The sequence below is a fragment of the Oryctolagus cuniculus genome, chromosome 12, assembly GCF_964237555.1.
Source record: "Oryctolagus cuniculus chromosome 12, mOryCun1.1, whole genome shotgun sequence".
Classification (NCBI taxonomy): domain Eukaryota; kingdom Metazoa; phylum Chordata; class Mammalia; order Lagomorpha; family Leporidae; genus Oryctolagus; species Oryctolagus cuniculus.
Window position 1 is genome coordinate 62,421,883 of NC_091443.1, and position 72,089 is coordinate 62,493,971.

The following is a 72,089-nucleotide window of genomic DNA, read 5'->3' on the forward strand; positions in this document are numbered from 1 at the left end:
GCTCATTCCCTCCTAAGGCTTTGGCAACTGAATTGCAGCTCACCAACGATGTGAATGGAGCCAAAGTACAGAAAGTGAAACCTCTATGAGACTTCACTGAGCTCCAACCCTGCAACACCCAGGTTCAGCACAGCAGGCAGGGAAGGGAGAAAGGACGTTAGAAACAGGATGCCAGCCTTCATTTGCCTCCTGATTCTGAGTTTTGACAAACCTGGCTGTGGGGAGCAGGGCCCGTCTCCTGCAACATGGCGTAATAAGTACTGAGACTATCGAGACTAGACTAGACTACTGAGACTATTGAGACTCACTCTATGCACCTGATCTCCCACCATATGGCGCTGAGAGGGAGTAAACAAATCTTACATAGCTGCTTCATCAATTAGCTGATTCCTGACCCAACCTCTGATTGGAAGAAAGCGGCGTGCTCAGCACGTGGGCAGCAGAGCACAGATTGGTGGGAGAGGACTATAAAGGCGAGATAGAAGCGGCACGGGGAATTTGCTTATGCGCCGCGAGGTGCCGCAGACATCTCACACCACGCGCCGAAAGAATAACAAGAATGTGGACACACACCAAGTGGAATGCGGTTAGAATGCGGTTAGCACAGGAGCAAACTTGAGCGCACAACGCAGAGTCATTCACTTTAACAACAGCATCCGGTCCGGTGTCGTTCTCCCGCGAGCCCGCCGGGGAGCGACACCTGGCCTGTTGTCCTCAGAGTCATTTCAATCTCTTCTACATCATTAGTATCTGAAAAATATAGAAGCCAAGCAGCCCTTTGGAGATTCCATAGCCAAAGAGTTCAAGGCTAGAGGTGACATACAAAACACCCCTACCTATGCCCCAACAGACAGTACCTACATCTTGAATACCCATTCCATCCTCTGCTATTACCAGAAGGCATAAGTTTGATTTAACTTCCAGTTTTTGTTGCATGCCTTCTCTCATCCCTGATAGTAAAGGTAAAGTCTTTCCCAGGGTTTTCATTAGAACCCTGCTTTTCAGAAAGCCAATGTCATGATGCTCAAATTTTAGAGAGACTTCTTCAGCCTTTGAGAAATATAGTTTTGGGATAAGTAAAGATTCTCTAGGGATTAAGAGCTCATTTGTCATCAGACCTTGTAGCATCATGCCCTGATGTGTGAACCCACAGGCATGCAATAGAGTGTGGAGGGGTTCAGGTCTGAAAGCTCGGTTTGAGCTCTGGCTCGAGCACTTATAAACGATACATGGAGGACTCCTGAGCTTCCTTGTTCTCGCCCCGTGAAGGAGAAGCAATGATACTATTCCAGACACATACTGACACTGAATTCATGTTTATTGAGCTGAAACCTTAACTGATTTCTCCTAACTCAGTTTCTGGAAAGAAAGGCCTTGGATGCCTTGACATCCATACAGGCCTCTTGAGAACAGGAGTGTAGATGCCTCAGATGCACAGAACCAATGCGTCAGCCCTCTGAATCCCTGTCTTAAAAAAGTATCCAATAGCAAGCAAAATGATTTTAAGGAACTTGAATTCCAAAGCTTTATATACAGGAGATATGGACAAATGAGATAGTTCTTACCTATTTCTCTGAAAGCTATTTATCCAAAATTAGCTGCTTAGATCAAAAAGAAAAATAATTACCAAATTTCATTTGCCATCAGCATCCATCATTATGAACCAATGGACTGTGAGAGAAGTATATAGTGAATCTAATTTGCAAGACAAATGAGAGGCCAATATTAGCTTTTAATCATAGAATTAACCTTTAATCTATTATTTACATCTTTGAAATGTTTAATATAGTCCCAAACTGAAAGTGACTATATCTCCCTAAAACTTCCTCTAATCCTCAAAATATCTGTTGAGACTATTTCTGAATCACAAATTGAAACTTTGACATTATAGAACAAGAAAATGTAAAATCCTGGCATGCATGTGGAACAGCCATTAAGCCCTGCTTGGGATGTCACAAAACATATTGGGATGCCTGGGTTTGAGTCCTAGCTTCTAATCCCAGCTTTCTGCTAATGTGCACCCTGGGAAGCAGCAGGTAATGGCTCAAGTAGTTGGGTCCCCAGCACCCATGTAAAAGACTTGGAATGAGTTCCAGGTTCTTGGCGCTTTGTTCTGGCCCAGCCCAGGCTGTTTATGGTACAGGCATTTGGAGAATGAACCAAGAGATGTGAGATATTCTCTCTCTCTCTCTCTCTCTCAAATAAATAAGTAGGGATTTTTAAGAAACAAGGTTTAAAATGGAATGAGATTCCTTTTAATACTCAAAACACATTTTTTGAAGTAGAACAAGGTGATGTGTTCTTTTCACGTCATGTTCTGACACATGGTCTTACAATCACATGAACAAGCCAGCAACAAACTAAACCCATCCTGACAATGGTATGTTTCCCCAAGCACTGGTCACTATTTTCTCACAAAAGCAGTAAGAAACTCTTTTTTTTTTTTTTTTTAAGATTCATTTTGTTTGAAATAGTTACAGAGATAGAGAAAAACAGAAAGAAAAATCTTCCATCCACCCTTTCACTCCCCAAATGGCTTCAACAGCTGGGGCAGGACCAAGCGGAAGTCAGGAGCCAGGAGCTTCATTTGCATCTCCCGTGTGTGTGCAGGAGTCCAAGGATTTGGGCCATTTTCTGCTGATTTCCCAGGGGCATCAGCAGGGAGCTGGATCAGAAGCAGAGCCGCCGGGACATGAACCATATGGGATGCCAGCATAGCAGGTGGAAGCTTAATGTGTTAAGACACAACTTGGGCCCCAAGAGAAGCTATGTTATTTGGAACTCAGAACTGAATGTCTATTACATTTAAATGATTAGCAAAGCAATAATTTTTAACACACAAGATCATCAAACCTAAATAATTTGGTCATTCAACTGAGAAAATTCCTCCAAAATATATTGCTTTTGGCACTCTGAAAAGGTTAGAAAAAAAATCATTATTATGTTCCTTCACCAATTCCCAGCAGAGAATATGGATACAGTAATTTTTGTAAACCTAGACTTTAGCATTCTTTTGTCGACATAATTGTAATAGGAAAGCGAATGAACAGTACTTCACTTCACGTGGCAGGCAATGAGACACATCACACAGTGGAAGAATATTGAACTTGGATTCAAGCCCTGCTTGGCCATTTTTCTAGCTCTGTGGCTTTAGGCAACTAATTTTATATCTCTAAGCTTCAGTTTGTTTGTCTGCAAAATGATAATATCTCTGCAACACAGACATGTCTGAAAGATGTAATGGATATGATAAGAAAAAGCAACTTATGAAATGTAAACAGTTTATCCTAATTGCTGTATTCATTATTGTATTGATTGAGTCTAAAATAAATATATTCCCTAACTGGCATATGTGTGTTTCCTGTTTGAAGTGGGGAGCGTTAGGGAGATGAACATAAATAGATGTTTATCTCTCAATGATAGCGAGGCTCCTCAGATCACACCATTGCATCAAGGTGGTATTTACTTACGTCATCAGTTATATAGACTTCTTTTTAAAAAGTTTTTATTTATTTGAAAGGCAGAGAGAGCATATTGGGGAGACAAATTAAGAGAGATCTTCTATCTCTTGGTCCCTCCTCAAATGCCCACAATAACGGGGGTTGGGCCAGGCCAAAGCCCCAAGCCAAAGCCGGAACTCTATCCACGTCTCCCAGGTGGGTGGCTGGAATCCACGTTCCTGGACTGTCTTCTGCTGCCTTCTAGAGTGCACATGAGCAGGAAGCTGGACCAGAAGTAGAGGTGGGAGTCCTTCTCAGGCCTTCCGATTTGGGGTGTGGGCATACCAACGGATTCTTTAACCACTGAGCCACAACTCTCCCCACCCTAGACCTCTTAAGCGAGGTCTTGGGATCTAACTGGGCAAATCAGTCACTGTATAATCCTGCCCCGCCATGTGACACAGCTTCAACAAACCTGATTGTTTCTACACCCCATTCTTCTTGCTTAGAACAGGGTCATGCGTTCATGCAGCTTTTACATCCTACAATACAGCTATCACATGACAAATGATGTTTATTTTACTCTTGCATTTGTGCTTGGATGGTGACCAAGCAACGTTTCTCTCATATATTTCAGTATTTGAATTTTTAAAAAATCTTCTTAAATTTTTATTTATAAAAAGGGAATACATTTCATGTATTTTTATATACAGTTTTAAGAGTATACTGATACATCCCACCCTCTCGTTCCTCCCTCCCTCATTCACTCCCACTCTCCCTCTTTCTTTTTTTATTTTTATTTAATTTTTATAATGACATGCTTTTAACTTACTAGATAATCACAAACTTAACCCTCCACTAAATAAAGAATGCAACAAGCAGTAAATAGAAAAACCAGTGTTCCTCAAGAGTACAGACAAGCGCTATACGTTTTTGAATCTTCAACTGAATTATCCAGAGAAATGTGTTTTTATTTCTGTCTTTTGGCCCTTTGATCTCCTTTTCTCTTTTCTCGGCCTTTATCTCACTGTCTCTTTGTCATTCTTTCCTGCAAACACACACGCTCATGCACATCGACCCACTACTTCAGCATCGTAATTAACACCCTAAGCCTTTCTGTAAGATTTTTGACCTAGCATCTGCTGAGCCACAATTCACAGTGCGACATTCTGCAGTTTGTCCCAGACACGTTTTGACTGCAGGCTCTAGATTATTCTGATGGGCATGCTGTCTGCACACAGACCTTCACCACCTAAGAAATTACTCACTCCCAGAAAGAGATGTCAAACCCCTCATTTAAAAACACAAAATGAGTAATCCTCAAAGCACTATTTTTTCTCCTTCAAACCTATGACTTTTTAATTACCTTGAAATAAACAAAGAGATTTGCAAAGCTAACTCAAATTGTTTCTCCAAAATTCGCCCTGTCCTATAGCTAAGCACCTCCACCTGTCCCAAAGTTCTTCAAGACTTGAACTTGTTTATTCTATTGCCCGTGTGGTAAAGAGCTGTTAAAATGAGGAGGTAAACTCTGCACCCATTTCCAGTTCTCCCTTGGCCCAGTGGCTGAAGAGGGCATAGAAATAAGCAATGACCCATCTCTTTCCTTAAGTACCCTGACCAGGTCCAAATAGTCAGACTCCTCACCTGTAACTACATATTTAGTAGTGATAAGCAGCAAAGAAAAGCAAACAGCTTCAAGGACTGAAGTGGTGCTCTCTCTACTGAATGCTGTGTGCTATTAGTGCTGCAGTCAGATAAGCAAAACACATTCCCCTTGCCAGGAGAGGCCAAATCCAAGAATGGAGGCACAAGGGGCTGAAAATAAGATTTGTCGGTGTAGTGGTTTCAAAGGTGCATCAGCCTACTTCCAAACTGCAGTTGCAAACAGAAGGCTTTCTGCTCCCGTCAGTGAGTGATGAGACAAGCAGGTTACTACAGAGCCTGTACTTGGAGGCAGCCGAGTACTGGAAACAGAATCTTGACTATTTACAAGCCAGATGAGTACAACTGAGGACATAATCTCTGTGCGCCACCCATAACTCTCTTTAACATGCTAACATCCTGAGATTAAACACAATTTACTCAACTCAATTAAACCATCCAGGATCAGTAGACAATTAGGAACTTGGGCCCTTCATACTTTTAGCAATGACTGATGAATCATTTATAAACCCATTTATAAATAAGATTTTGGGGGACCACACTGTGGTGCACCAGGTTAAAGCCATGGCCTTCAGTGCCAGCATCCAATATGGCTGCCAGTTGTGCCTGCTAATGTGCCTAGGAAAGCAGCAGCAGATGGCTGAACTCCTTTGCCCTTGACCCCATGTGGGAGACCTGGAAGAAGCTCCTGACTCCTGGCTTCGGTTCTGGCACAGCCCTGGTCTTGTGGCCATTTGGGGAGTGAACCAGCAGATGGAAGATCTGTTTTACTTATCAGACTGCAGTACTAATAGCATAAATTTCTCAGTTGAGAGAGAGCATCCCTTCAAAGTACCTTTTTAACATAATTTTAATGTTGCAGGGGGAAGGGTATGATCATGTCAGCTAGTGTGACCCCAGCCTCACCTCCTCTCTGCCAAGATGAACAATTCCCTGGGGTGAGCCCACACTGACTGCACCCCACAACCACGCAGGTGCAAGAACCACACAAAGTATCTGTGTGGTCCTCAGGGCGAGCACAGAACCCTCTGCAATGCCCCACTCCAGGCACTCAGGAACTCTGAGCCTCTGAAGCCAGACGCAGTGATTGCCCGGAGACCCAGCTATGCCTGAAGTCCTATCACACACTCACAGAATTCCCACAGTCACAGGGAGCAGAGGGTCCACTCAGCCCGGTGAGCCTGCCCCATCCATGGAGAAAGTGACATTGCCAGAGCCAGCTGCCTGTCAGTGCTCTACCTTGGCAGTTTTAGTCTGTACCCATGATACAGTGGGGAGAGGGGAACGCCTTGTAGGCCTAAGTGGGCACCCCACCCTCCACCAACCTTGTAGGTTGGACTCAAAATCAGTGTGGACCGCAGATTTATCCCTCCAGTAAAATTGTTTAGAAATATAGGTGAGGCACAGCAAACTATTCATATTAACATGGCGCCTCCTCCCTGCCAGTCACCTGACACCCTTGTCAGGGATGGGAAGAAAGCAAGGTGTTCTCCCCTCGTGGGGTTAAGTTAAGTCAGCACCCATGGTGTGATTTCGATTTTTTTTTAATTTGCTGAGGCTTGCCTTATAGCATATCTAACAAAATACATGTAAGCTTTGTAAACCTAAAATTACAAAATATTGCTGAAATAAATCAAAGATCTTAAAAATGGAATATAGGAGAAAGGAAGCCTTCATTATAAAATTTATATGAGAAGAAGCAGTTTAGAATGGCTAAAAATATTTAAAGTAATAATTAAGTGGAAGAAATCACTATACCTGTTATTTAAGGCAGACAATATTCTACATATTTTAAGGTAGTCAGTACTGTTGTGTTATTGGTGATTGGTGAAATGACACATAGACGAAAGCAGCAAAATTCTAAAAACTACAAACAGACCTCAAATTATCTTTTAAAGATTTACTTATTTCCTTCTTTTTTGAAAGGCAGAACAACATAAAAGAGAGGGAGAGGCATAAAGAGAGACAGACGGACAGAAAGCTCTTCCATCCATGGGTCTACTCCCTGAATGTCCACAATAGCCAGGTCTGGGACAGGCAGAAGCCATGAGCCAGAATCTCTATTCTGGTTTCCTACATGAGTGGCTGCCTTCTCAGATACATTGGCAGGAAGCTGGATTACAAGCAGAAGAGCCGGGGAGTGAACCAGCACTCCAACACAGGATGTAGGCAGCCAAGTGCTGGCTTAACCCACTGTCACAATGTCAGCTCTCTCCACCCAAATCTATTTTTTAATAATGGTGCAAATACAGTTCAATACAGGCTAGGTAGTCCTTTCACAAAATTATGCTGGCAGAAAATGTACTAAAAATGTTATTTATATTAAAATAACATTTATGAACTTAAAAATGAAGATCAAATCAGATATCATACTGTATACAAAAACTAATTAAAGATAAATCATAGATTTAAATGTAAAACATACAATTTTTAAAGAAAAATAGAATAAATTTTCAGATCAAACAGTTAAATAGTTCCTACATATAACAACAAAAGCATAATCCATAAATGAAAACTATAAATTGAACTTTATCAAATTTAAAATATTTACATGTAAGATTCTGTTCACAAGATGAAAAGATATGTTAAACTGGTAGAATATATTGTAAGCTACATATCTAACAAGGAACCAGTATCTGAAATAAACCTGATGCATCTCTGTAGTGTGACACTACTTAATTACAAAAAGGACTCAAGTGTCACACAACAATTTGAATAGACTTCAAAAGAGTATATATTGAATGATCCCACGAATATAACATTTTTCAAATGACAAAACTATAGAAATTGAAGATGGATTAGTGATTTCCAGGGGACAGGGTCAGGAGCATAGTGGGATTCATGTGCAAATACAAAGTAGCATGAAGTTCTTTTGTAGAGAAAGGCTTTTACACAAATCTATATGTGGAATAAAACTGTATAAGGCTACACACAGAGAGAGTAGTACATATTTCAAATATGCTATAAACTACATAAAATCCATAGTGTAATTCAATAGTAACGTACTATGTCAGTTTCCTGCTTTTGATATTGTACTCCAATTATATAAGTACAAGATGCCACCATTAGGTAAGCTAGGTAAAGCTTACATGAGACTGTATTGTTTGTAGCTTCTGGGAGTCAAATTAAGTTTTTGAAAATTAGAATCTTAAATTAGTAACCATTTAATTATTCAGCACACCCTTCTAAGTTGGCAGATTGGGTTGGGATCAACTGAACACTTCTTGAGCCAGTCTCACTTCTGTAACTCAGTCTTTGCTGTCAACTGCTGGTCAGCCAAGTGTCTACTCTGGCTACTGGGGTGATTTAGGTGACTACACCACACATCTGTTCTATTCAGTAGGCCAGTGCCAGCTTGTTGACCTGCTGGTAATCACAGGGCTCCAAAGGCAGCAAGAGAGCAAGGTCTAAAGTGCAAAGTATTCACAAGTCTCTGCTTGCATCAAGATGCTACAGTCCTAAATGGCAAAGCAAACTGTAAAAGCAACCCAAACTCAAGGAGTGCAAAATAAATCTAGAAACAGTGGAAGGAGCTAAAAGCTATCATCACTGTTGGTTTTTTCATTTACCATAACTAACTTACACTCCTGAAGAGTGCAGAGAAAAATTGACTTGGAGATTCAAGGCTTCCTTTCTCCTATATTCCATAGACAATTTCTCAGACATTCCCAATGCTGAATGAGAATGAGGACATGCAGAAGACAAGAGAAAGCAAATGTGTTCCTAAAATATGCATAAGACAGTAGTGGAAAAGGACATTTTTTTAAAGATTTATTTATTTATTTGAAAGTCAGAGATACAATGAGAGAGAAGGAGAGACAGAGAGAGGTCTTCCATCCTCTGGTTCATGCCCCCAGCTGGCTGCAATAGCCGGAGCTGTGCTGATCCAAAGCAAGGAGCCAGGAGCTTCCTCCAGGTTTCCCACTTGGGTGCAGGGACCCAAGGAACCTGGGCCATCTTTCACTGCTTTCCCAGGCCATAGCAGAGAGCTGGATCAGAAGCGAAGCAGCAGAATCTCGAACCAGCACCATATGGGATGCCAGCACTGCAGGCAGCAGCTTAACCAGCTATGCCACAGCACCGGTCCCCTTAGGGACTTTTAAAATGTATTTAAAAGATCCCAATAATACAATGGTCTAGATCAGATCTAATCAGTGGCAGGCTTTGGAAAAGGAAGAGCTTAGAATGAAAGTTCCTTGATGGATGGGACCATATCTACCATTTTCTGCTATCTCTCTGAGGTCCAATAGATAAAAAAAAAAAAAAAAAAAAAAAAAACACTCACAAGAGAAACACTCATTTGTGATGATTATTAAGACTGGGAAATGCAGCCACAGTTCTATCTTTCCTCTACCTCGTAAAGTAGCAAGTGGTATCAGGAGGTGTTAGGTGTAAGTAGATCTGAGAATAGGACATTTTCTAAGCGGGGCTACTTTCTTCCCAGTTTCAAATTATTTGTGAGATTAATAATTACTGGGTGCACACAAATACTGACAATAGGAGGTCTGCTCTGGCTTCTCCAACTTAAACCCAGAACCTGGAGGTCTGGCAAGATGCTTCTCAAAGCCAAAAAACCCAGGTTGTTGAAAGGGCTTTGCCTTTGGGTTTTCACGGTTTGCCAGAACTCAAAATTTACCTCTGATGGCAGGGAACACCTTTTTAGGTGTTTAAGCAGCAGCAGATTTCTGGTGGCAGTGTGTCACTTGTCAAACATATTTCTTTTTCCCTGGGCACCAGGTATATGTTTGCACCCACATAAAAGAACAATTTTATTCAAGGTGTAATAATTTAGCTCAAGAGGCAGGCATTGTGGCACAGTGGTTACGTTGCTGTTTGGTACTCTTGCATCCCAAATGAGAGTACCTGGTTTGAGCTCTGCCTCCGCTTTCCATCCAGCTTCCTGTGGATACACTCCGAGGAGGAAGCAGACGATTGTACATGTTCTTGGGTCCTAGCCACCCATGTGAGAGACCTGGATGGAGTTCCTGGCTCTTAGCTTCTGCCTAGCCCAGTCATGGCTGTTGCACACATTTGGGGAATGAACCAGCAGATGCAAGATATCTCCCCTCCCCTTTCTTCTCCCTTCCCTTTCTTCTTCCCTCATGTGTAACTCTGTCTTTTAAATAAATAAAATTAATAAATAAGCTCCAAAAATAAGTTAGCTCAAGACTCCACAAGAGAAAGCTTTTGTCAAAGAAACAAATGCCTGTTCCCCAGAGTTGCACAAATTCCAAGGCTTTTCTGAGGCTGCAAAGGAAGGACCACACCAAGAAAAACAACAACAAAAATCCATCAGAATGGCCCTTTAGGGGAAGAGGCTCTTCTGAACAAACTCATCTGACTTGAGACCTTATTGATAGATAAGAATGACCTCCCAGGAGCCGGTGCTGTGGCATACCAAGTAAAGCCACCTCCTGCAATGCCGGCATCCCATATGGACACTGGTTCAAGTCCCAGTCTCTCAACTTCCAATCCCGCTCTCAGCTATCGCCTGGGAAAGCAGTAGAAGTTGCCCCAAGTCCTTAGGCCCCTGCACTCATGTGGAAGGCCCAGAAGAAGCTCCTGGCTCCTGGCTTCAGATAGGCCCAGCTCTGGCTGTTGCAGCCGTTTGGGGAGTAAACCAGCCAATGGAAGACCTCTCTCTCTGCCTCAGTCTCTCTGTGATGCTGCCTTTCAAATAAATCTTTAAAAAAATGACCTTCCAGTGTGTACAAATGCCCTTTCAGAGAATTATATACTAGGTAGGTGTCAAATTCCAATTTCACATGTGGTTCATTTTGATTATTAGGAAATCACGCTTTTCTGATGATAACGATAGAAGCTTTATTTTTATGAACCAAATGCTTTGAATGATACAATATACAATGTCCCAGAAACAGGAACACATTTTAACAAAAGTAAAGTAAACTAATGTTGCATCATTAACATCATAAAAGCACAATTTAGTGATCATTATAATGATTTTCATCTAGGACTAAAGTTTTATGACTTGTCTAAGATTACGTTTTTATACTTTTTTATATATTTTATTTATTTGAGAGATAGAGTTACAGACAGTGAGAGGGAAAGACAGAGAAAGATCTTCTGTCCACTGGTTCATTCCCCAAATGGCTGCGATGGCCGTAACTGTGCTGGTCCAAAGCCAGGAGCCAGAAACTTCTTCCAGTCTCCCATATGGGTGCAGGGTCCCAAGGATTGCTTTCCCAGGCCATAGCAGAGAGCTGGATTGGAAAAGGAGCAGCCGGGACTAGAACCTGGCACCGATATGGAATGCTGGCGCTGCAGGTGGACGATTAACCTACTGCACCACAGTGCCAGCCCCATCTAAGATTTCTTAGGTAATATTTAAATTAAAAAGCTTTTTAAAATTATTTATAAGGCAGAGAGATGGGGGAGAAAGAGTACATACTCTCATCTGCTGGTTCACTCCTGAAATTCCTGCCACCACTGTGCTCAAAGCTGGGAGTTGGGAACACACTCTTGGTCTCCTGCGGAGATGCCAGGTTCCCAATTGTTTGAGCCATTTTCACTGCCTCCCAAGGTCTATATTGTCAGAAAGCTGCAGTCAGGAGCTGGAGCAAGGAATGAAACCCAGGTACTGTATGGTGGGAGGCAAGCATCTTCACTGCTCTACCTTACAACAACCCAGTTACACAGCAGAAAGTATTATTTGCCACATTTTACCAAACAGTAAACAGATTAAAAAGTTGAAGATTACCTACTTAGAAACAGCACAGGCCAGCACCACAGCTCACTAGGCTAATCCTCTGCCTGCAGCGCTGGTACCCCGGGTTCTAGTCCCAGTCGGGGTGCTGGATTCTGTCCCGGTTGCTCCTCTTCCAGTCCAGCTCTCTGCTGTGGCCCAGGAAGGCAGTGGAGGATGGCCCAAGTGCTTGGGCTCCTGCACCCGCATGGGAGACCAGGAGAAGTACCTGGCTCCTGGCTTCAGATCAGCGAAGCGCTGGCCATCGCGGCCATTTGGGGGGTGAACCAACAGAAGGAGGACCTTTCTCTATGTCTCTCACTGTCTAACCCTGCCTGTCAAAAAAAAAAAAAAAAAAGGAAACAGTACAGCCTGGTCTACTGAATATAGATACAATGTACCCCACCATGTTGGAATTCAGCCAAGGGAGAGTATGCTAAAGAGCTGTCTCTTGTCCAAAAAGGATGATGAGTTCCATTCAAAATTCAGCAGCAGAGGACAAAGATGCCAACCTGAAGGGACCCCCAGATTTGGCACAACTTGAGCACCAAAATAAATAAACATACTATGAGATTATGACTTGCTGAGTAAAATCGGAATTCATGAGTCCATACTGATAGATATGTGATAGAGATAGATAGATAGATAGATAGATAGATAGATAGATAGATATGATAGAAAGATACAGAAAGCTCAGCAAAAGCTTTCAGAAAGATGACAAGGTTAGCAATCATTAACAGCTGTTAACACCTGTAGGTGGGAGGGGAAAGTCTTAAGAGAAAGAGAACATGTACAAAGCATCGATGTGTTTCCCCCCAGTGTACTTATTAACAGCAAGGGGAAAGCAATAACTCTACTGTGGAGAAAACTGGCACACACCCTCTTAAGCACAAGATCAAAGTTAACAGAACTGTAACAGGGCACCCTGACATCATGCGTCTCCTGATACCCTCAAGAAAGACATAACATCACTTTTGTGCCATTTCTGCCAAAAACTCATAACCTGAATGTAATGCAAAAAAATGTCAGACAAACCCAAATTGAGAGGCACTCTACAAAATAACCTCCAGTTTCTGAAAAGACTAAGGAACTGTTCCCCCAATTAGAGGCTGCTTCACAACTAAACGTCATCTGTAATTCTGGATTAAATCCCTGCCAGGCCTGGAAAAAATAGCTCTTAAAAGGCATTCTTGGCACATTTGACATAATTTCAATAGGGACTGTGGATTAGATAATGATATTGTGTCCATGCTCAGTTTCCACATTTTGATATTTGTAATTTGATTATGTAAGAGGCAGTCCTTGTTCTTAGGAAGCAAACACTAAAATATTTAGGAAAGAGCATAGTGCCTCCAACTTATTCTCAAATGGTACAGAAAAATTAGAGGGAAAACACTGGTTCTGGGGCGGGAGGTAAAATAATTCTGAGGTTTTACAGTAGTTTATGGCCCTCCAAAGGGCCACACCACATAAACAGATGCATATTATATCTGTGGTCACGAATTTTCACAGGACAAATCATTAGAGAAATATCTTATGGAGAGGGAGATAATGGGGAGAAAAGGTTGAGAACACACAGAGAGAGAGACAGAAATAGAGAAAGAAGCATGAAATGCTGGTCTGAGGACCTCGTTTTCAAACTAAAAAGCCACAAGTAAACAATATATATTGAGAGTCAGAACATCAGCAAAAGTAGGAGTAATGTTCTGGTCCAAGGATATAGCCACATAGCCACGTGAGTGTTTCTCAGTGTTGCCTCTTCAGAACACGATGTGTGTGTTTGTGTGGTGTTCATGTGGTTTTGTGACCTTTTAGATGTGGTGAGTCTCGTCACTATTTGAGAACACTCACTTAGACCATCCACTTACTTAAGGAGAGCATTTTACAGTTTTACATTTTGAAGGACAAAACAAAGGCTTTTAATAACTGAAAAAGGATCTAGGTTAGAGTGCAAAAAAAATTCTTTAAGTATGAAAAATTGAGAGAAGTTACTGAGTTGGTTATGAAATAGACTCTCACAGAGACCTTTAAGATGCTGAAGAATACTATGAGGCATTTTTTTTTAATATTTATTGTATTTATTTGAAAGACAGAGTTACAGAGAGAGGTAGAGACAGAGAGAGAGAGGGCTTCCTTCTGCTGGTTCACTCCCCAGATGGCCGCAATGGCCAGAGCTGGGCCGATCCGAAGCCAGGAGCCAGGAGCTTCTTCTGGGTCTCCCATGCGGGCACAGGGGCCCAAGAACTTGGGCCATCCTCCACTGCTATCCTAGGCCACAGCAGAGACCTGGATCAGAAGAGGAGCAGCCAGGACTAGAACCAGTGCCCATATGGGATGCCAACGCTTCAGGCCAGGGCCCTAACCCACTACGCCACAGCGCCGGCCCCTAGGCACACTTCTATAAAAGAACAATTCAAGGTCAGGGAGATGGATCAGAAGCATCTGGACTGGTGATGTTCTCAGTATGCTAAGGCACTGTTGCTTCAAAGCTGAATGAGATGCACTCTCTACCTTTAATGAACTTGCCAGCTCTTACAAGATTATTGTAAGATTCATCTCAGTATAATAATCTGCTGTCACCTTATTTCAAATTCTCATTCTTTATACCTTTTATCTAACAGTTTATCATTATTATAACTACTCTCATCACCATTAACCAGAGCATATTTTCATCTTATTACCATTGTCGCTGCATAGCTATCTTTGTAAAATAGCTTCTGACTGTCAGTGCCAGCACAAAACAGAGACACGCAGGAGGTCTGCATTCCACAGCCTTGCAATAGTGTGCTGAGAAGGTAAACCACAGGCTCAGTATCCACACAGCAAACCACCAGGGTCACCTGAAGCCTGGCCTGGAGGCAAACTTGACTCTGGCTGCCATTGGGTGCTCTCTCTCTTGATTAATTAACTCAAAATTGCCTCTCAGAAGCAATCCAGTCTTCTGTTTCTAATTTCCTCCTATGCTCAAAAGTAAATCAGCCTAACCACATTTTCAAGCCCGTGTGCACGGGTCTTTTGTGCTTCTAGCAGACCAGCATCCACTGGAAGACGTCTGGGCCACAGCCAAGTTCAGGATTCAATTTCATTGTTGTCTTTCAGGATAACCTAGCTAACCACAATCCCTTTCCACCATCCTTCTGCAATGCACTTGAACTACAGCCAAGAGCCCATCCTCCAAAATGAATAAGAAAACCCAAAGCAAACAAACAAATGAAAAAAAATCCTGGAAGAAACAAATAAAGAAGGGAATGTGGAAAAAATAGGGGCTGTGGACTGTGGACGTTGCCCCACACACCAGTATTTGCTCTTTCTACATTTTTCTCTCATGACTTCACAAAACCTTCAGGTCCTGAGTGCTCATACTCAGCAGTAACTCCTCTGGCTTCCCATTCTCTCCTCCCTACCCAAGAAGATTGTAGGATCATAAACATTAGGTCAAGTCCTGTGATCCTATGCCTGGGGGCATATGCCCAGGATTTTGGCTTAGGGAGGTGGGGACGGAGTGACAAAATGCCTACGAGGCTTTGAATGACTACCCAATGAGAAGCAGACGGCTTTGGCAGGCCTGTGCCCAACACTTGCATTGTGTGGATTCTGCCTTTTATGTCACCCCAAAAATAAAAAAAGAAGCTCTGCTCAGTCAAAAGGTGAATTTCCAGGGGCAACTCTTCCCACACAGTGAGGGTAGTGGCACCAGGCCAGCTCATTTACAACAAAGGAGGAGTCAGAGCATTCCACATTTTCTCCCCCAATGTGTTCCAAATGCTCTGATGGACAATCTTTCTATTCTTCTGCTAATAATTTCCCTATTCTACTTCCCACTGTAGCTATTAATAAACTCATTTTCTACAAGAAAATAGTAGTGGGAACAGCATGAACACAGACACAAAGGCAAGAAAATACATGATATATGCTAGGAGAAGTAAACAGTTCAGTGAGAACAAGAGTATGTGAGGCATGGTATTAGGAAATGAGAATGACCTGGGGGTGGAGGTTTGAGATGTGGGGCCATGTGCATCAGCTCCAAAAGCTCAAATTCTCTTTGGTAATGGAAACATTAAATGTAAAAATTTAAAACTTTGAAAACTAACTATTAGAAGAAAATGATGTCATATTTTTAAAAAAACAGGAAAAGTGGTAGATACGAATGCTACACCCCATGGATAGGTTCTTGTGACTAAAAATTAGGAGTCAGGCATAAAAAGAAAAAAATTGGAAGCCTATCTAAATCTCTATCTGACAGAAAGCAGCCCATTAGTTCTTGAAAAAAAGAACAAACACTGTAGGAGAAGTCATGTGCACTCTCTTACATGCCATTAGATGACACAATGGGGAAAATCTTCAACAACATTTTTTATCACAAACACAGATGCAAAGTCACATGGCAGCCCAGTTGTTTCTTGCACTGGCATTGAATTCAGGCTCTGAGCACTCAAGCACAATCTAAAGAAGACTTTATGGGCTACTTTATGGGCTAATGAGATTTACATATCTGCATTTCTGATCTTTCTCCATCATCAGGAAATACTTGGGGGAATGAGTGAATAACACACCTTTCAGTCTCCTTCAATTAAACATCATTTGTTATTCAGTTATTTTAAAAAACGATTTATTTTATTTATTTGAAAGGGAGAGAGAGAGAGAACTTCCATTCACTGGTTTACTACCCAAATGAATTAGTTGGTGATTGATACACATGACATGAAACACCCTCTCCCTTCTTGGATAACTATTGATATCATCATTATATAAGATTAATTACACAGATTTGGAGTTCAGGTGTTCTTTTTCTTTCTTCCCTATTTCTTCCCAAATGTATTTTAAAAAATAAACTGTATCTTTACAATTTCCATGTCTAGTACATCTGCAGATCTTCAACAAATGTTCATCTTTCAGAAACCAGTCCAACTCACTGACTTGGAAGTCAATTATTTTTTTATTTGAAAGGTAGAAAAACAGATACAGAGACAGAGATCCCTATCCACTGGTTCACCCACCAAATGTCCACGATAGCCAGGGCTGGTTCAGGCCAAAGCCAGGAGCCAGGTCTCCTAGGTGAGTGGCAGGGATTCAACTACCTGAGCCATCACCAGGTGCTGCCCAGGGTGCTCATTAACAAGAAGCTAGGATCAGGAGCAGAGCTAGGACATAAACCTAGGCAATCCTATTTGGGATACAAGCATACCAAGTGGTGTCTTAACCACTGTGCCAAAAACCCACCCCAAACTTACAACTTAAACCTCTAGGATGTTGTGGTAATCCAGTGTAGGGTGTTATTTCCCAACAGAGGCAAAGCCAAACCAACTACATTTAGAACATGGAATACCATCCATAGTGCAGGAAATTCCAGTTCTAGGACTCAGACGTAAATGACTCCAGCTATTATTGTCAAATTGCATGTATAAAGAAGTAGTTTTTTCCTGTTGGAGGTCGACAGTACGGCATGTACATTGTGGTTCACAGTGGCAACAGAATGATGCTATGTTATTAGATTCTGAAAATGGGTAGCAAGTCTAAAAACACCCAAATTAAGAGTTTTTTTTTTTTTCTGGTTTTGCATGTAATTTAGAATTGCATGAGTACTGTGGGGAGCAGCCCGGACTAGACTGAGTTACTGGAATTAAGACTTATTCTATGCATCTGCTCTCCCACAATATGGCGCTGGGAGAGAAGTAAACAGCTTCTGCACAGCTGCCTCCAGTTCAACCAATAAACTGTAGGACTTGCTCCTGATTGGAGGAGAGCAGCGTACTCGGCGTGTGGGCAGCCGAGTTGGGATTGGCGGAGGAGGACTATAAAGGAGGAGAGAGACGGCATGCACCAGGAACATTTATGGGGAACATCTAAGGGGAACATCTAGCTGAAGGAACACCCGTGCAGCCCCCGAGAAAGCCGGCCGGCGGAGTGCCACTCCCCTGCGGAAGTGGGGAATGTGGCCAGGGGGAACCGCCCTTCTACGGAGGTGGAAGGGATAGTAGCCAACCCGGGAAGAACCAGCAGCAAACCCGGGGAGGGCCGAGCAGACGAAAGAACAGCGCAGGGTCCTGTGTCGTTCCTCCACGAGGAGGGGGAGCGACAAGTACTTATTGTATTCATACTTCAGGAATCATTGAAGAAAGTTTCTGTACTACCTTATTTAGAAGAATTATTTATGAAGTACTCAACTTCAATTAAATTTGATATTTGGAGTACTTTATGAGAAATAAATTAATAACTCTTTTATCAGCCTGTGTTATCTTGAAACCCTCTAAGGCTATAAGGATTTTCCACATGACTTCTAGCCTTAGACATTCTGTTACCATAGCAATTTCAAACATGCCTCTGTAAAAATGGTAACCATATTACAAGTAGCCAAAACAGTATCAATGAGAAGTATGTCAACAGTCAGTAATATCACATCAAAATTTGCTTGGTTAAAAAACAAGAGTCTTTCTGAGTTAAAGAGAAGATTTTCTGATAAAGCAAAAGAAGTACTAGCGGAACTTTAAAACCTGTCTCATTCATCTTTTTTGGCCCTTATTGCCTTGTTACATTGAACTGAAATTGACACTGTTCTTCCTTCCACTGGACAGTGTATGTGTGAGAGAGAGATATTTATTCTCTACCTACTCTGCTCCATCACAATTTAAAGACAGATACATATTAATGAGGGATTTTATTTTTTAATTATATAAAGCAAACAAATGTCATGTATTTCATAAGTACTTTTTTATTTATTTACTTGAGAGGTAGAGTTACAGACTGAGAGAGAGAGACAGAGAGAAAGATCTCTCATCCACTTGTTCACTCCCCAAATGGACGCAATGGCCAGAGCTGAGCTGATCTGAAGCTAGGAGCCAGGAGCTTCCCACTCCAAGGACTTGGGCCATCTTCCACTGCTTTCCCAGGCTATAGCAGAGAGCAGGATGGGAAGAGGAACAGCCAGGACTAGAACTGGCGCCTATATGGGATGCCAGCGCCGCAGGTAGAGGATTAACCTACTGCACCACAGCGCTGCCCCCTCATAAGTACAGTTTTAAGCACATGATACTTCCCTCCCTCCCACCAACCCTCCTTCCTTCCATTTTCCTTCTAATTTTGCAATAACATATCTTCAATTTACTTTATAATCATAGTCTTAATACTCCACTAAATAAAGAATTCAACATGTAGAAAGTAGAAAAAATAATTATATAGCACAAAGCACAGTTTTCTGTGAGAATCTCCTTTTGAGTTTGCCGACTTCGATCTTATTCAGACAGGGTCATAGTCAAAGTGGAAGTTCTCTCCTCCTTTCAGAGAAAGGTACCTTCTTTTTGATGGCCCCATTCTTTCCACTGGGATCTCACTCGCAGAGATCTTCCATTTAGGTCTTCTTTTTTTTCCAGAGTGTCTTGGCTTTCCCTGCCAAAAATACTCTCATGGGCTCTTAATCCATATCCAAATGCCTTAAGGGCTGATTCTGAGGCCATAGTGCTGTTTAGGACATCTGCCATTCTTTGAGTCTACTGTGTATCCTGCTTCCCATGTTGGATCGTTCTCTCCCTTTTTGATTCTATCAGCTAGTATTAGCAGACACTAGTCTTGTTTGTGTGATGCCTTTGACTCTTAGACTTATCAGTGTGATCAATTGTGAACTGAAATTGATCACTTGGACTAGTGAGATGGCATTGGTACATGCCACCTTGATGGGATTGTATTGGAATCCCCTGGCACATTTCTAACTCCACCATTTGGGGCAAGTCTGATTGAGCATGTCCCAAATTGTACATCTCCTCCCTCTTTTATTCCCACTCTTATATTTAACAGGGATCACTTTTCAGTTAAAATTTAAACACCTAAGAATAATTGTGTGTTAATTACAGAGTTCAACCAATAGTACTAGAACAAAAAAAAATACTAAAAGGGATAAAGTATTACACTGTACATCAACAGTCAGGACAAGGGCTGATCAAGTCACTGTTTCTCATAGTGTCCATTTCACTTCAACAGGTTTCCCCTTTGGTGCTCAGTTAGTTGTCACCAACCAGGGAGAACATATGATATTTGTCCCTTTGGGACTGGCTTAATTCACTCAGCATAATGTTTTCCAGATTCCTCCATCTTGTTACAAATGACTGGATTTCATTGTTTTTGACTGCTATGTAGTATTCTATAGAGTACATGTCCCATAATTTCTTTATCCAGTCTACTGTTGATGGACATTTGGGTTGGTTCCAGGTCTTAGCTATTATTAATTGAGCTGCAATAAACATTAATGTGCAGACAGCTTTTTTGTTTGCCAATTTCATTTCCTTTGGGTAAATTCCAAGGAGTGGGATGAGTGGGTTGTATGGTAGGGTTATATTCAGGTTTCTGTGGAATCTCCAGACTGACTTCCATAGTGTCTTAACCAGTTTGCATTCCCACCAACAATGGGAGAGTTTCCCTTTTTTACCACGTCCTCTCCAGCATCTATTGTTGGTAGATTTCTGAATGTGAGCCATTCTAACCGGGGTGAGGTGAAACCTCATTGTGGTTTTGATTTGCATTTCCCTGATTGCTAGTGATCTTGAACATTTTTTCATGTGTCTGTTGGCCATTTGGATTTCCTCTTTTGAAAAATGTCTATTGAGGTCCTTGGCCCATCTCTTAAGTGGGTTGTTTGTTTTGATGTTGTGGAGTTTCTTGATCTCATTGTAGATTCTGGTTATCAACCCTTTATATGTTGCATAGTTTGCAAATAGTTTTCCCATTCTGTCGGTTGCCTCTTCACTTTCCTGACTGTTTCTTTTGAAGTACAGAAACTTCTCAATTTGATGCAATCCCAAAAGTTAATTCTGGCTTTGACTGCCTGTGCTTCTGGGGTCTTTTCCAAGAAGTCTTAGCCGGTACCTATATCTTGCAGGGTTTCTCCAATGTTCTCTAATAATTTGATGGTGTTGGGCCTTAGATTTAAGTCTTTAATCCAAGTTGAGTGAATTTTTGTGTAAGGTGAAAGGTAGGAGTCTTGCTTCATGATTCTCCATGTGTAAATCAAATTTTCCCAGCACCATTTATTGAATAGACTGTCCTTACTCCAGGGATTGGTTTTGGATCCTTGATCAAATATAAATTGGCTGTAGATGTTTGGATTGATTTCTGGTGTTTCTATTCTGTTCCATTGGTCTATCCATCTGTTTCTGTACCAGTACCATGCTGTTTTGATAACAACTGCCCTGTAGTATGTCCTGAAATCTGGTATTGTGATGCCTCCAGTTTTGTTTTTGTTGTACAAGATTGCTTTAGCTATTCGAGGTCTCCTGCGTCTCCATATGAATTTCAGCATCATTTTTTCCAGGTCTGAGAAGAATGTCTTCGGTATTTTGATTGGTATTGCATTGAATCTATAAATTGCTTTTGGGAGAATGGACATTTTGATGATATTGATTCTTCCAGTCCAAGAGCATGGAAGATTTTTCCATTTTTTGGTATCTTCTTCTATTTCTTTCTTTAAGGTTTTGTAATTTTCATCGTAGAGATCTTTCACATCCTTGGTTCAGTTTACTCCAAGGTATTTGATTTTTTTTGTGGCTATTGTGAATGGGATTGATCTTAGAAGTTCTTCCTCAGCCGTGGCGTTGCCTGAGTTATAAAGGCTGTTGATTTTTGTGCATTGATTTTATATCCTGCTACTTTGCCAAACTCTTCTATGAGTTCCAATAGTCTCTTAGTAGAGTTCTTTGGATCCCCTAAATAAAGAATCATGTCATCTGCAAAGAGGGATAGTTTGAAACTATCCTTCTTTGCAGGAATACATCTTTTGTACTTCAGGTAGGAAAGATTTCTCAAACAAGGAACCAAAAATAAATAAATAAATATCAAGAAAGAGAAAATCAACTTCATAAGTAATAATTTCCGTTAGTCAAGATACCAGCTTAAAGAGAAAAAGAGAAACCAAAAGCTAGGAGAAAAAAGACTCCCTACATACATAATAAAGAATTAATATCCAGAATACATGAAGAATTGCCAAAAATCTAAACAATGCAGTAGGGGGAAGTGGCAGAGACATGAAGAAAAGAAAAAAATATTTATTTATATATTGATTTTTTGATTTATGGATTTGAAAGGCTGAGTTACAGAAAGGCAGAGGCAGAGAGAGAAACAGAGAGGTTTTCTACCGCCGGTTCACTCCCCAGATGGCTGCAATGGCCGGAGCTGCGTCAACCTGAAGCCAGGAGTCTGAAGCCAGGAGCTTCTTTTGGGTCTCCTACATGGGTGCAGGGCCCAAGCACTTTAGCCATTTTCTACTGCTTTCCCAGGCCACAGCAGAGAGCATACAGGACTTGAACCAGCACCCGTATGGGATGCTGGCACCACAGGTGGTGGCCCTATCCGCCATACCACACCGCTGCCCTGGGAAGAAAAAGCACTGAAAGTCTTTGAAAATATTTTAAAAATTCTCAACCTCAGGGTGGGGGGGTTGTGGTTAAGCTGCCCCTTGGGACACCAACATCCTGTATCAGGGTGCCTGGTTTGAGTTCCAGCTACTCTGCTTCTGATCCAGCTTCCTGCCTATGCACATCCTGGGAGGCAGCAGATGACAGCTCAGGTACTTTGGTCCCTGCCTCCCTTGGGGAGATCTGAATGGAGTTCCTCACTCCAGCCTTTGACTTTGTCCATCCTAGGATGTTGTGTGCATTTTGGGAATGAACCATCATATGGAGGATCACGCTCTCGCTTTCTCTCTCACTCTCGCTCTCTCTGCCTTTATGATAAAAAAAAAAAAAAAAAAACACGTTTTTAAAAGTACCCATCCTGTTGTTAATCAAGCAAATACAATTCAAAATTGTGAAATCAATTAAAAGTTCAACAGAAATATTCGTAAAGAGCTTGTGTCAGAATAAATCAGAATAATCAGTTGGGAAAAGCAATTCAAATACACTCAGTAAAATTTAAGAAACCTCTACCTTAAGATCTGAAAATTTCATGGCTAGTTACATAGCTGACAGCCATAGTTCTCATTTGTGGCAACACAGTAGAATCTTGGGGTTCCATCCTAAGTGATCTTGATTTTGTTGTTCTGAGATGGTTCTAATAGGCATCAGGATCCCCTGGAGAGTTTACTGAAACTAGGTTGTGGATTGCACCTACAGAAACTCTGATTAGTAAGTCTTATGAAGCCTAAGCTCTTTGTCTAGGAACACAATTTGAGAACCAAAACCCTAGAAAAATCCTTGCACCAGGATTTTTAATTAATATATTCACCAGTATCCACAGTAGAAATGATAATAACCACATAGTCCACCAAAAGGTAACAGATAGAGTATATAATATTCAATCAATGTAATATATAACAGATAAATTTGCACATGTGGTCATGGCCCACAGTAGGTAGATGTTATCACCTTTATCAGTTTGCTCCAGCTTCTGAGGTGGCTGGCATTGTGTCTGGTGCTAATGCCTCATTCAGCAAATAATAATTACAAGAACATGGAAGCATATTTTAACAAGCTAAATAATATAGCAGGCATTACAATACTGGGTGGGAAGTTCAGTCGGATATTACTATGAACTCATGGGGAAAGTTTGAGATATCTGCTACCATCAGCAAGATCTTTGGTTTCTTCCAGTCTTCACATTCTAACCCAAACCAATCAGCCAGCGACTAATTTTCCTAAGTCTTTTCATTAATATATTCATGCCACAAATGAAACCTGCTCTGTGTCTATTACTGTTCAAGGTCCTGTGGAGACAGCAGAAAGTAGGACAGACAGCATTACAAAATCAGATATAGGTAGTAACACAGAAAAATATAGGCTCATGAGAAGTAGTGAGCGGTTGATAAAATAGAAGGATTTGATGAAGTGACACAGAGTGTCTGCTCCAGAGTGACTGCAATGGGAAAGCCTATTGTTACACATGATTTTAAAATTCAGAGCACCTTGTAAATGCTGTGCATTATAAAGCACCATTTTATAGGAGTTACTAAAGTATACCACTATGCCTGGGCTCCAAAGAAAAAACCTCCCTGTGTTAAAATTTTCTAACACAATATTTATCTGATCTTTACTTGCAAATCTATAATTAAAGAAATACTTTTGCTCCTATACTGTGCCTAATGGCAAACACTGTTTTTAAATTGCCAGTCTGACAGTAGGGATTTGTTTTTCTATAAAACTTGTAAGAGTATTTAAAATGCACAGGGTATCGCTCAAGATGGTTCACATTTAAGAATTCATTTAATCTCACTAACCCTATGACTCCGGTATTATTACTCTCAGTGTACAGACGTGAGAAACTAAGTACAGATAAGTTGCAGGTTTGGCAAAGACAGAAAGATATCAATCAAGCACTTCATGGAACTTATTTCTGAGAGATTAAGTTACACAGAAACAATTATTATTGTTATACAAAGCTCCTTTATTCCAAGGCATTAAAGTCCTGCTAATAAGGGCCTATTAATATCATCACATCACCCATTTCTGTGAGAGGTAGAAGGAAAAAAGTAGGTGGAGTCTAAGGATTTAAGTGAATCAAGGATCTTGTATTTCACATGGATTCCTCCAAGCCTTGATCCAGTGCTCAAGGCATGACTTAGTGTTACATACTGCCACTCTTCCATTGCATTTATAAAATAATAAATAATAAAATAAAATAGCCTTTCTGAACATAAATGCAAAAATCTTCAAGAGAAATACTAGCAAATCAAATCTAACAGCACAATAAAGGATCATTCACCATGATCAAGTGGGATTTATCCCAGGGATGCAAGGATGGTTCAAAATATACAAATCAATAAACATGCTAACACCATATCAACAGAATGAAGGACAAAAATCATATGATTATCTCAATAGATGCAGAAAAGTTTTATGATAAAATTTAACATCCTTTCATAGTAAAAACACTGACCAAATTAGGTGAGGAGGAACATAGCTCAACATAATAATAAAGACAGTTTATAATGAGCCAACAGCTAACATCATATTAAAAGAGGAAAGCTAATCCTCCGCCTTGCGGCGCAGGCACACCAGGTTCTAGTCCCGGTCGGGGCACTGCATTCTGTCCCGGTTGCCCCTCTTCCAGGCCAGCTCTCTGCTGTGGCCAGGGAGTGCAATGGAGGATGGCCCAAGTGCTTGGGCCCTGCACCCCATGGGAGACCAGGATAAGTACCAGGCTCCTGCCATCGGATTAGCGTGGTGCGCCGGCCGTGGCGGCCATTGGAGGGTCTCTCTGTCTCTGTCTCACTGTCCACTCTGCCTGTCAAAAAAAAAAAAAAAAAAGAAAAGAAAAGAAATAAGCCAACCATAGAAAAACAAATATCATATAATCTCACTAATATGTAGAATCTAAAAAATAGGTTATCATGGCCGGCGCTGTGGAGTAATAGGCTAAGCCTCTGCCTGTGGTGCTGGCATCCCATATTGGCACTGGTTTGCGTCCTAGCTGTTCCTCTTCTGATCTAGCTCTCTGCTAATGGCCTGGGAAGGCAGTGGAAAATTTCCCAAGTGCTTGGGCCCCTGCACCCATGGGGGAAAACCAGGTAAAACTCCTGGCTCCTGGCTTCAGATCAGCCCAGCTCTAGCCATTGCAGTCATTTGGGGAGTGAACCAGAGGATGAAAGACTTCTTTTTGTCTTTCCCTCTGTCTGTAATTCTGCCTCTAAAATAAATTAATAAATATTTTAAAAAATTAAAAACAGGTGATCTAATAGAAGCAAAAATATAATGGTGGTCACCACAGACTAAGGAAGTGGGGTTGGGAGCAGAGGAATGGGGAAAGGTTGATGGCTAAAGGGTATAGTTCTATAGGAGTAAGTAATTTTGTGGTTCTATTGCACAGCAGAGTGACTATAGACAATATGACTATATTGTATATTTATCTAGATTTTGGATGTTTTATAAAGAAATATTAAATGCTTAAAGGGTTAAGTGTATTTTCTCTGAGTATTGCGTAATGTATACATGTAAAAAATCATATAATATTCTATAAAGATTCAGTTTTTATGTCTAAGTTTTTAAGGAATAAAATGTTAAAAAATAAAACAATCTGTAATTGTTAACACGGTTCCAAGTATGCAAGAAACAACTGATAAATGTTAACTGCCTTCCATGCCCTTTCCATAAAATGAAAGTATAACCTTTGGCTTTCTAATATCACTGTGATGCTATGTTTCATTGTTATATTAAAGGGTATCCCATTTTCTGAGCCCAGCCCAGAATATGAAATCATTAGGTTAGAAAATATTATTCTTCAAATTCTCATCCTGGCTTCCTAATGTATCACTCAACTCATTAAATGTCCTATCAGTGCCACCTTGGAGCCCTAACTCCAATCCCCTAATATTTGGTGAGACTTTCTGGGAACACAGCGAGCTGTTTGGAAATGCATCTGAACACAAATTTATCAACTCCAGATTTAAGGTCAGTGGCAATTCAAAGAACAACTACAGGAATAACCTAGAGATCTGTGGTCTCTATGCAGATGATAAAATTTGCTTTTAGCATCTCTTCACTAAATAGGAGGGCTGGGATAGGATTAAACCATAGCCTAACTCTTTAGGAAATTACCATTGGATTGGATTCAAGGCAGCCTCCAGACATATTTCCAAAGAGAAAGTTCTATTTCTCATCTGAAAGGATCTTATGGAGAGGCTCAGAATAGGGACGAGGTGGCAGGAGGGTTGGTGTCAAGTTTGACTTTATTATGCAGGTTGCTTCCCCATGTTTTATTCTGTATGGACCCTGCAATGCCAAAACATGGCCGTAAGAAATGCTCTCAGAAAATGTCAAACTTTTATTATTATCCAAACTCTCCTGGGAATTTGATTCAGCTTTTAAGTTCCTATTGTCCTAGCAGAACTGATGAACTGATACATGCCTGGCTGGTTGGGTGGGTGTTTTCAAACTCCCACTCAGCAAGCTGCAGTGGTTTCCTGAAGGATGAACGGACCATGGGAAGGGAGGCATGTCCTGTTGGTTTCTCTTGTGGGTCTCACTGCAGAGCTGGCCTTGCGTTTGCCTTTTCATCAATGAGTCCAGTGAGAGCTGTTTTCTGAGCCCAATAAGTTTGAGGAGACCGCTCTCCTGTTAACTGCTGGTGTAGGGTTGTCTGCTGCTGTTCCTTGCTGAGTTGCCCTGAAAGACTCATTACTACACATATTCTGAATGTGCCCAATCTTTCTGAGACCATTAATCTATGCTGTTGATCACCTGAGATAGTGTTAGGAGCTGCGTTGTGTCTCCCAAAATTCGTATCTTTAAGTCTTATGCACTAGGACTTCAGAACGTAACTACATTTGAACAGAGGTAATGTAAAGAGGAAATCGAGCTAAAATGAGGTCGGTGAGATGGACCCTAACCAAACCTGCTTACACCTTGATTTTGCAATTCCAGCATGCAGCACAGCAAGAAACTATGTTTCTGCTTTCTAAGCCACTCAGCCCTTGGCGTTGTGATCTGGTCATGCTAGCGAGCCGCTGTCTGATGCCTCAACAGCACAGACTTCCTAGAAAGTCCCTCTGGACCCAAGAGGAATAGCAGCAGAACCAGAAAACTCTGGATAAGCAATAGTTGCTCTAATGGCCCTGACTGCTGATTTGTAAGAAGTGCTGATCTTTTTGTGGGACAAGTTTTTGATCGAGCCTCCAACAGGACTGCCCATACATAGTTATCAAGCAATGAAGACATGACAACTCTGTACCTTGGGGAAGCTTTATTGTAAAGCAGTGGGTTCAGACTCCAAAAGGCCCTCTTCTGGGTCATAATTCTGCCACTTTGTAACTGTGTGAACTTGAGGGATTTACTTTTTTTTTTTTTTTTTTGATCCTCAGTTTGGAACTCAAGAGATACCTTGAATAAGACCTTGACGTTTGTGTGAGGAAAACAGATATTAACTAAAAATGTATCCAGTTCTTGGCATAGGAATTGTTGTTCAATAAAAGGAAGATGCAAGAATAATATTATTATTTTAAATAAACAATCGAGGCGCTAAGCCTGGCCACTGCTTGGGTCCAGTGTCTATTTGCCCTTGAGTTTCCCTTCAACTAAGCTACATGTGAGAGTAAAGGAACCTTAATGTAGCCAAAATGCAACCCAATCTTGAAGATTCTTCTTTATTTTTATGCAGAAATGTACATCATTTGCCACTAATACTTTTTTCTTTTTTTCTAATATTTAAATATTCCATTATTTTTTCCTGCTCTGTCATTTGAGTAGAAGCGAGATACCAGACATTTTTTGTCTTGTAATAGATTTTTTAAACAAAGTAGTATTCTTTTTTGTAAATTCTGTGCAAGTAAGTATGATATATGCTATAGATCTTTTTGTAGCTGCTTTAAGAAAGTTCAGGAAATTTGTATTTTTAGCTATAGTTTTTTAACTCGAGAAACAGACAGATAAAAGAGCTTCCATCTGCTTGTTTCCAGCTCCTACCCTAGTGCCCACATAGGCTGGTACTATGCCAGGTTGAAGACCTGAAACCAGGTTTCCTACTCAGGTGCTAGGACCCCAAGTATTTGAGCCATCACTGCTGTGTTCAAGGCTCTGCATTAGCAGGAAACTGGAACCAAGAGCCTGAGCCAGGAATCAAACCCAGGAACCCAGATGGGAGACGCAGGCAGTATCTGAAATGGCATCTTAACCACTAAGCCAAATGACTGCCCAGCTACAAATTTATAACATGAATGCTCTCTGGACTTTATCAGATGTTTTTCCTGCTTTTGTCAAGAAGAATAAAGTGAGTGTTTTTGTTCAATTTTTAATATGGTGAATTACCTATTTTCTAATGCTTAACTCATTCTGCATTTTGGAAAATATCCCTTTGGTTATAATTTTCATATTTTGTGAATATATTTCTGGATTCAGCCTACTAACATTTCATTTAGCACAGGGAAACTGCTATTAATTTTCTTAATTGTGATTGCCTAGTTTTAGCATCAAGACCTTACTGACCTCATGAGAAAAGGTGAGACATCTCTATTAGTGTCAGAAATTTTGGAAACACTTGTTCTTTCAGACTTGGTGGAACTCACCTCTAAAGCTATCAAAGCTGATGGTTTTGTGTAGGAAGTTTCTAAATAATTAATTCAATTCCTTTAGTAGTTACAGTGTCATTCAGATTTTATTCCCTCTTAAGTTAAAGTATAATATTTTTCTAGAAAAGTACATATTTATCTATTTTTTCTAATCTGATGCCATTTAGGTCTACATAGTCTTTCCCCTTTCACTTTATCACTCTGTGAAAAGTTTGTCCATTTTATTGAGTCTTTCCAAAAGCACAGTATTTCTCCTCTGCATTAGCAGGAGCACGTGTACATTGTACTAGCCCAGTGCCTGGAATCTTTTCTGGCACATTCTAGGCATTCAGTAAGTATTTTCTGATTTTTTTAAAAAGCACAGAAAAATTATAAGAACAAGTGTGGGTAAAAACCAAGTTTCAACTAATATCCGTAACAGAAAACAGTAACTGCTCAATGCATCTTTCGATGAAGAAGAAACGGCAAACGGCAGCTTACAGAAGTTGATGTCATTAAGGAAGATTATATCATTTACTCAGTATTTGCTAAATTCTGATCCTGCAGAAGAACACAGAAATCTCGGAAAATTTCAAGCTCATAATAATTTATTTACAAGTTCTCATGGTTATAAGGAGGGGAGTTTTATTTCCAAGGACACATGATAATCTCTGGCAGGAGCAAGAAGTGAGATCACATGTTTGCTAATTTTTCTTCAGTGCTGTGGACATTAGTCAATATTTGATCTTATGACATGCAGTACTGATCCATCACCACTGTTCATTTCTTGAAATGATTCTGCTAGTGTGCTGGAAATAAACTACAGAGGAAATGCTGAAAGGACAGTGAGCTTTGCTCAAGTTACTTAATGCAGTCCTTCAGATACTGGGTTGTGAAATAAAGTATGGGCCATTTTTTTTTTTCCAAAAAGAACTCTCCTGTGATAAGTTCTAACCCTTCTATCTCTCTTCTCCGTAATCAAATTGAACAGGACAGAAGAGAAGATAAACCACAGTTTCCTGCACTTACCACTCCATACAATTAAGCCATGTATTTAGTAGGAGTTTTCAGGTGCTATCTGAGCTGGCTGAAAAGCACATTGATTGCATGACTCCACACCAGCCGACAGGGAAACCTTGGAGAGGAGGCCATGGATGCTGGTCCAAGCACATATGTCATATTCTAACAAAATCCTTGTATCAGGTCATGACTTCCAAATTTCTCCCAAGGTGAAACGCTTCAGTAGAGACTCTGGGTAACTGACAGTCCTGAAGAATGGATGTCAGGACACCAGACATGTCAGAGGTCCCATCTAAGGTCTCTTCCTGAAGACCCAAGGAAGGGATCGCACGGCGGCCAAATGTAAGCACTCCGTGTGGGGACGTGAGACAACACAGCCCCACCGCGGCTAATGATCTGAGGGTGGCTGAAATCTCTGATGGAGTGTCTCCCCCCTCATGCAAGTCAGGTCAGATCTACAGTGCAAGACAGGTGTGCATGGGCTATGGGTGGTAAAAGAATTTACTAGAAGAGAAAGTATAATGTCCTGAAGAGATTCAAAAATAGAATGTGTATTTTGTGACAAAGAAACTAATATGAGATATGAATAGGGAAAATGGGTGAGGGGTATCTGGGAACTTTTTGTATTACTACCTCACAATTTTTCATTTGTAAATTTAAAACTCAAATAAAATATTTAAAAAAATATATGAAAAGGCATCATTATAAAAATTGTAAGTGCTATAGACAAGTATTGTATATCTGGCATGTTTGACACATGAAATCGTTTTGTAAATGTATAGGACAACTGTATGTTACCAAACCATAAAAGGTACTAAGTTGATACTTTAGAAGGAAATGTAGTATAAAGAGTACTGCTCAATGAGTCAGGAGACCTGGATTCCAATCCTGATTCTGTCATCATCTAGCTGTGTAACCTCAGGAAAATCACTGAGTTCCTTTGAGTTTCAAGGTGTTCCTCTTTTAAAGTAAAAGATAAATTGAATAGTCATAAGACTGTTTCCTATTTTCCTCTGTCTATGTCTCTATTGGTGCTACAGGAAGACCAGATCCCTAGTTCCACAGTAAGAACATTATTCCAAGAAATCAGAAAGCAGAAAAACCACAGCTGAATGAGACTTTCAGTAATGGCAACTACTGTGATGTGTCCGGGACCCCTCAGTAGACACTCTGATTCAATAGCATTGGAGGGAGAACCTAATTCAAAATTATTTTTCATCTCCACTGTGACTTGAGTATGCAATGAAAATCATGTATGTGATGTCTTACAGTATCCAAACCTTTCAACCGTATCCTTTGATATTCATGATCAATGTAGAAAGAGGGTGGAATAGTTGGAATGATCACCACTTCAAATGGTAGAAAAGCAAGGCTCAAAGAAATGACCTCTTCCCAGAAGACAAGTAGGAAAAATGATACTCTATGCCAATTTTCAGATCCAATGACTCAGCTGCCAAAATTGAAAACTTGGGGAAGGTAAAAATTTATTTGCCAAACCTAGAAAATATTGGGATCCAAGAAGCACCACTTGAGGTTAGTGAAGGGGTAAATTTAGGTGCAGAGAAAGACTTCATCTCTGAAATGTGTTTCACACATGCATGGGTCTATTAACCTAAAGATGCGGCTGGTTGTTGTCAAAGGTGCGAGTTAATTTAATACTTGAGAGCAGTATATCTTTCCTTGTATTTGTCAGAAAGCAAATACCAGACTACACGCATTATGTTTCTGACAGTCTACATATTACAGTTGCATATTCTCAAAGCGTATGGAACAATCCACCTCATCCTTGCACTGAAAACCCAATTGTCCATGTACTCAAAAGGGAGGAATGGCACAGATAAGTGAAATTCCTGTATCATCCCAAATCAGCTACAAAATTTGAGGATGTGACAATGATCTCATAACCACTGAAAGTCTCTGGAGCCCCTGATTGACATCAGGGAAGCCAGCTGTTACGTGGTTAGTATAGGGAAGTAAACAAACAGTTGTAACAGTCATCGGATGTCTAGAGTATGACCCCGTGTGCACAGGGTATTTTATATACATCATCACATTTAGTTCCCATAGAAATACCAAAGGGGCAGCATCAAATTATCCCCTTTTCACAGGTGAGAAAATCAGACTCACAGAGGTCGAATCATATACCCAAGGTTACAGGGCTTCACTTGGGACAATCAAGATGTGTATATCTCCAAAGTTCATGATATTTCCACTATTTAAGGATTCATATAACTAACCAAAAAGTAAGAAAATCTGATACAACATTATAATCAACTAAGTGAAAAGACTGCCCCTGTTATCAGATGGCCTCTGTTTAGACAGCTGCATGTCTGCAACCCCGGTGGCAGCCTCTGGGAGCACAGCCATGTGGCTCCCATCATTAGCAAAAGCATCCAGACATGAGCAAGAGGAAAGGCCACTTCACCTCCAGGATCAGATTGTGTGTGATTCCTACCCTGGTGTATTACCTGTAGGCTGGGAATGTTTCCCTGGCATGGAGAATCCTGGCTCATTCAGTCACCCTGATACTGCATAACAGAGACAGCATTTCTAACAGCATGGCATGCTAGCTATAAAAAAAATAATAATAATACAAGCAAGAATGTGAACAGTCAGAGATGGGTTGTTCATTACACTTTATTACAAAAGCCGGAGCTCATAGAAGCTCTTGCCTTCAATGTTGCAGGTTGCTAAAGCCCTGCATCATACTTGAATATAAACCAAATGAAGAGACATTGTTGGTGCAGAGGATTGGCTACCAAACCCTAACACCCTGATATTAACCCTGAGAAACCATCCACGAAGCAAACAGCACTCATCCCTGTATCCTTGCAATCTCATTCACTACCTTTCAACCCACATCTCAACCCTCTTTTTGAAACACAGACCTGAGTGTATCATGCCACTGCTCAAAATCACCCATCATTTCCCAAACTTCTTAAAGCGGTTAGCCCGCTACCAAACACACTCATCAGCATACTTTGGGCCCACTCTCCCTTATGCCCACTACACTCTCCTCTGTCCTTCAAATTCCCAAACCATGTCTGCCTGTTTCAGTACCTCATCATCTGCCATGTTCTTGCCTGAATCCATATCCCTCTTCCCATCCCAGCCTACCGCCTTAGTGAATACCTACCTACATGCCACTTTTTCAAAATATCTATTATCTCCTACGATATTTTCTCCTAACACCAATTGTTCTACCTTCAAAACAAATGGAATGGGAATGTAATAATTAAGCTCTTAAGACTTTGGTAATGTGTGTTTTTCCTACTAGAATGTAAACCCCAGGAAATCAGAAGAAAGACTATCTTATATGTGCTCTATTTCCAAGTCCCTTACCCAGTAAGTTGTTCATTCAATATTTGTAGAATAAAAAATGAATGGGCCGGTACAGCGGCTCACTAGGCTAATCCTCCGCCTTGCGGCACTGGCACACCGGGTTCTAGTCCCAGTCGGGGAGCCGGATTCTGTCCCAGTTGCCCCTCTTCCAGGCCAGCTCTCTGCTCTGGCCTGGGAGTGCAGTGGAGGATGGCCCAAGTCCTTGGGCCCTGAACCCCATGGGAGACCAGGAGAAGCACCTGGCTCCTGCCTTAAGGATCAGCGCGGTGCACCGGCCGAAGCGCGCTGGTTGCTGCGGTGGCCATTGGAGGGTGAACCAATGGCAAAGGAAGACCTTTCTCTCTGTCTCTCTCTCTTCTCTCTCACTGTCCACTCTGCCTGTCAAAAACAAAAACAAAAACAAAACAAAAAAAAAAAAGAATGAATGAACATAGTCATCTTGTCCCTAAAAGACTTTGCTTTCTAAAATTCTAAGAATCAGGGCAGGCCTTTGGACTACCAGTTAAGACATCTGCATCCCACATCAGAGTGTGTCTGAGTTTGATGACCAGCTCCAGCTTCTGACTCCAACTTCCTACTAATGTGCACCCTGGGAGTGATAGTTCAAGTAATTGGGTTCCTGCCACCCACATAGGAGACCTGGATTGAGCTTCTAGCTCCCAACATTGCCAGGCCATCGTGGGCATTTGAATAGTGAACCAGAGAAGGAAGGAAGGATCGAAGGAACGAAGGAACAAAGGAAGGAGGGAAGGATCTCTCTCTCTCTCTCTCTCTAACTCTCAAATACACTTTAAAAACTTAACAAAAATAAAATGTTTAAGAGTCTAGTAAGAGTCATAAATGGGTTTCTCTCTGGCCCGTATGTGAGGTTATCCTCCACAGTCACAGAATGGCCCATTGCATGGAGTGGATGCTCTCTGCTATTAGCAGACACCACCTGGTGTCACCTACTCTCATCTGTCTTGGCACTAGGGTGATATGCACAGAATTTATCCCCTCAAAAAAAAAAAAAAAACCGAGAATCAAAGGAAATTTGCTTGCCTTTCACAAAACTATCCCTTGAATAAATGTTGCATTGGAATCTGAGAGCTGTACAGGTCTATAAAAAAGGCTCCTCATTTATGTCTAAAATTCTTGTCTTCAAATATTGAAATTTGTTGTTCACATAGGAGTTATTTTACTAAAGTCTATTTCACCGTTTGGTGGAGAAAATACAGTGATCTTAGTTGTTAGAATCTACCTCTAACATGCGAAATTGAAGCAGAACAAACAGCACTCAGAGGTTTAACTTCCTTTTCAATGGAGCAAAGGACTCTGTTCTCCACTGTGTTCTCTGGAGACCTAGAGAAGATGTAAGCGGTTGGCAACAGTGCACAGACGTCTCGCCCACAGTCCTCTACTCTGTCCATGGATCCAGTGGCCAGCATGGCAGTCGTCTGCAGGCAGCCACTGCAGTGCAATGGAAGAAGGACCACACTTCCCATCTGAAAGCAGAAACTAAGAGCAAAGTCGCCATTCTCCTCTTAGGAATGTGTCCTAACAGGATATTCCAGTCCTGCAGATAATGCCAGATGCTGAATAAATGACATAAAATTAGAAAGAAGAAAATCAAATAAAAGAAGGACAAGTCCACAAAGGAGTTAGGGCAGTAACCAGATGCAGCAAACAAACATCCACATCTTTATTATATCTGAATATTCACTGATCTCAAGCGCAGATCAGGTATGAAAACATGAGCCTAGAAACTGGCAGTTTCAGGGACAAAATTCATGCAAGAGACTGTTTAAAACATTCAAAGGGAAAAGACCAAACTCACACATACTGAGTACACTTGCATACACATATGCACACACACACAAAGCAGGTCAGTGATGCCTGCATGTCGAGCCTTCCCTGCTCCAGCCCCCACATCCTCAGGGAACTCAGATTCCCTTGCCTTCCCCACACAGCAACCGTTCCCAAGTGCCTACCTCTCTGGATGTGGGGCTGAGAGCACCTGTTACTTTTTTTTTTTTTTTTTGACAGAGTGGACAGTGAGAGAGAAGAGAGAGAGACAGAGAGAAAGGTCTTCCTTTGCTGTTGGTTCACCCTCCAATGGCCGCAGTGACCAGTGCGCTGCGGCCAGCACACTGTGCTGATCCTTAAGGCAGGAGCCAGGTGCTTCTCCTGGTCTCCCATGCAGGTGCAGGGCCCAAGGACTTGGGCCATCCTCCACTGCACTCCCGGGCCAGAGCAGAGAGCTGGCCTGGAAGAGGGGCAACTGGGACAGAATCCGGCGCCCCAACTGGGACTAGAACCCGTGTGCCGGCGCTGCAAGGCGGAGGATTAACCTAGTGAGCCGTGGCGCCAGTGAGCACCTGTTACTTTTCACAGATGCATTGCCGTTAAGCAGCAAGCCTGGTGCTGATGGCATCAGCTACCAGACCCACCCAAATGACAACACAGTTCCTCTGTGTCAGGGGCCAGCGAGGTACTGATTAGCACAGCTTCATTCATTCTCTCTCTCTCTCTCTCTCTAGTCTTCCCCTCTTTCTCTGTGCCTCTGAAGACTCCCTTTGCTTCTCCTGGAATTATGTAACCAACTACAGTCTCAGAATATGCCAAAGCAACTCCTACCAATTCTTTGTCTCCGAGTTGTCTTCCATATAAAATAAAAGCCATGCTAAGAATCCATCAATTGAAATGAACCTATGGTTTCTTCCAACAGGACCATGCTTCACATCCACCTTCAAGCCCAAGTCAACTTGGTCTCTTTACCAGGTCTTGGATGGCCTGAGGTTTACTTTGGAAGTCACTACAAGGCTCTTGAGCACATAGGAAAGAGGGAGAATGTGAGAATCTCAGATAGAAATTGACACCAACACCACTGGATGTTACTAAGAATTCAGGTAACAGGAGAAATGTAGATCCTAGTCTTGGGTGAGCCTGTGTCATCACTTCACAATAAAAGCAGCTGTTAATGCCCAAATTGTTGATGGGTGGCCTGCCATTTGGTTTCTACTGTGGGCCCTTAACACTTTAGAGTTTAAAAGTTTTTTAAGTCTCAAAGATGCTATGAAGAAATGCAGTTTGTCCCAGGAGGGGCCACATCTTACAGCTTTGTGATACATAATTTAGGGTTTAATTGAGACCCAAAAAGATCTGATCTCAAGATAGGGATGTCTGGCCGGTGCCGTGGCTCACTAATCCTCTGCCTGTGGTGCCAGTAGCCCCGGTTCAAGTCCCAGTTGGGGCACCGGGTTCTGTCCTGGTTGCTCCTCTTCCAGTCCAGCTCTCTGCTGTGGCCCGGGAAGGCAGTGAAGGATGGCCCAAGTGTTTGGGCCCCTGCACCCACATGGGAGATCAGGAAGAAGCACCTAGCTCCTGGCTTTGGATCCGTGCAGCATGCTAGCCATAGCAGCCATTTGGGGGGTGAACCAATGGAAGGAACACCTTTTTCTCTGTCTCTCTCTCTCTCACACTAATTCTGACTGTCAAAAAAAAATAGAGATGTCAAGAATCCATTTGTGGGGCTGGTGCTGTGTCATAGTGGACTAAGCAGCGCCGGCCTCCCATATTGGTGCTGGTTTGTTTCCTGGATGCTCCTCTTCCAATCCAGCTTTCTGCTTATGGCCTGGGAAAGCAGTGGAAGATGGCCCAAGTCCTTGGGCTCCTGTACCCACGTGGGAGACCCAGAAGAAACTCCAGGTTCCTAGCTTCAGATAGGCCCAGCTCCAGCCATTGTAGCCACCTGGGGAGTAAACCAGCAGAAGGAAGACCTTTCTCTTTGTCTTTACCTCTCTCTGTCTATAACTCTACCTCAAATAAATAAATAAAATAAAAATCATAAAAAAGATCCATTTGTGCTGACTTCCCATTTTTTCCCTGGTTGTGGTCAAAATTATGCCCTGGTTCATTGTGAGGCCTTGGGTGGATTGCTTAATTGTACCCGCCCTCTCTCAAAAATGGACATTTCAATCTCTTTCCAATGACGCAAGGTCAGAAAAGCTGCTCACTGTATTCATATAAAGCATCAAAGTCAATTTAAGGGAATATAAAACCTGATCTTTACCACAACTGTTGAAAGTCTTATAGCAACGGCCATGGTGATCATTTAGCTTCCACAAAAAATTCAGTGAAAACAAATCAGTTACCTGTACAACAAGAGAGATGAGTGTGAGTTGGAGGAAATAAATGTTCTGCATATAGCAGTTTAGTGAAATATTTCAATCTTATCAGTAAGCAAATGAGCATATGTGTATAAACGTAAGACATATGTGGCAATGCACAGAGTCAGGCAGACTTGGAGGCAAATTTGAACACAAAGAAGTGGCCATGGGACCCTGGGTGAGTGAATTCCCTCTGCAGCTTTGCTTCTTCACCTGTCAAATGGGGAACAAAGCAGCTTTCTCCACAAACAGTAGGAACACCTATAAGAATGTGTTGCTCTGAAAATGGCTAAAACGGAACCATGGTAGGCAGAGAGGATGCAGACAGCTCCAAATGCATCCCCTGCTGGAGGTGTTCCTTCATCCTTCCGTATTCAATCACACACCGAGCATTTATTAAGACCTCATATGTGACAGAAAGTATGGTAGAGCTTGAGTGCTCATCTTTAAGGAAGGGAGTGAGACACATAAGCAGATAATAACAGGGCTATGAGTCTAATGCCAGAAATAAAGGGAGTCCAGGTTCTTTTAAAAGAGGTTGTCCAGAAAATGAGTCTTCATTGGTGGACAGGAGTTGGCCAGGTGTCGCTCCCCGTCTTCATGGAGGTGTTCCCTCAGATGTTCCCCTTAGATGTTCCTGGTGCATGTTGTCTCTCTCCTCCTTTATAGTCCTCTTCCACCAATCCCAACTCGGCTGCCCACACACTGAGTACGCTGCTCTCCTCCAATCAGGAGTAGGATCAGCTCCTGGAGGTCATCACTCAAGTTGGCAAGAGGCAGCTGCGTAGAAACTGTTTTCTCCTTTCCCAGAGCCATATTGTGGGAGAGCAGATGCATAGAATAAGTCTTAATTCCAGTAACTCAGTCCAGTCCGGGTTGCTCCCCACAGATCCCCCTTTCTTTTTATTTTTGGCGTTGATACGCGCCTGTCTTTGGTGCCCCGCGGCACACACTCTGCTCTGCTTGCTGGAGTTGCCCACAGGTGCTTACAAGCCCTATCAATCAGGCAAACCAAATCCGGGTCCTCTCTTTGCCATGTTGTGAGGAGGTTTTTAGGCGCTGATGCGTGCCTGTGTTCGGTGCCCTGCAGCGCATGCTCTGCTCTGCTAGAACTGCCTGCAGGTGCTTACAAGCCCTAGCAATCAGGCAAGCCGAATCCAAGCCTTCTCATTGCCGTATTGTGGGGAGACTTATTGGTGTTGATAACGTGCCTGTCTTCGGTGACCTGCAGCCACCCACAGGTGCTTACCACCTCCCTAATCAGGCAGACTGAATCCAAGCTCCCTCATTGCCATGTTGAGGGGAGGCCTTATTTTTCTCTATTTCTCTCCAGGCATTCCTATTTCTCCTATTTTACTTCTATCTACCAGCATTCCTATTTCTCTCATTTTACTTCTAAACTTCTGTTTCTCTTATCCCTGCGGCTTCCCAGCGCCCGCCCCGAGGCTGCTTCTCGGCGGCTTCCCGGGTCTGAGCCGCTTCAGCCCACGCTTCTCTCATCTGCGCGGCTTCCCGGCGCCCGCCCTGCGGCGGGCTCCCGGCTCTGCATGGCTCGGCTTTGCGCGCACACTCCGCGGTCTCCACGCACTTCGTGCCCGCACCACGGCCTCGCGCCAGCCCCGCGTTCCCTATCTATTCACGCCCCATGCTCTCTCTGCACGCGGCGGCTTCCGCGAATCACACAGCGTAGCTCACGTTTCCACCACTGGTATTCAATCCAAGTTCCCCGGACTAACCTGGCGAATTCCAACCTGGCGGCCCACGTCTCTGCCTCTGGTTCCAGATCTTCGCCTCTTGCTACCCGGGCTGACTTGAAGAATTCCAAGCTGGCTTACGTCTCCGCCTCGGCCTGCACTCGCGGCTTCATCCTCCCTAACATTTTTCTCTACCCGGTATGTTTCCCTAAGTTTTCTTCCAACAATATTCCTCCCTCATTTCTCCTGGCTTCTCCCCACAGTCCGTATCCGAGTCTGTTTGTTCTAGCTTTCACTTTTGCTTTCGACCTTAGAGATTTCTCCCAGCTTCCCCCCGTAGTCCGTATCCGAGTCTATGCCTAGGCTTTCAATAGCTTCTTCCGGCACCTTTTTCGTCCAGCTTTCCCCTAGGCTCTTTGCTAGTCTCTCTCTCCGGTATTTTCCCATTTCTTCCCGTTTCTTCCCTCCTAGGTTTCCTATCCGAGTCACGGCACCATTATGTCGCTCCCCCTCTTCATGGAGGAACGACACTAAGCCCTGCCTAGGCTTCATATCTGAGTCACGGCACCATTATGTCACTCCCCGTCTTCGTGGAGGAACGACACAGGACCCTGCGTTGTTCTTTCGTCTGCTCGGCCCTTCCCGGGTTTGCTGCTGGTTCTTCCCGGGTTGGCTACCGACCCTTCCACCTCCGTGGAAGGGCGGTTCCCCCTGCCACATTCCCCACTTCCACGGGGGAGCGGCACACCGCCGGCCGGCTCTCTCGGGGGCTGCACAGGTGTTCCTCAGGTAGATGTTCCCCTTAGATGTTCCTGGTGCATGTTGTCTCTCTCCTCCTTTATAGTCCTCCTCCGCCAATCCCAACTCGGCTGCCCACACACTGAGTACGCTGCTCTCCTCCAATCAGGAGCAGGATCAGCTCCTGGAGGTCATCACTCAAGTTGGCAAGAGGCAGCTGCGTAGAAGCTGTTTTCTCCTCTCCCAGCGCCATATTGTGGGAGAGCAGATGCATAGAATAAGTCTTAATTCCAGTAACTCAGTCCAGTCCGGGTTGCTCCCCACAGCCAGGGTCACAGAAATGAAACACATTGCAAGCATAAGGAATGGCCGTGCAAATAAGTGGGTATCAAAAGAGCATGGAAACCAGCATGGTCCTACTCATTTTCTATGTCTAGGACACAGTGTGCTATTTGGGCATCACAAGGCTTGGTAATGCATGTGACTGCAAAGAGGAAGGAAAGGAAAACTGCTCTGGGTGTGAAGGGGAGATGAAGAATCACAGAACTAAGAAGGCTGAGATGGATATAATGAGGCAGGGGATGAAGAGAGCAAGATGAGCACTTGCCCATGAGCAGTGGGTGGCGGAGGACACACTGGACGTGGAATCAAGAAGACTCCAGCTGCTGGAATGGCCCTCAGCAAGTCACCTTGGTGCCTCTCGATTCTTTCCTTAGATGTAAAAGCTGAGCTCTGAGATCTTTTCCAGGTCGGGTTTTAAAGGATGTGTGAGCTTTCTACCCAGGGCTGGGCACCAATGCTAGCGACTCCAAATAGTAAGATATGATGCTGGTTGTTCTCTATTTGCTCTCCCCATATGCTCAGATCCATTCTCATCCATTTTCTGCTCTACTCTGTGCTCCAGGAGCCCAACTCCCCGGGGTTCATCCAAACATCCTTGCCTCTCATTGTCCATTACTTTAACGCAGTGCAAGGCATCTGTGGAAAGTTGGAAAGGGCAGGAGAAATAGGTTGTGGCATTCCTCCCCCTGAACCCTCCACGTTGCCTCTCTCAGTTCCGTGAGCATCTCTCTCCATGGTGGTAGCTCCCATCTGATAGTCCACTTTCCGTGGCTTCGACCCTCTCTGAAATTCAGAAACACTATTTCCCTATCCTTTGCTCCTCTCAGTCCAGGTGTATCAATGCTTTTTCACTTTTGCTACTGTCCAAGTACCTCAATATCCTTTATCTCTGCCCTCAATCATTATGCATAACTTCATCACTACAGTTTTTTCTGCTAAACCATGTGGGTGTAATTCTATTTGTGTTGGGCCTATAGCTTTTATATAGCTTAGAATCCAACTGGGGAGACAGAATTATCAGATGTTATCATTTCATCCCAATATAAAAAACTGAGGAGGGAAACCCAAGGAAGAATGAATGCTACTGCTGAAGAGGGTCTCGAACAGAGTGTCTGTAGTGAGTTCGAGGACTGGAATGAACAGAGTGCACACACGACCACCTACTTGTTTGTACCAGAAGTGACAGTGTTGTACAGAACCAACCACCAATTCCATTTTCTCCAACCACAATTACGCCTTTGATGTTGTTACTAACCTTCCACCTCAATCTGCTTTCAACACTTTATCCAACAATAACAGACTACCATCATCTTTATCTCACTATGACTAAGTTTATGCTATGAACTCTAAGTTCTCATCCCTTTTCCTTAGAATTTGGGAAGCTCCTAGCCCCAACCTCTAGTTTGTCACTCCCTTACATAGGAGAAAGCAGACGCATAGGGGAAGGAACCACTTGATTTGAAAGAGGAAATGTTTTCAGGTTCAGAAAGGAAAGCTATATGGTGTCAGGATAAAATTAAAATTACAAAATGGTTTGATCTTCTATGTTAATAAGATTAATAAAATGGCTACTCCCAAAAATAATATGAAATTAAATGTCTTTATTGCCTGAAATAGAAATTAAAAACAATATTCTAAGAATTGGAGGGGCTTAAGGGAGACAATTTGGAGAAAGACTCTCATCAATGGCAGGCACCCTCCCCAATATGGGGACTACCTGCCTTCCATCCACATGAACTTGACCTTACCAGGTGAAGAGTATTAACAGAGTAGATTTTTAAAAACTTCATCTAGTACATCTCATGCTAAAGATGAGAACATGCTAACCTGATCAGGATATAAAAGCAGGATATATTAGAGTCACAATTCCTTGAGTCTCACACTTACAACTTGGTTTCTAATAGGATAATAATAGGTACTCAAGATATATTCATTACATAAATATATGATCAAGGGAAAAGCTAGCTGTGCCCGGCCACCTAGAGACCCATAGCCTCTTCGCTTGAGCTAGGTTTGCCATGAAGATCCAGTGACCTCTAAACAACCTTGCATGAGCACATGCAAGCTCTATCTTGTTCTAGATATGGAATCAAACCCATCCCCAAATTGCTGGGAAATAGTAGAAACTCCCAGCAAGGTGTGAGGTCCCGGATTGCTGAGCTGAGCCTATTAATCACATAATGAGGGCAGCTAAGGTTTCTCAACTGAGGGGACTAACAAACTCTCTGAAATATCTAATATCAAAACCATATCCCTTTAAGACAAATAACCATGGACACAGTCTCCTTTGGGGAAGTAAAAATTTTACTAAAATTAAATTCTCAACTTTTGTCTAGACACACTTAACAATAAACATCTTATTGCCAGATAGGGTTCTTGAATTCATTCCCTTAGCACCTTCTTCCCAAGCTGAAACAAACTTATTTTAAAATGTTGAGTTTGGGGCCGGCGCTGTGGCTCAGCGGGTAAACACCCTGGCCTGAAGCACTGGCATCCCATATGAGCACTGGTTCTAGTCCCAGCTGCTCCACTTCCAATCCAGCTCTCTGCTATGGCCTGGGAAAGCAGTGGAGGATGGCTCAAGTCCTTGGGCCCCTGCACTCGCGTGGAAGACCTGGAGGAGGCTCCTGGCTCCTGGTTTCGGATCGGTGCAGCTCCAGCCATTGCAGCCATCTGGGGAGTGAACCAGCGGATAGAAGATCTCTCTCTCTCTCACTGCCTCTCCTCTCTCTGTGTAACTCTTTCAAATAAATCTTTAAAAATCTTTTTAAAAAAATGTTGACTTCCTTGTCAATGCAAGTAGATATTTTAAAGAGACTTTTAAAAATATGCATTGTTGGCCGGCGCCATGGCTCACTTGGCTAATCCTCTGCCTGCGGCGCCGGCACCCCGGGTTCTAGTCCCAGTTGGGGCACCAGATTCTGTCCCGGTTGCTCTTCTTCCAGTCCAGCCCTCTGCTGTGGCCTGGGAAGGCAGTGGAGGATGGCCCAAATGCTTGGGTCCTGCACCCACATGGGAGACCAGGAGGAAGCACTTAGCTCCTGGCTTTGGATCAGTGCAGCACCAGCCATAGTGGCCATTTGGGAGGTGAACCAACGGAAGGAAGACCTTTCTCTCTCTCTGTCTGTCTCTCTCTCTCTAACTCTGCCTATCAAAAAAAAAAAATGCATTGTTACAGAGATGCAAAGTTTGCCATATTTGCACGCAAAACGGTAAGAAATACTAACTCCAGTAGACCAAATGTGTGTTATCTCATCGTTGCTTTCAATTTCAAGCATCTGAACACATGCGATAACTATTCTGATCTGTCCTGCAAAGGTCAAACCAAGAGTGATACTATTTTTTCATAATAAAAGTAGAAGCTTGTTGGCAACTCCTATGAAATTCCTAGCACAGGGGCCAGTGCTGTGGCGTAGCAGGTAAAGCCACTGCCTGCAGTGCCGGCATTCCATATGGGCGCTGGTTCAAGACGCAGCTGCTTTGCTTCTGATCCAGCTCTCTAGTTATGGCCTGGGAAACCAGTAGAATATGGCACAAGTCCAAGCCTTTGAGCCCCTGCACCCGCATGGAAGACCCGGAAGATGCTCCTGGCTTCGGATCGGCGCAGCTCCAGCCTACAGGTGTAAATATTCTGGAATTATCTGCTAGGGCCTTATTAAAAATGGACTGAAAAGCCCAGATAAGAAATATAATTTTTTGTTGACAAAAAGGGAGCCATTGAGGATTTGGGGGCAGGTAAATGACAAAACTAAACCTTCAGTTAAGGGATTAGTATGGGCTAGCATATAAAATACATGGGGATGGAGACTTCAGGGTATCATTGATAAAGTCTTGAACTAAGGGGATGGCCATGGGACTACAGGAAGGCTTCTCCAATTGGCTGTTGCAGGTATTAGGCAAGCAACTAGAAATATGTGCCCTCTGAGTGCTCAGAAAAGATGTATACATACGTTAGGGAACCATATGCCAAGTGATCAAATTTGAGAGCCTAAAGATGGGTAAAATTAAATAGGAAAACAGGAAATAAAGATGTTTCTGAAAAGCCTTGGGCATAGAGGAAGAAGAATTTAAGAGGAGGCTAGGAGTGGCAGGAAAAGAAAGGGGAGACCCAGAAAAATATCACATTTCAGTAGAGTTTACAAGAGGAGTGAATAAGCAGTTATGCAAAGTGTGGCCAAAAAGTCAAGGAGAGTGAATGATGAAAGTGGGTAATAGAGCTTTTAATTTGTTAAGGGAAGTATTTCATAATTATTCAAATTGAATTTGACATCAAAAGATTTGAACTCTAAACATCATAATTTCCACTTACGTGTCATTCCTCATGATTTCAATCTGTCTATAGGTTGTCTCCTCTTTGGCTGTATCTCAGGTGTGATATTTCAGCTCCTATACCCACTGATGAAATATTTTATACTATTGATATTTCCAAAACAAGTACATTGTCATGGCACAGCATCCATCAGAAGTCCAGTCATTAGCCAGGGAGAGTGTGGTCACATCATCTACAATTTGGCTACCTAAAGACTTGTCTATTCAGTGGAGGATGGCCCAAGTGCTTGGGCCCTGTACCTGCATGGAAGACCAGGAGGAAGCACCTAGCTCCTGGCTTCAGATTGGTGCAACACCAGCCGTAGCGGCCATTTGGGGGGTGAACCAACGGAAGGAAGACTTTTCTGTCTCTCTGTCTATAACTCTACCTGTCAAATAAAAAAAAGAAAAAGACTTTCCTATTAACATGCACTTAAAAGACAGTCTGGGCACACCAAGCAAAGACTGACTGCCATTATAACTTGTATCAAAATTCTGCTTTATATACTTCTCAACCAAATTCAGCTTTTTGTAACAGGCTTAATTAAAACAGTTCCAAGTTTTTTTCTAGTAATTCTATAGGAAACATTAAAAAAGAAAAAAGATAGGATAAATGTATTAGATAGCATGTTTATGAACTATTATGTTGTGCTCTGCAGAAATTCAAGTGTTGTAGAGAAGAGATTATTCACAGCACCAAATGTAAACCACTTAGACTGTAATTCAAGACCCTATACAATCTGATAACAGCCTTCATCTCCAGCATTCTCTCTCTCTAACCATGTGGTCAGGAATTCAAACTCCAATAATGTAACAGACAAGCATTTACTCTATTCCAGGCACTGTGCCAATCATTACACCACGCACCCCCAGCCAGGCCTCTTCCATTTATTTAAACAGAACTAGCCACCGCCCTCTGCTCACCAGGCTCTTCACCACAGGAATGCCTTTGCTCTTCTCTGCACTTACTGAGAAATCTCAATCAAAGGCAGCATGCTTGGTGGGGAGGAACTGGATTTTAATCCACCATTAACTAGCTGTGTGACCTTGGGCAAGTGATTTATTGTGCTTATGCTTCTATCTTCTTTATAGGATTGTCGTGATGATTAAAAACATATAGCACTTTGAAGAGTATTGAAAGGTATTTAAAACCACACCAGCAATTCAGTACATATTAAGTAAATGTTAGGAGATCATCATCATCACCACTATAATAGTAGAGCAGTAGCAGTGATATTTCAATGCCCAGTTGAAGATGTATCTCCTTTGTAATACCACACACCAAGATGACCCCAGCTCATGGGTCAGACTTACAGGTACCTTGCACATGTTTAATAGATTCATTTCCCTTCTATTTAAAAGATTAAAGTCACCTTGGAGGCAGGATATTACACAGTTTTGTATTATCCTAACACATGCACCACAGTGCCTAACAGCAATAGTAAATTGTGTGTGTTTGTGTGTGTATTAATTCAATGAATGCCAAGGACAATTCCAAGGGGAACAGACTATCGTATTTACTTCATTGCCAGGAAACATCAACGTGGTGACCAAAATGGGAGGAAGCAGATTGAAACACCTCCATCTTTATGAGCTGTTACAGGATCCAGGTTAGCTTGGATTCATTCTATTAGAGGCCAGAGGATGAACAAAATAATTTCTAATTCTACCAGTTCACCCTGTCAGCCTACCTCCAGATCATCGTATTTCCAAAACTTACTTTGTTAAATGCACCCTACCTGGGATGCAGGCCATAACCCTGTATCCCTGAACTGAACCCACAGGCATGTTGCTGGCACCAGCTGGAGCTGGCCTGTTTCTGTTGAGACAAAGAGCCATCCACTGATGGTCTGACCATGCAAAGAAAGAAGTGATCACAGCTGCTTCAGAGGTAATCAACAAAGAATGTCAGGAGGAAATGGCCCAAGGGAGAAGACATGCTTTGCCCGCTTAGATGATGGTTTCGCAAGCCTGCAGACAAATGACAAGCTTGAAATAGCATGCAACTAGTATCGGTGATAGTACTGGAAACGCCGTGAGTCGCAAGCTGGACCACATATCTGCCGCCCCTCACTAAGAGGAACCAGTGCCTGAAACAGATAAGTTTCCAGCATGACTAACTTATTGAGTGACTATCTTTCTGCTGCCTTTCCTTTCATGCTGATGGGAAATGAGGCATCAATGACTGCAGAGTTGAGGAAGCCCTGCTGTTCTGAGGCTCATCCTGCCTGGGACAAGTCCTCTGGGGAAGACGTGGACACTGCCCTCAACTCAGTGGGCTCATCATCACCTTCAGCCACAACTAAAGGAAGGGCCCTACCACCTCAGTTCACTTGTGCAGTCTATTCCAGCTCCAGCACCGGACAATAAAGGAAGAGCAAAACGCAGCATTTTGAGAATGACACACTTTGCTTTCGTAACTTGAATTGCTGCAAGGTTATTCCTGCAACATCATCCTCGTCACCCCATTTTGTGTCTTTTGTTGCTGATTCCCGAGTCCTGTTCTACAGAACAGTGTTCCATGAATTACCCATAGGAAATCCCTGAAAGAAAAAGTCTGGAGCTGAGTGGGTCTTGGAAACATGGTTGGATTTTTCCTTTAGAGGGAAAGAATGGAGACAATGGTGGCCACAGTGTGGTGACCGTAAGGATGCTGGGTTAACCCTCAGGGGTGGGCAACATGCCCAGGTAAAGGTTGTCAGTAAAATGGACCAGGAGACATTTTGGAGTAGGGGGCAAGGTCCTCGTTTTAGGTGACTTCATTGGGAGGCCTGCAGCAATAAACTGAGATGTTCACAATATAAAAATGTGTCCCTGGTGCCTAAAAACTCCCAATAAATTTCTAAAACTTTATTTTCCCAGAAAATATAGATGTATCTCTCTGAAAAGTAATATTGGTAAAAGGTTGTCTACAGGAACTAACATTGTAGCACAGTGGGTTAGGCTACTACCTGCAATGCCAACATTATACATGAGTACAGGTTTATGTCCCAGCTGTTCCACCTCCAATCCAGCTCCCTGCTAACGTGCCTAGGAAAGCCACAGAAGGTGGCCCAAGTATTTGGGCCTGGTGGGTGGGCTTTGTGGTCTCCCACATAGGAGATCTAGATGAAGTTCTGGGCTCCTAACGTCAGCCTGTCCTAGCCCCTGCTATTGTGGCCATTTGGGGAATAAACCAATGGATGGAAGATACCTCTCTATCTGTAACTATGCCTTTCAAATAATTAAATAACTACCAAAAAAAGTTGCCTGTAAAAGTTTCACAAAAAGCAGCAGTGAATACAGGAAAGATTCAAGTCTAACATCCACCTACCTGTTGTTCTAACATCTAGTTTTATAAACAAGAAGTTCATCAGGAAATCCATGGACTGAGAATGGTCCTTTATGGATTCCAGATGCAGCTGCTTCACAAGCTACCTTCCATTAGTAATGGCCTGAGGTATAAAGAATTCAGCATCCTGCATACGTGCTGACATTTGTAGACTGCATTGCAACCTGCTCTTCTCCTGCGTATATCCCCTTCTCACTCTCATTATCAGTGGAATAAATACCCAGCAGTTTGCCAAACTCCTCTGCTAAAGCAGTCCCAGAGATGCACTGAAGACAGCTTCCCTCAGAGTGAACAACACCCCGACACTGTTTCCTTGTGACACCTAACACCCTAACAGAAGGTCATGAACAAAACTCACCTGAATATTTAAGACACTTTCTGCACATCATAAGACTTGGTAAAGGGTCTGGACTCAGGCCACAGACAGAGTGTAGCCATAATTTCTGGTGGGCCTGTGTTAGTTAGTGCACTTGGTTGATTTAACCAAATAGTTGGGATATAAGTTAGAAGAATGAAATGCTAATCCTGGTGTTGTCAGTGACTGGCTGTCACAAAGAGCAATTTCCTTCAGGTCTTTCTTGCAATTTCCAATCTGTAAAATGAAGGGGTTTATACCAGACAATCCCATGGACTATTTCAGCTACACTTCAGTCCCCTACCATGGATGGGGAACACCCAGCTTGTGGGCCATATGAAGCCCACAGAACTGTTCAGTCTGGCTCTGTCAACACACCTGTAAGCGGAACCTGAAATTCAAAAACTGTTAATTTTGTATGGCTCACCATGAAGTTGTAAATATTCAAATGACCCTTGGCAGAAACAAAGGACCCCCATCCCTGCGTCTAGACTATCACCCCAAGCAAAAGGGAAAACATCTTTTTTATTTACCACTGTAACTTCAGCAACAAGTATAATTTTTTATACAGAAAGGCACTGAATGGTTGTTTTTTAAATTTATGAATGCTCAGCTAAATAAAATACTGATTTCAATCTAAACTAAGCTGTTAATATATACAATTCCAGGCAAGGGTCCCTCTTTCCCTCACTTGTGAGTCTATTTCCTAGGTGAGACTCCACGCTGCCCCCTTACTATGTTTACATGGCTGGTGCACTGAGTCTCACTGATACCCACTAGAGATAACAAAATCCTCTTACAGGGACTTTTACAAAGAACCAATAAATAGTCCAATATGTCAGGCACATACACAAATGCCAACAGAAGTCGTTGTGTGGAAGACAGAAATGAGATAGATGGTGACAACTTATAATTAGAGGTTCAGAATGTGAAAAACATTCTGAAGAAAAAATAAACTATCCCACAGAAGCTGTCACCAAGATATAGATAGATGGTGCTAGCCCCAGGAAAACTGTGGAAGTCAGGTATCCCTGTATCTTCAAAGTCCCCTTTCCAGCCCCTTTCCCAACTCCAACAAAGGACTTGTGTTTACCATAGCTGTATATTTAGGTCTTTAATGTCTTAGTGTACAATTAAAGACACATGTTAAAGGAATTTCAGAAGATGGAAAATGGATGGGAGTTCTTTGCCAGGAGAGTGTGGAGGAAGACAGGAGTTCTTCAAACCTCTAGTAGTCCACTACACCTGAAACTAGCTCATCTTAGACCAGCACTTCCTACAGACACTTGCCCCCTGTCTAGTGGCCTGGTGGTCAGGGTAGAGTGAGAGGTGGCTGAAGACTTACCCAAAAGGATCAAGGAGATCTGGGCCCACCCTCATCCTGCTGCCCTGCATGTCACAGGGTCAGGGTTCAAGCCTACCTCTGGCTGAGCCCTCTGCTCTCTCCCCTTCCTGAGGCCACGACCCCAGTGCAGAACAACACACATTCTCTCTAAAGGGGTCATGAGGGTTCTTGTGTGCTTCTCTCCCTGCCTTGGCCCTCAGGCCACCTCAGTTTCTAGGGTTCTTAATCATTTAGGTCTTTGGGACTTATCCCAATCTGATATCGTGACTTTGGTTTTCTGAAAGAAATCCATAGGCTGACTTCATATCTGAAGAAGTGTATGAGTATTTGAAACTAGACATGCTTCTTCGGATCCAGCTGAAGAGCCCATGAGAGTATTTCAGGCATGGAAAGCCAAGACACTGTGAAAAAAAAAAAAAAAAACACACAAAACCAACCACCTAAATAAAAGATCTCCACGAGTGAGATCCCAGTGGAAAGAACGGGCCATCAAAGAAAGAGGTACCTTTCTCTGAAGGGAGGAGAGAACTTCCACTTTGACTATGACCTTGTCTAAATATGATCAGAGTCGGTGAACTCAAAAGGCTTCCATAGCCTTGGCAACTCATGACAAGAGCCTAGGGTGATTACTGATGCCATAAACAAGAGTGTCAATTTGTTAAGTCAACAACAGGAGTCACTGTGCACTTACTCCTCATGTAGGATCTCTGTCCTTAATGTGCTGTACATTGTGATTTAATGCTATAACTAGTACTGAAACAGTATTTTTCACTTTGTGTTGCTATGTGGGTGCAAACTGTTGAAATCTTTACTTAATATATACTAAACTGATCTTCTGTATATAAAGAGAATTGAAAATGAATCTTGATGTGAATGGAAGGGGAGAGGGAGCAGGAAACGGGAGGGTTGCGGGAGGGAGGGAAGTTATGGGGGGGGGGGAGAGCCATTGTAATCCATAAGCTGTACTTTGGAAATTTATGTTCATTAACTAAAAGTTAAAAAAAAAAAAGAAACTAGACATGCTTCATAGTATTGGAGGTGTCTCCAGCAGAAGGAGACCAGGGAGCTTGAAGCATTAGGTAGGGTTCAGAAAAGCTGAGGACTGCCCAGAAGGGAGCCAAGATCAAAGACAAGACAACCTTCCAGGCAGTAAGAACTAGGGTCTGAGTGAGATTATGGGAACCACGGGAAAAAAGAAACTCGACATCAGGGAAAACTGTTCATGGTGAGACCAGTTACTAATACTAAAAAACTAAACAAAGGTAGAAAAAAGGTTGCAAGAGTAATACAAAATATAACCATTGCATATCCATCAATCTATGGCCAATTGCCAAGCAATACAACAGAATTTAAAAGTATCTTAAAGTGATCAAACTGATTGTTTTATTAAATGACAACAAGAGGGGCCGGCACTGTGGCTCAGTGGGTTAACGCCCTGGCCTGAAGCGCTGACATCCCATATGGGCACTGGTTCTAGTCCTGGCTGCTCTTCTTCCAATCCAGCTCTCTGCTGTGGCCTGGGAAAGCTGTAGAAGATGGCCCAAGTGCTCGGGCCCCTGAATCCTCGTGGAAGACCAGGATGAAGCACCTGGCTCCTGTCTTCGGATTGTCGCAGCTCCAGCCATTACGGCCATCTGGAGAGTGAACCAGCAGGTGGAAGACCTCTCTCTGTGTCTCTACCTCTCTCTGTAACTGTCTTTCAAATAAATAAATAAATACCTAAAATGACAACATGAACCTGAAATTCTTAGTCTTCTGAGATTATGACTTGTGGTTATAAATTTGGCCTTAATTTATTAAAGGAAGCACTACTGAGAAAATTTTATATTATTTGTCTAATATCCAGCCCCACATCCATACCCCCAGATAGGATATGAAGTATTTTACTTTAGCTTAAACCTCCATTACTTAATGATAATATTAAATTGATATTTTAAAATAAAGTAAAATCCATTGTTTGAGGATTTTTTGAGAGTTTTGCAGTTTCCATTGGTATGGGCAGGACAAACAAGACATAGTATAAATGAAAATGACATTTTTGTCAGGTAAACCTAAATATGAATATCGCTTAACAAATGTGTGAACTTGTTGTAAGAGATTATCTCCTTTTTTTCATGTCAGTATGCTCTTCTATAAAATGGGTACAACAATTGCTATCACTTAATATACCAAACAGTGGTTCAAAAAAAGGCTGAGGCGCATAGAATCTCATAGTTGAGCAAGGTCCTTACATGTTGCAGACAACCCTCTAACCACAGTTACAGAGTTCATGCCTTCTCATGCAGCCTTAAAAACCAAATGTCTGGATGATCATGCTAAAGGAAGGATAAATGTGTAACCACAATGTGAGGAGTGTTTAAACCACTTAACTTACACTAGTTCAAACATGTAGAGATCAATTCTATTTCTGAAGACCATAATCCACCTTGGAGCTCTTTGAGATTAAACAGAGTTATGCAATGTGTTTAATGATGTTGATACACTGTATCTTAAAGTTACTATCTTTTTTTTAATTCTAATAATTGTTATAGCTAATAATTCTGTTTCTTATTTATTAAACTCTAACTTGTTCCAGGCACAGGACTTGGTAGGGGTGTGTGTGTGTGTGTGTGTGTGTGTGTAATCTCAGGTAATTTTAAAAACAATCTCTGCTATGATATGGTTGCTACTATTTCCCCATTTTACACAGGATGAAAACCACAAGAAGCTAAGTAATATATTTGAGAACACAAAGCAAGTAAAAGATTTTGGATAATAAGAAAACAAATTCAATGTTATTTTTGCAGGATATTACAATGGTAGTGTCAGTTCTGTATCTATCAACTGTCTCTCCTATAAACAAAATCTGAATCATTAGTTCTCCTTTGAAACAAAATTATCAACCCATTGACATACTTATGGAATAGTATATTCAGAATCTATATGGAAGGTTAAATGAAAGGGTCATTACAAAAAAAATCTAAATGGTAGTTGTAGTAATTAAAGCAATAATGCCACAAGAAGTAAAAGGCCAAAAAAAATGAACCAGCATGTCCTAAGACTTTTTGCAAGTGACTTTGTAGAATTCCCTCCCCTTGAGTTCTTCCAAAAGGAATAGATAAATGTGAAGAGTACATATTCCTCTCCAAAGAATGGCAACTATTATATCCCCCAAGACAGTGAAGCTCACAAGGTACCTAAGCATAGACACAAACCATGCTCTCTATTGTACTTCTCTATTTTGTCAACCATACAAATGATTTTGGAATACGGTCATCAAAAAATGATTCTTTTCTTAGGATTGTATCTATGAAATCTGTTCTCTTTACATAAATAGAAAATTCTGAAAGCTATTGTTAATATGAGACCAGAATCCTGTGAGTACTACAGTTTGGCAACAAATCCCTTTCAGGACAATATCTCTTGCTGACCAGTTTATGGTAAGTGATTAGTTTATGACTGCTAAGTTCATCCTGATCCGAGTTGCGAAAATATTTTCCATATTGACCCTAAAATAAACTCGTACTTTCATAACAAGGGCCAGTACATGAAGCTCCCCCAAGATTTTCCCAGTTTTACCAGATTCCTGGGTCGATGACGTGATTAAAACACATCCATTCAATAAACACTGAATACGTGCCAATGATTTTCCTAGTTCCATGCTCTGTGCAGTGACAGATGCCAAATAAATAAAGATATGGTCCCTGTCTGGAAGGAAATTAAACATCACATAGCTTGGAGCCACGTGGATCTTATGGCCGAATTCTCTGGAGATCTTGTGCCAAGGGGGCTCTGCACAGCCTCACAGTGGCCCGCAGTCAACGTGTGTAGATAGAAACTGCATTTCCCAAATATCTGTTAATCACGACTTCTCCGACCCAAGGCCCAGAATCCATTTGCAGCAGTTGCCACTCCCGTAAGTACAACATGCCACTCAGTGTTCACCATGGATTTCTCCTCTCCTGGTGATCTACCTGGAGTACAACCCAGTTTTTCCAGGGGACTGGGGGTAACCTGTATTTTTGCACATTTATGAGTAGGAAATGGGAAAGACAGAAAGATACAGCAGATGAGCTAAGCACCTCTTCTTGCCTGCCAACAACACAGGATGTTCCTCAGCCTCTTCAGGCATAGCCTGAGCCCCAAGGAAAGGTTATTCTGTGCTCTGTGAACACAGTAGGCTCACTAGAATCTGTGCCTGGAATGCTGACCCCGATGCCCAAGACATCTGTTCTCCCACTGCCTTTGGATCATGTCTCAAATATCACTTGTTCAGAAATGTCTTCCCTGGTCACTTTATTTAATAGAGCAAATCCTCCCTAATCATGCTTTCTCTACTATTGTAAGTTACTTTTGTCACTTATCATCACCTGAAAAAAAAAATGTTCTTTTATTGTCCATCTTCTCCCACTAAAATGTAATCTCCTTAATAAGAATTGTATATGCTTTAAATTTAAAAATTTGACAAGGAAAGGGAAAGGGAGATACAGAGAGAAGAAGAAGGCGAGAGAAAGAGAATAAATTCCTATCTAGTTGTTCACTCCACAAATGCCTTCAATGGTTGGGTCTGAGTCAGCCAGACTTCAGGAATTCAATTCAGGTCTCCCATTAGCATTAACAGGAAACTGAAGTCAGGAGTCAGAACCAGTACTGAACTCAGGCATTCTGACATGGATTTTAGGCATCTTCACTGCCGTTTTATAATTTACTGGCATTTTAACCACTAGGCCAAATGCCTGCCCCAGTACATATTTTTTGCTTACTATTGATTGCCCACTTCCAGGGGCTTCCAAAGCACCTAATCAGTATATGTTGAGTTTAAGAAACAAATAAGACAGACCAAGTTGGATTTTTAAGCCCAGGGATCAATTGTCTGATTAGGGAGGCAAAACTATTTTCCAAAGCTGGGTCTGCCTAGCAGATAAGTCAAATGGTATTTTCTCTTTGTCCTGGCATCTTGTACCTTGCTCCATATTCCTAGGGAATGTTTAGTCCAGAGCCTCAAGAAGTATTTGGAGATGGCTTTTTTTTTTTTTTTTTTTTTTTTTGACAGGCAGAGGGGACAGTGAGAGAGAGAGACAGAGAGAAAGGTCTTGCTTTGCCATTGGTTCACCCTCCAATGGCCGCCGTGGCCAGCACGCTGCGGCCGGCGCACCATGCTGATCCGATGGCAGGAGCCAGGTACCTATCCTGGTCTCCCATGGGGTGCAGGGCCCAAGCACTTGGGCCATCCTCCACTGCACTCCCGGGCCACAGCAGAGAGCTGGCCTGGAAGGGGGGCAACCGGGACAGAATCCGGTGCCCCGACTGGGACTAGAACCCGGTGTGCCGGCGCCGCAAGGCGGAGGATTAGCCTAGTGAGCCACGGCGCCGGCCGAGATGACTTATTAAATGCTAACATTTGCACAATTTCAGGCTCAAGACTAGACTTGTGGGAAAACCAGACAGGAGACAGGTGACAGGCGCAGAGTGGCTGTTGACTCCACCAGTCAAGAGTGTGATCGTAACATAGAAATGGACCATTAACTAAGGAGAACCAATAGCAAGACGCTCAAGTTCTTTGACCACACCTGATTTTGAATTCTGCTTCTCCATTCTCTTTAAAAAAAAAAATTTATTTATTTATTTGAAAAAGTTACACGAGAGAGGAGAGGCAGAGAGAGAGGAGAAGCAGAGAGAGAGGTCTTCCATCAGATAGTTTGCTCCCCAGTGGCCCGCAACAGCCGGAGCTGCGCTAATCTGAGGCCAAGAGTCAGAAGCTTCGTTCAGATCTCCCATGTGGGTGCAGGGTCCCACGCACTTGGGCCATTCTCTACTGCTTTCCCAGGCCATAATAGCAGAGAGCAGGATTGGAAGTGGAGCAGCCAGGTTTCAAACTAGCACCCATATGGGATGCCAGTGCTTCAGGCCAGGGCGTTAACCTGCTGTACCGCAGCACCGGCCCCTCTCCATTATCAAGGAGCTACAGCAGGGATCCATGGGAGTGAAATGATGTGCCCAATATCCATTGTGTAAGTTTTCACCAAATTTTCCTACTTCCTTCCCGGGAGCACTGTAAGAGAACTCTGAAGACACACTTGGAGAAAGCTCAGGCCTAGTGGTGCAAGGCGGAAGGGAATGACGCACACTCCACACCACCAAGTGGGCTAGGAGTTGCCCCGCCTAAGTTGGCTATAAAAATGGCTGAATTTACAGTCTTTGTCTTGAAAGCTTCCTGGATAGATGTATTCTTCAGTCTTACTAAGCTTTAAGAGTACTTTGCTACTTCTCTTTTATGACCTTTAGCACTATATTCTGGAATTATGGATCATAGACTCTAAAATAGTAAAACCTGGTTTCATTTTTCCCAGGCTGTACTGCAACCAACTACAACAGCCCGGAATATAGAAAGGGCTATATGGTGCTTGCTGATCCAATAAGGAATTATGTGTGCTAGGAACTAGTTCCTTTGCTATAAGCTTAGATTTCTCTAGAGCTGGAGATATCTCAACTTTTCTGAATCCTGCCCCTTCCACCTAGTGAGTGCTTAGCAAATATTTGCTAAACAGGTCTAAATATTTTTAGATACACATAGGACACAACAGAAATATAAAATGAGTACCCCAAAAAGAAAGTTCAAGCTATAGAAATTCAAATCCTAGATAAGAGTTCACCCACTTCAATTAGTAATGACTTCAAAGAATCATGTCACAAGTATGTTCCAATATCTCACAGTATTTCATTATCTTGAAAAAATACCAAAGTGAGCTTTTCGATGTTAATTGCTCATCTGGAGAGCACATGTAGAAGACAGAATCAAAGGCAGGGTGTATGGTTAGCTGTGCATGAAAAGAAGCTACGACACTGCCCCAAATACGCAATTCAACTTCTAGTGACACACCACAAACCTCTGTCAACGCTGAAACAACAAATGCAGACTAACTATGACCAAGCTATCATGACAATGCTGAACTAGAGAGAGAAATAAGTAACTTCAAAATTGAGGCCTACATAGAAACTGTTGTCACAACAAATTTATATCTAACATGCAGCAGTTCATCGAAGTTTCTCATAGCCCACATTCAAGGAAGAAAGAGAAGAGGTAATCAAATATTCTGGGGATAATGCCATTTATCCTTGGTATGGCATTTCATAATCTCTCTTCCTTTTTGTAAAACATGCTAGTGCCATCATTTTTACCATTTATCATATTTTCTAATTCATAATCATGCTAATCCATTCACAAATTGTCTAGAAAGAAGTAAACCTAACACTTGAATTAGCACATACAATGTGTCATACACCCTGCTGCATGCAGTTCGTTTAATTCTTAGGAGGGCCCTAAAAGGTACGTGCTAATACTATCACCCTTTTCACATTGGGAAATTGAAGCTCAGAAAATTCAAGGATCTTACCCAATATCATGTAGCTTAAGTGACTCAAAATTTCTGACAGTTGTGAGTGGCTTTTGTAACAATTTTAAAATGCCTTTGAATTCATTTCAGCTTTTAATACATATTTCTTGGGTACCAGTAATGAGATGGGTTTTGTAACAGCTTTAGAAAGAAAGAGGAAATCAATAAGGCATAGGGCCATTCCTCCCAGGAAACTGAAAGTCTACTGGACACAGTAGATAACCAAATTATTAGAATAATTAACATAGACTTATAAACTGAGCTGAGTTATCAGATGCACAAGAAACAGAGGCTCTGAAAATTAGTACTCAAAGAAATTACCTATGACTTTGAAGTCAAAAAAGGCTTCCTTTGGGAAGGTTCTCAGCAGAGACCTGAAGTAAGGTTAGGAATTAATCAGGGATGGGGGATTGGGACGGAGAAGGGAATGGGAAATAGTTTGAAAGAAGAAACCAACACACACAGAGACCATGATGGAAAGGAGTGTGACACAGTCAACAAACAGTGGGCCAGTGAGAGGGTAACAGAGCTGGAAGAGATCAGGGGGTAGATAGACCCAAATGAAGTTCAGGTTCCTTTAGAAGCAAACTCGTGGTGAAGGTTGGGTTCAGAAGTTCAATAGGAGATAAGTTCAAGCAGCTCAATGAGGGAGGAGGAATGTGAGAGATAAAGAGGGGAAGGCAAGATTGGGGAAATAACAAGGTTTCCACTGTGAGATGCTGGAGCTATGGACCCTCAGAGGGACCATGTAGAATATACTTCAGATTGATCCCATGCAGGAGCCAGAAAGGTGGGCCATTATTTTCTAACTCCCATTGGTTCAGGGTGCTGCCGGAGGCCTTACAGGGCCTTCAGGAAAGAGAATGCTGGGAGTTCTCTGCACGTCGAGGAACTGCCCACAGATGTAGTATATGGCTGGGGCATGGTCAGCCATAGAGAAATCCACCCTACCAATAGTGAGAGATGAATGAGGACAGGCAACTCTGCCACCTTAACTGGGGTAAGGCAGTAGCCTCAATAGATTTTGGCTTGGAACACTAACCATTTTCGATGTGGAGAACAGGTTGCAGGGAAGCTACAGTGGATGTCAAAAGCAGCTAGGAAATTATTTCAGACAGTACCAGCTATGTAACTTACAGGGCCCAATGCAAAATGAAACTAGGAGCCCTGCCTTGTTCACAAAGAAGGCAAAAAGTGCTATAAGAGGTGCTAAAATATAAAACCATTTTTTCCCTTTCTTCTGCTTCCCTTTGTCTCTAATCTGTCCTGGTGTTTTTAATTTGCTATTCAATCTCATGCTGTCTTGCTCGAGAGTTTTACAGTGAGCACACACTTTCACAGGAACTCAGTGTCCCGTCCTGTGACTTAGCACATGTGTGCAGCTCCACTGATGCCAGGGTCTTCCCTGAGTCAGCCACCAGATTGCAGTGTCATGAGCCAGCTGAGAGGGGGGAAGAAAAGCCAAGCATCTCCTCTTCCCATCAGCCAGCCTCCTGGACCCACAGCAGAGGCTAATGCTCAAAAAAGGGCAATCTCAACATTAGGACATGCTAAGTCCCTGGATCTAGGATGAGCAAGAGATTCCACCTGCTAAGTCAACCTGCAAAGTGCATCCAGGTCTTGCCAGTCTGGGGCCAGAATGGTCATTATTATTCCCAACCCCAAGACTCCCCATGCCTGCGTCTATGTCCACATCAGAGGCAAAAAGTGGCAGTAACAATGAAAATGAGGAGAATAAGGTTCTGCAAGGCTCAGGCAATAGAGACCTGGGAAACAGATGGGCAAAAACCATCTTAGGAGATGGAGAAGCAGCAGGGGATGAGGCAGTGTCTGAGCCAGGACTTCATTGTCCCATCAGAATCCATTTATAAAATATAAATTCAAAGATAAAATTGTGACTAGAAAGTTTATGATAGCTCATGCACGGCCTTGAATCCTAGCAGATGGCCGTGTGGAGTGTAGGACCCTTTGTGACTGCACTGGTAACATGTTCATGAAGATGGTCATGAATCCAGAATGGAGAAGATGGCACCTCAGCCTAGTGTAGGATGTGTGGGTGATTAAATCAACATGAAATACATTTTTGGAAATAAGAACATAACAATGTCTGTTGGTTAAGGATTTAGTATGAATAGGTAGAAAGAAACAAGCAAGAGAAATACTGGAGAGGAAGCATGGAGGTATACTGTGCAGATTTCCCATCAAAAAAACACTTGCTACTCAGATGAAAGAAGGAAACTATCAGCCATTATCACCTTTGGGACCTGCCTCAGCTTTGGTGCTAAAGGTACACTCTTCCCAGGAAGTCCTCAGTCCTCGGCTGTACTCACTGGAGACAGTAGAGACTGTTGCTCTCTGCACAAGGCAGAACACCTGTAATCATTTTTTCTGGAGCTCCCCAAGACCATCACATATGCATTACAGTTTGAGACTCCTCTCGCCTCTTCTTCCTTCTCCTTTCACAAAAATGAAGTCTGCTTGGTTCTCTGAAGACTTTTCTTAATAAATCCCACTTCTTTCATTTTAGTATCTTCTTCCCAGGATTTCCAACTGCCATGGAGTATCAAAAATGTCTCCTATCTGCTTGGACTCATTGGGATACTAAGAAACAGCAGGTTTGTTGTGTATCCATTCAACAAATATCACGGTGTGCTGTTTTTTGCAAGACAACGCTCAGTTCAATGGTGAACACAGATTAATGGCATTGTTCTTTAAAAGGGTTATAAACTACATGATAAAATAAAGTCCAAGTGAAATGAGCAAAGGGCATTTTCAAACACCTGAAGAGAATTATTTACAAGAGACAAAAACCTCCATGTGTGAAGGCAAACCACACCTCACAGATGACACAGCAAGTCTCCTCTGCCAACATAGTTTCCAGACCCTTTGCGTATACACATGTGCGTATGTGCCAATGTGTGTGTGTGTGTGTGTGTGTGTGTGTTGGAGTTGTATAGCTTCTCATCTCTGTAAAAAGTTAATATTTTATAACCAAGAATCCTACCTTGTCTTCTACAAAAGTCTAAAAGTTTGCTAAGTCTGAATTTTCCAACAGGTCTGCAGAAATGTAGTAGGAGTTGGGCCTTGCTGGGGCCTGGAAAACAGGCCTAGCTATTTCTTGTAAAGGCCCAAGCCTCCTATACACAAAGCCTTGCTGGGCTAATTTGAAAAGTTGCTCACAAGGACTTTCCTGTTTGATTCAAAGGTAACATCAAAGACTTGATGCTCCATCTGTCGAGTCTCACTTTTATGTTTGTTCTTTATTGCAGCCACTTATAACTAGAGGCTTATGGAATTAATAAACTCCAAATGAGCTGATCAATCCCTCTATCTCCACCAGGTGCTCTACTAGAACAAAGAGAAGTGTTGAATCAAATGCCGAGCTTTGTGGCACTCACTTTGGAAAGCAGAGGTCCCTGGAACAGGCCCCACATTGGACCAATCCTGCCCTGCACACTCATTCCATTGCTGACTACTCAGTGACAATGCACGTTCTGTTTCTGGAGAACCGGAACGTTGCTGGAGAAGTGGAGGGAGGGTGTACTTAGCCTTTCTGTACAAGGAGACCTGAGCATCCCATGTGACCTCAGGTTCTCTGTTGAGCTGTTCTGCGTTGGCATTGTAAGGTTTCAGATCCCCAGTGCTGCTTTTGTAGTTGAAATGGGCAGATTAAAGCCTTCAACTTCTTTGAACTGCTCTCAACAAACATCTTGGAGGTAAGGAATTCTCTTTTCCCCTTTACCCAGGTGAACAGGATGAGGTCCAGGGAAGAACACAGCTGCCTGCCTTCACTCTACCTGTGTCTCCATTCAACAGCTGCAGGAAGGCAGAGCAGGCACGGAGGAGGAGAGCTTGGGTGGATGGACTAGCCTCTGGGGAAGCCTGTGCTGCCTGTGGACTCTGGTCAATACGCTGGCAGACTTGTGAATCAAGGTACTCATACCTGCAGAGAGTCTGTGTTTCTATGGCTGTCGTATTTCCAAATCCCTTGTACTAAACCTATTAAGAGTATAAATAGCATGCAAATACAAAGTTTCTACCTTTTTGTTGCTAAAAACTGGAAAGAAATTTGATATGTCAGCTTGACTCATGGTGGCTGCATGACATAACATGTTGCATGACATGCCCAATCAGAGATTCTGCATGTCTACACTCAATCCGCCTATCTACACTCAACCTGAGGGAGGGCAGCCCTCAGAATTCTGGAAACTCTTTGTCTGGGTGGACATCTCTTCCTATAGGAAGAACAAACCACACTGCAAAAGGCCCTCTTGCCACTCCACAGATGTCCCAACAGTAGCCCTACATCCATAAACTTGGCCATTGCCCAAGAGTTGAAAAAGGAAGAGAATCAGGTCATTTGGCAAACAATTCTGAAAGTCACCATGGCTGTGCATGAGGGGCTCACCATGCCAAGAGGCAAAGGCAGCCACACATGCAAGAAGGAAGCAAAGGATTGGGTTTAGAGAGGGCAGACTTAATATTTGAGCTAAAACAACAAAGAAATCTTGATCATCAACTACATGCCTTATGTTCCAATACGAACAATTCAAAACCCAGCGATGTGATGGGACTCACATGAAGTCACAATGGCAAAAAGCCCCTGCTAAAACCAGGGTGATCTGATCCCAGTCCTACTGTTTCCGTGCCCACAGGCTGATGGGCTTGCCCAAGGTGCTGATAGAATATGACAGGGGCCACTGTGGAGAGCAGCCACTTTAAGGACCACAACACAGAGACCACCAGCCTGTCTGTACTGACTCTTGTCACTCTCCATGACTAATATCAAATGACTTTTCTTACAACCACTTCTTAACACCAAGCTTGGGACACCCTGGATAGAAAGCCAGCTCAGTGCACTATAACAGTACTCAGCAGGAGAGCACAAGAAAAATTCACCTATGAAAACAAACTACACATAGCAGGGATGGCAAAAGAGAAGAAAGAAATACCTTTACTTAATTTCAGCAAATTTAACAAGTGCCTAAAACACAGAACAAGTGTTGTTGGGCACTATGTCTGTGGAATATGGCAGACAGAAGACACTTAAAGGGGATTTAGAATGTTCCTGCCCTCCAGGAGCTCACTATCTAATACAGGGGCATAGACATTTTCTTTCTCTAATAACCAGTAAGTCATGGTGTGGGCGTTGCTCAAATCAAGGCAAACAAGGTCAAAGTGACTCAGGGCTCACATTTCTCACACTAGCCAACCCACAAGAGGATGCAGATTTCAGAAGTGACCCCCAAACACACACACACACACACACACATAATGTAAGCAGCACAGGCGTGGCCATTGCTGGTGTCTTTATTTTTTCCTGACTGTTCTACATGGTTTCTTGTTTCTTTGAGTTGTTGGGTCCTGGCTGTAAATAACCACCATCAACCATATGCTCCTCTGTATCATCAGCACCCGAGCTCTAGCGTGAGGCTGCTTGCATGTGGCTATAGCGGCTGCTTCCAGCTCTCCAAGCTCCACCTCTCTGCCAGCTCACGGTGGCCCCATGGCTGGGGCCATATGAATCCTGTCATTTGGCCACAAGTAGCCTGCACAGATCTGGCTTTCTGATGCTGAGTTCAGGACCACCGTGAATCATCTAGACAGGGAGTGTGAGAGGGAGGGGGACTGCCGCCCACTCCAGCTTTCCTGTGGTTAGCCAAACCTCCAGCAATGTTTCAGCAACAAGAAAGCCTGCAGCATGTGTCATCACAGCTTGGACATGCACCTCCACCTTTCACAAGACAGTGAATCTGCCGCATGCTTTCTGGGAAATGTTCGTGTTTCCTGTTCCACTGATACTTGTCCACCAAGTCAAACTGTATAAGAGTGTAAGGCATTTTAGACATCATACAGATATTCTGGGCTTCCTCACAGCAAGTCGAACCTAAAACTACCTGTTTCAGCTCTGTTCTAAACTAAGAAAGCCAAAAATCTTACTAATTTCTGATTTTGGCCAATGGGCATTCTCAACCATGTGCTGAGCGAATCTAAACATTGCCACAATCTAAACATTGCATTTTCAAGATTCAGGGTTATCCAATTCATAGGAAGTATGACTTCTGGAACGGGCATTTGGCACAGTACCTTTAATGCCAATTGGGACACCTAGATCCCATTTTGGAGTGCCTGCGTTCAAGCCCTGGCTCCTCTTTTGGTTCCAGGTTCCTGTTAACTCACTCACTGGGAGGAAGAAGTAATGATGTAAGTAACTGAATCCCTGTCACTCATCGGGGAGACCCAGGTTGAGTTCTCAGCTCCTGGCTTTGGCCTGGTCCAACTTCTGAGCTGTTGTGGGCATTTAGGGAGTAAGCCAGTGAGTAGAAGTCCTCTATCTATCTATCTATCTATCCATCTATCTATCCATTATCTTTATATTTATTTATCTCATATCTCTTTCTGCCTTTGAAATAAATAAACTATTTTTTTTATTTATTTGACAGAGTTAGACAGTGAGGGAGAGAGAGAGAGAGAGAAGTCATCCTTCCACTGGTTTACCCCCCAAATGGCCGCTACAGCCGGAGCTACGCCTATCCGAAGCCAGGAGCTAGGTGCTTCCTCCTGGTCTCCCATGTGGGTGCAGGAGCCCAAGGACTTGGGCCATCCTCCACTACCTTCCCAGGCCACAGCAGAGAGCTGGACTGGAAGAGGAGCAACCGGGTCTAGAACCCGGCGCCCATATGGGATGCGGGCACTGCAGGCAGAGGATTAATCAAGTGAGCCATGGTGCCGGCTCCATAAATAAACTATTTTTAAAGAAAATATCAGTCTTTACTTTTCCATGATAGATTTCAAGTTCAATCACCTCTGCTATAAATACTGCCTACTGAGGGCTATGGAGAACTTGGTGTTTTTAAAATAAGTGAGCACCCCAAGAGCCCAAGCTTTTGAAGCAACAGAGAAGGGTGTCACTATGATCCATCCTGGCATCCCCAAATGTTTCAGAAAGTAGCAGTATTGTAAGGGTAAAATTTTTTTTTCATCTAATATCCAGGATGGCAATTCAAGGTCTATCAAGAGACCCTGACTTTCACTCACTGGCTGAGAACTTGGCAGATGTCCCTAACTTTTGCAAAAGCAACTGGACCAGAATTTGATTCCCAGTTCTGTGTCCTGAGTGGATAGAGACAGGTGGCCCAGAAGACAAAGGGCGGAGCCTCTGTATGTTGGAACAAGTGTTCCTTTTCCTTGTCTCTTGTGGTCTGTCTGACTTCCTGGACCTCAGCTCCAAGAGCAGCTGTGGAACTGGGTTCAGCACTTGAGTAAAAAAGCCAGAATGATACAGTGGCCTCCACACCATTGTAGAATGCCCAGCTCACATCTCTATGTGGGAGATTAGGACAGCACAGCCCACAGTAGCCCAAGACTACTATGTCTCTATCTAGAACTCTAATTTTATTTTCCCTTATATTTATATTTTTATTTGATAGGAGGACAGAAAGGAGGAGCCTTAGTCTGCTGGCTCATGCCTCCAACACTTCCAATTAACAAGGCCTGAGTCAGGAAACCTGGAGCTGGGAATGCAATCTAGAACTCCCACCTGGTGGCAGGAACCCAATTAGCTGAGCCAGAATCTAGAGCAGAGCAGAGAATTGACCCCAGGTGCTCCAGTATAGAGAGGAGTGTCCCAACCAGCACCGTAACCACCAGGCAGAAGCCTGGCCCTCAGTGATGGTTTCAATGTGTGCCAGATTTTAAGGGGCTGAACCTTCTCTAAGCTTCCTGAGCACTTCTATATCTCTGCCTTAACATCCATCAATTTATTTCAGAAATATTATATTAAGCAAATATTGATTCATATCTACCATGCTCCAGGCACCATGCTGAGCACCAAAAATCCCATCTCTACCATTCTGGGGCTTAAATTCCAAAGAGCAGAAAATGACATATAAATGATAAGTAACCATAAAATAGAACAAACAGCCAATCACATGCTCACAGGTCCCGGGTGCAAGAGCCTAGGTGCCAACGTGTAACCACTGACTGACATGGAGCACGTGGGACCCTTCCTTATTCATTTCATCATCAGGGAAACCCTACAAGGTAGGCATTACTCGCTTCACTTGATAAATAGGAAAACTTATGTCAGAGCATACCTTTGGACCTGTGTCTGCCTCCAAATCCACTTTACCATCTCTCACCCAGCAGCAACGGAGTTGAGAAACAAGAGAGAAAGGAAAACCAGGACTTTGAGGCTCTAAACCCCAAACAAGGATTTTCTCTGAGTCTCAATTCCTCAACTTGCACACATTTTTTCCAAACATTCAGAAATGCTCCTTGCCATGCAGGAGGTGTTGCAAGGTGACACTGCTAGCTCTTCAGATGAGGAGCTGAAAACTTCTGGGTTCTCTACTTTATTCTTGTTTCTCCAAAACGTCTGTCTCTACCCACTCTGGAAACAGAACTGGAGAACAAGTTCTGGTCTATACACCTTTAGGAAGTTGCGTGCACCCACCAAATTCTCAGCCCATGGATGAAGGTCCAAAACTCCAATTTGGAGCTTGAGTTTCCTTCCCATTGATTGCAACACTACTTACTTTAGAAGCTTGAGTTCTTAGAGACCAATGCTATGGCAGAGTAGGCTAAGCTTCAGCCTGTGGTGCCAGTATCCCATATGGGTGCCGGTTCTAGTCCTGGCTGTTCCTGTTTGGATCCAGCTCTCTGCTATGGCCTGGGAAAGCTTGGGCCCCTGCACCCACATGGGAAACTCAGAAGAAGCTCCTGGCTTCAGATTGGCTCAGCTCCAGTCATTGTGGCCACTTGGGGAGTGAACCAGCAAATGGAAGACCTTTCTCTGTCTCTCCTTCTCTCTGTATGAAACTCTACCTTTCGGGGCTGGTGCTGTGGCACAGCGAGTTGATGCCCTGGCCTGAAGTGCCGGCAGCCCATATGGGTGCCAGTTCAGGACCCAGCTGCTCAACTTCCAATCTGGCTCTCTGCTGTGGCCTGGGAGAGCAGTGGAGGATGACCCAAGTCCTTGGGCCCCTACAGCCACGTGAGAGACCTGGAAGAAGTTCCTGGCTCCTGGCTTCAGACTGGCTCAGCTCCAGCCATTGTGGCCAGTTGGGGAGTGAGCAAGCAGATGGATGACCTCTCTCTCTCTCTCTCTCTCTTTCTCTCTCTCTCTTCGTGTAACTCACTTTCAAATAAATAAATATATCTTAAAAAAAAAAGAAACTCTACCTTTCAAATACATAAAATCTTAAAAAAACATTAAAAGAAGCTTGAGTTCTTGGAACCCTCATTTACTTAAAATTATCCAAGGCCCTCATATCCCACAAGTGAGACAGTTAGTGGAGAGATCACTGGGCCTAACACCAGAACACCTGTGAAATCCCAGCTTTGTTACTTACTAGTTGTATGGTCTTGATCCAGAGAATTCATTTCTTTGAGCCTCAAATTCCTTTTGTGTTAAATAAACAGCTAACAACTGACCTCACAAGGATCATTATAAAGGATCGGAATGAGGTCTTACGTTAAAAAGGCTTAGTGCTTAATAGTATGTTTTAAAGGTTAGATATGGTTTTAATTTTTGAATTTTTCTCATTAAAATTGAGAGCCAGCTATGCCCCCAGGCTACTAACTGAAGCTCTGTTTACATCTTTATTTCTGGGAAGAAAAATAAGCAGCCTGGTGTGAGATTGCTACTCCACTGGTGGCCCCTGAGGTGAGGTCCCTTAAGTGCACATAAGGTGACGGACAATTCCTCCACCATGGGTAATGGCTACCCAGAGACGCCAGGGAACAGCAGAGAGAATTTTCCCCTATAGTGTCCAACTTTCCATGTCATTTTCAATCTGTTGTTTAAACTCTCAGTCCTCATGGTGACATCACAGGCTCAACGTTCCCATCACTTTATACATGAACACACCAAAATTGGAAGGGTTAAAAAGAAAGGGACCACAGGAGAGCTGCCTTTCTTCAGTAGTCCCCATTCCTAGGAACTGTGTAACTTAGACATTTTATTCCACTTACTCGAAAAAAACAAAGCCTGTCTGTTTGGAGCATGGGATATAAGGGATAGAGATTAGCAAGAAAGGAAGGAAAACGTTAAAATACAAATAAGTGGGGAGGAAATAAAACAACCTTCCCACCTCTTATCCTTGAGTGCTTTCAAGAGCCTGTCGGGGGCCAGCAGCCTCAGGAAATGCCAAGGCGGCTTCTTGCCTTCACCTCTGGGCTGTTTTTTACTGCGGTTCATTAGGGAGATCTTTTTCATCAACCTTATCATCTCTCTTCTGGCTCTTGGTCAGATTGAGTCAGACCTGGAACATTCACTTTCACAAAGGCTAACCAATCTTTTGTCTAGACACCTATGTCTTCTACAGGGCTCTGCTGACCAGGGTCAAGGATGAGGCCAGTAAACATGTGGGTTCTTTCCTGTGACTGAACTTTACTGGCAGGGGACTGAAAGCAGGGGAGAAGGCCAGGAAAAAAAGGAGGGGGTTAGGTGGGACTGGGAACAGGTTGATAGCATATATGAAAATACTCTGAACTCTCTCTGTGTTCAAACCACAAGGAGACCTATCTGGAACTTCTCAGAAAGGGTTTGCCACTCCAGATTGGGATTTGGTTTCAAAAGCTCCAGGCCCTATGCTTATTCTGTTGCTTCAGCCTAGATATTTTCCTGGTCTTCATATCTATTTCCTCTTCCCCTGGCTAATTTTGTCCTCATTCCTCAAGTCTTAGTCCAAATGCCAATTCTTGAGGAAATCTTTCCCTGGCTCCACAGAGTAGGACACCATTAAACACACACATCACACTCTACGCTGCCAGTGCAATTCTTGTCAGCACTATAATTAGATGATGACGTGCATATGACTGTTTAGAGAATGACTATTCAAATTCATTAGTCGTTGAACATTTTGTAAACTAGCTTATAATGGATCTCATTGCAACTTAAAGCAACACTATTACACAATAAAAAATACTGTGCACAATTACTATTAAACTAACAAGGCTGTCTCCCTGGCTTGATTTTAAACTACTTGAACAGAGACTATTTGGGGCTGTCTTTCATTTGATGTTCAGTGTCTGCTACCTTACCTGAAGCATGATTGGAGATCAAAATATGTTTTGAATACGTAATCGCGTAAGGTTATTTGGGGCTCTCTTAACAAGGGAAGAACACAAAGGGAAAAGCATTTGAGAAGACCTGACAGGTTGTTCAGACTGGGCCAACAATGCCCTAAGGTTTCAGCTGTCCAAGAGTTCCTAGGATGAAAGCTATTGTTTTGCCATGTGGCATCTCTGAACACCAAACTCCTCTTATTCCATGCAGCTTTGAAGAGCAAAGGAAAAAGAAATTTGGAAGTCAACTCCTCAAAAGTATTGTATTAAAAAAAACTTAGGTTCATTTCTAAAACAATTGAAATTTATTTAAATTTTTGAAGAATTCATTACTAGAGACCAGCGCTGTGGCGTAGCGGGTTAAGCTGCTGCCTGTGGTGCCAGCATCCCATATGGGCACCGGTTCAAGTCCCAGCTGTCCCACTTCCAATCCAGCTCCCTACTAATATGCCTGGGAAAACAGCAGAGGATGGCCCAAGTGCTTGGGCTACTGCACCCAGATGGGAGACCTGAAAGAAGTCTATGGTGTGTGTATATGTGTCTCTGTGTGTGTGTGTGTGTGTGTGTGTGTAATGCTGCCTTTTCAAGTAAATAAAGCCTCAAAAAAATAACTCATTATTAAAGGGAAATATTGTCAGATAACGAATCAGACTGTGGTTTTGAGTCTAATTCATCCTTTACCTGGTGTACTAGAGACTCCCAAGAGTTTGTAGGAAATCCAAATGGCCAACAAACACATGAAAAAAATGCTCAAGATCATTAACTCTTAGGGAAATGCAAATCAAAACCACAATGAGGTTTTACCTCACCCCAGTCAGAATGGCTTTCATACAGAAATCAACAAACAACAAATGCTGGAGAGGATATGGGGAAAACAGTACCCTAATCTACTGTTGGTGGGAATGTAAATTGGTACACCCACTGTGAAAGACAGTATGGAGGTAACTCAGAAATCTGAATATAGACTTATGATATGGGAATTCCCATCCCACTCCTGGAAATTTACCCAAAGGAATGAAATCAGCATATGAAAGAGTTATCTGTACTCCCATGTTTATTGCAGCTCAATTCACAATAGCTAAGATATGGAATCAACACAAATGTCTGTCAACTTAAGATTGGATAAAGTTATGGGATATGTACACCATGGAATACTACACAGGGGTAAAAAAAATGAAACCCTGTCATTTGCAATAAAATGGACGAAACTGAAAAACATCATACTTAGTGGAAAAAAGCCAGTTCCAAAAAGACAAATACCATATGTTCTCCCTGACCTGTGATAACCAATAGAGCACCTAAAATGTATCTATATAAATGAACTTGACACTTTGAGAAGCAATGACTTTGAACAGCTTTTTTCTCGACTGCTGAGGAACTTTTTTCATACTATTTGTTGAACTCTTTACTTAGTATGGCGTTAATTGTGTGTGTATAAAGTTAGTTGTAAATAAATCAGTAAAAAATAAGAATGAGAATAGTGAGAGAGGAGGAAGAAGGGTAGGAGTGTGGGTGGGAGGGTGGGGAGGGTGGGAAGAATCACTGTGTTCCTAAAGTTGTATTTATGAAGTGCATGAAGTTTGTATTCCCTAAATAAAAAGTTTCTGGGGAAAAAAAGAATATGCATATAAATAAAAAAGTATGCATGAATTTCAAAAAAATTTTGCACCAAAGTAAAATATCTTTTAATTCTACTTTCCACGAATGTTTAATTACTTCCATATGCTATGTTACACTAGTCATTTTTCCATGAAATTCCATCACTAAGCAAATGACTCAATATGGCACTCCCTCCATACGGTGCTCTCTGCCACAGCCTTTGGATTATTGTATTTTCCTGGTCAAAAAAACATCCCCAGTGTCCATCATCTTGGGTAAGCATTCACATGAAGAAAGAAAGTCATCATGTGTTACATTTGCATTAATAGATTGTCAGAGTCAGCCTCTGGGGATCTTTCACAAGCTCAGTGGAACTATTTAATAGTATCCTAAATTATATGACAGGTTTTTTAGTCTGTTGGATTCATTGACATTCATACATCAGTGTCAAAACAATGAGACCCCTGAGAGCCTTGATTTCCAATTTCCAGCAGCCTTAATCAATATGTTTCTAATATATCTTCAGTTGATCCCAGTTTAATTTCTTTTGAATGCCCTTATTTTAAGTCCTGAGTCTGGGATGCTTTGTACTGTTAACTATACTACCAATAAAAAAGCAAGCTGAGATGTTTTTGTTCAGTGCATACAACCAGTTGGGCTACAGTTCAAAGGTCAAGAAGTATCAAAGGGTTTAGAGAAAATTGTGGGGAGCAATTCGGACTATACTGTTACTGGAATTAAGATTTATTCTATGCATCTGCTCTCCCACAATATGGCGCTGGGAGAGAAGTAAACAGCTTCCGCACAGCTGCCTCCAGTTCAACCAATTAACTGTAGGACTTGCTCCTGATTGAAGAGCAGCGTACTCGGCGTGTGGGCAGCCGAGTTGGGATTGGCAGAGAAGGACTATAAAGGAGGAGAGAAACGGCATGCACCGAAAACATCTATGGGGAACATCTAAGGGAACCCGTGCAGCCCCCGAAAGAGCCGGCCGGCGGTGTGCCGCTCCCCTGCGGAAGTGGGGAATGCGGCCAGGGGGAACTGCCCTTCCACGGAGGTGGAAGGGATAGTAGCCAACCCGGGAAGAACCAGCAGCAAACCCGGGGAGGGCCGAGCAGACGAAAGAACAGCGCAGGGTCCTGTGTCGTTCCTCCACGAAGAGGGGGAGCGACATAATGGTGCCGTGACTCGGATAGGAAACATGACTCGGATAGGAAACTTAGGACGGATATGAAACTTAGGAGGGAAGAACTAGGGAAAATATCGGAGAGAGAAACTAGCAAACAGCCTAGGGAAAAGCCGGACGAAAAAGGAGCCGGAAGAAGCTATTGAAAGCCTAGGCATAGACTCGGATACGGACTACGGGGGGAAGCTGGGAGAAATCTCTAAGGTCGAAAGCGAAAGTGAAAGCTAGAACAAACAGACTCGGATGCAGACTGTGGGGAGAGGCCAGGAGAAATGAGGGAGGAGTATTGTTGGAAGAAAGCTTGGGGAAACATACCGGGTAGAGAAAAATGTTAGGGAAATTGAAGCCGCGGGGGGCAGGCCGAGGCGGAAACGAAAGCCACTTTGGGGTTCTCAAGTTAGCCCGGGAATAGGGGGCGAAAAGTTGAAGCCAGAAGCTGAGACGTAAGCCAGATTGGGATCCGTCTGATTAGCCCGGGGAGCAAAGGACGGGAAGCCAAATCGTGGGGCGGAGACGTACGCTGGGTTGAATTCGCCAGGCTAGCCCGGGGAACTTAGATTGAATCCTAGTGGCGGAGACGCAAGCTACGCTGTGTTACTCGCGGAAGCCGCCGCGTGCAGAGAGAGCACGGGGCGTGAATAGATAGGGAACGCTGGCGTAGGCCGTGGTTCAGACGCGAAAGGGTTAAGCGTGGAGACCGCGGAGCGCGCAAAGCCGAGCCGCGCAAAGCCGGGAAGCTGCGCAGATGAGAGAGGCGCGCGGGCTGAAGCGGCGCAGAGCCGGGAACCCGCCGGCGGGGCGAGGTGCCGGAAAGCCGCAGGGATAAGAGAAACAGAAGTTTTAGAAGTAAAGTGAGAAAAATAGGAATGCTGGAAGATAGAAGTAAAATGGGAGAAATAGGAATGCCCGGAGATAGAGAAATAGAGAAATAAAAAGGCCTCCCTACAACACTGCAATGTGAGAGCTTGGATTCGGTCTGCCTAATCAAGTGAGGCGATGAGCACCTGCGGGCAGCTAGCAGCTTATGCGCCGCAGGTCACCGAAGACAGGCACGAATTAACATCAGTAAGGCTTCCCCACAATACAACAATATTAAGCTTGGATTCGGTCTGCCTGATTTAAGGCGGTAAGCGCCAGCAAAGCTCGACCAGAGTATGAGCTGCAGGTCACCGAAGATAGGCACAAACCAACACTAATAAGTCTCCCCCACAATACGGCAATGAGAAGGCTTGGATTCGGTTTGCCTGATAGGTTTTGTAAACACCTGCAGGCAGTTCTAGCAGAGCAGAGTATGCGCTGCAGGGCACCGAACACAGGCACGCATCAGCGCCTAAAAACCTCCTCACAACATGGCGAAGAGAGGACCCGGATTCGGTTTGCCTGATGGATAGGACTTGTAAGAGCCTGTGGCAACTCTAGTGTGTGCCGCGGGACACCGAAGACAGGCGCGTATCAACGCCAAAAATAAAAAGAAAG